We start from the raw sequence: 72,089 nt of genomic DNA, 5'->3' as shown, positions 1-72,089 counted from the left end.
AACTAGGGTGAGGTCGCTCTTCAAGGAAGTCCCTGTCTTTTGTGTCTGACACTTAGCATCGAGTCTTCCTGGTCAGGAAGCAATGCTGGGGTGACTTTTGTGGGCACAGTATGGGGCATCCTTTGAGAATCAGACTTTAAGTTTCTGTTTACCTTAGGACAATTGAAATGAAAAGAATCTTTCTTCTTTTCTCCAAGCCACAAGGGCAAAAAACAAAACAAAACAAAACAAACAAACAAAAAGATTTAAAATTTCTTGTTAAAAATATACCCCTTACCTGCCGGGCGGTGGTGGCCCACACCTTTAATCCCAGCACTCGGGAGGCAGAGGCAGCCGGATCTCTGTGAGTTCGAGGCTGGGCTGGACCGACAGCCTCCAAAACAACACAGAGAAACCATGTCTCATAAAAACCAATATATATATATCCCTTACCTGATTTTTTTCCCCAAGACAAGGTTTCTCTGTGTTAACAGTTCTGGCTATCCTGGAACTAGCTCTGTAGACAAGGCTGGCCTGGAACTCACAGAGATCCAACTGCCTCTGTCTCCCAAGTGCTGGGATTAAAGGTGTGCGCCACAACCACCCGGCAGTCCAGCCCTGATTTTCTGCTGCTACAATAAGCCACCATTGACTGAAAGGCTTATAATCAATACAATCATTGTCCTGGAGAAAGGAGAGTTCTAGATTTAATTCCAGGCTTCAGAATCAACATGGCAGCGCAAAGATTCAGAGCAGGGGCTCCGTGAGTGAGGCTGCACAGGTCCAACTCACGCTCCCTTACACTTTAACTTGGTCTTTGGCTAAGTTAAAGCTCTAAACATCACTTTCCTTGTTTTAATTGTGGTGGTATTGATAGAAGCCTTGTAGCTTTGCTGAAAAGATTCAAAGAAAGAATCCACAAAAGTATTTAATGTGATTTGTAGAACAGATGTGGTATTTAACAAAAGTGTTAGCGGTTACCATGGACGTAGAAAAGTCCCGTGAGTGTACAAGCCGGCCCTTCATTCAAAGCCCGTCCCCTTCGGCTATAACTAAAGAAAATTCTTGTTTGTGGCAATTCAAATCCCACTGACAAGCCAAATGTGTAATTTGACCCAATTAGAGCTAGATGGAAACTCATAATAAACATTCACTCATCACACTTAGTCCTCTGAGCAGTCCCTGAGATGGGGAGAAGGTGTAGAATTGCTCCTAGGTCACCGCTTTTGTTACAGCTCCTACAACACTTACCCCGAAACAACCACGAAGTCTCTTCCAGGCAGCCCGTTTACGCGGGTTACTGGCTCTAGCTCTATTTTCGGTACCTAGGTTTCTCTATCACAAAATTACAGATCCCAACATGAAGCACACACCCTAAGATGGGTGGAGCGACGCTGCCACTCCGTGAGAGGAGGAATTCCCACCGCGGCTAATTACTGTAGAGGCTTTGTGCCCAAGCCATGCTGCCAGGAGGGAACAGGGGTGGCTTTAGTTGATCTCAGCTGTGCCGTGTGCTGCGTCAAGCTGTAGCAGGTGCTTCTCAGCTCTCCCGATGCTACGGCCCCTTGATACAGGTCCTCACGCTGTGGTGACCCCCGACCATAAAGTTATTTTTTATGGTTGTTGCTACTTTATAACTGTAATTTTCTACTGTTATGAATGACAGTGTAAATAGCTGACGTTTCCGATGGTCTTAGGCGACCCCATTTGACCCTCAAAAGCATCGCACAGGTTGAGAACCTCTGCTTTAGTGGGACTTAAAGACAGACTGTATCTGCTGAGGTTTGAAAGTGAAATGCCCTGCATAGGTCATGTGTTTGAGCACGAACCCCGGCTGGTGGAGCCACTTTTGGAAGGAGGTGGAACCTTGATGGAGGACGTGGGCCATTGGGGTGGGCCCTGGGGTTTTAGACCCTCTCAACTTCCTAGTCACCTGTTTGCCGACTGTGGATGTCATGGGACCAGCTCCTTCACGGTGCCACCACACCCTACCTTTCTTGATGGACTGACTGCACCCTCAGGCCGTGAGCCCAAATAAGCCTTTCCTTCGGCTGTGTTTGTCAGGCAGTTGGCACAGCGATGGGAAAAATAGCCGATACAGGATCTTTCTCGTATTGAAACGCTTCTGGCTTGTCAGCTATGAACAATACAACCCGCCTGTTGAAGGAGTTATTAAAAACTGATGGCTGCACCATAGAGAGGAAGCCAAGCGAGTGCTTGCTATAACTCTACAGAGAGTCTCATCTGGTGAACTGATCTCACTAAGCACTGTGCTCGCCTCGGTCTCCATTTTGACTTGGGGAAGTTGTACAAAAATTTGGGAGAGCTCTGCCTGTCGTGCTGGGCTTGTCTCATGTCAGCTTGAAACACAAACTGGAAAGGAGGGAACCTTAATTGAGAAAATGCCTCCATAGCATCATGCTATAGGCAAGGCTTTAGAGCATTTTCTTAACTAGTTATGGATGGGGGAGGACCCAGCCCATTTTGGGTAACCCTTGGAAGCCAGCCAGAAAGCAGCACCCCGCCACGGCCCCTGTATCAGCTCCTGCCTCCAGGTTACAGCCCTGCTTCAGTTCCTGTCCTGATTTCCTCTGGCGATGAACAGTGCCATGGAAGTGTAAGCCAAATCCACCCTTTCCTCCCCAACTTTCCTTGCAGCAATAGAAACCCTAACCAGGACACCAGTCATCTTCCCAAATTCTTGGAAACAATACTTTGAGACCCAGGCAACTTCATAAGTAAGAAATTCCAACAAAATTGTCCAATATTGCTATAGGCCTGTGATGTCCACAGTGCATTCTGTCCCATTTAGTTGTTTTCTTTCCAGATAAGCACTCTGTGGCATCGTGAGTAGCTTAGACTATCGGTAACAGCGGTGGTTAATTGTGGGATGCTTACTGTGTGTTAAGCTATGCTTAATACACTACATCAGAATCACAATTTCCTATTGTATAGCCTTGCTCCTCCCTCCCTCATTTTAGAAACACCTAACACCAACAAGTGTATTCAATTGGTGGCATGTATTCACAAATGTTTGCTAGTGCCCCCTAAGTGACAGAGTGAGATGAAGTGCAGGATGCTTTTTGGAAGAGATCTTGTATGACTAGGAACTACTGCAACACATAAGAGTGAGTCAGATGCTATTCTGAGAAGTCAGATCTTAAAGCAGGAAGGGTGATGTGTGGGGATTGACCTGAGCAATTCTTGCTTCTTGCCTTAGGAAGTTCATCCACAGCCTGTGCATTAAGAAGGAAAGAAGCAACGGCAGGGAGGCAGGATTCTACTGTAATAAGATAGCAACACAGAAATTCGTAGGCACCAGAACCCTCAGAGAGCCCGACAGCACAGGTTTCTGGGGTCCTGGAGGTTTTGGGGTGAGGTTTATGAACTTGCTAGCTGAAAGTTTTCAGGGCATGGCCGTGTTCTGGTCCTGGAGTCCAGCTGGGAGCTTTGGTGCTGTGGAGAAATAATGGTGACTTGGATCACCACACTGGCATAGGTTGACGAGGAGGAGACACACTTTAAGAAGTTAGAGGTTGGCCGTGTGGCGATGGAGTAAAGGAGGTGAAGAAGAGGAAGGGTTTGAGCCGGGTGACTGGGTTGATAAAGACACCATTGGTTGAGTGGGGGCAGGGCTCTAGGAGGAGAAACAGAGCCCCCGGGAATGCCATCTCCTCAGGGTGAGGGCATCTTGCTTTATCTTGTATAGGAGGTTTCATTGTAGATGACTCTTTTTTTCCACCTCTGTGATTTCTACTTTCTAAGTATCATGGAAGTATTCTGTGAAGACATCTCAATAAACAAAGTGGCTTTTGTGACAGTTCTGTGCTATAAAGTAGGGCTGTTTAAGGGTGAGGAGAGCTAAGTGACATGAAGGAGGCTGTCAGGGGCTGTGTGTGTGTGGTCACACCAGGGCTGTGATGCTATCAGCAGCAATTATGATCATCATTACCCAGAAACCAGGAAGGTAGAATATATTATTATATATAGAATGTATTATACATAGAATATATATATATAACACAAGGGATACAGAGCTTGGCCAGTGTGTGTGTGTGTGTGTGTGTGTGTGTGTGTGTGTGTGTGTGTGTATGTGTGTGTGTGTGTGTGCATCAAAGAGAGAGGGAAGTAGAATTTCTCCACATTTGCTGCCAAGTAGAAAAGAAAACCCTGCTCATTGTGGCATTGAGGAAAGGGAAAGCCAGCAGCTGGTTAACCTCTCAGGCTGGATTGGTCAGCTGATGGGGAAGCCACGGGTGATGTTTTGGCGGTGAGTTCTGTTCACGTGCTTCTTCACTAGGGGCACTCGGGCAAAGGCGAATGAGAAAGGATGGCCCACGGTGGAACAGGCCATAATTCATGTTCCGGTGATGCTGTGCCTGGAGGAGGGAGGATGAAACATTTATGGAAATGGCTCTTTCCCAGCCTGAGTTGTTTGTCAAAAGGAACGTGGCAGAGAAAGTTACTTCCCCAGGAGACCGGTGGTGTTTTTGTTTTCTTTCAGATCTAGGTTGTGTTAATTCAAATGATGGGAGGAGAAAGACCACTGACCCAAATCATTATGGCCAAATTAATTGAAACAAGCAATTAATTAAAGCAAGCTTTTAAATTACTGTATATGGGCTGCCTTCCTCTAAGGTGGGGTTCAAGAGGTCAGTATTAGACATGGGGAAGATAAGGGGTAGGGAGTTTCCAAATGGGGAATTTTATAGGCAAATAGGAGGGGTTACAGAAGCAGAACATAAACACAATCATTTGATCATAACCTTTTGAAACAAAGGCATGGTTACCATTTCCTGGAACAGGCAGTATAGAACCATTTGTAGTTAATGTTACATATGGGGCATTGCCCAATCCTTAAAAACAGATTCAATCATAAACAGAAATGAACCTGGCTTGTCTTCACTGTGAAATGGTTTTCAAGCCAAAGATAGCAGCGGGCAGGTTCATCAACTGCATGCGTGAGTATTTGGAGAGGTACCCGCCACACGTCCACGACTCCATCAGCTGTGGCTGCCTCATCTCAGATCAGTGGGTGGGAAACGATTAGAACAGACACATGCTTGGGACATCTGTAAAATGGAAACTCTGTGTGTGTGTGTGCAAGCGTATGTGTGAGTGTGTACGCGTGTGTCTGTGTGTGTGGTGTATGTGCATGTGTGTGTCTGTGTGTGTGTGGTGTGTGTGCATGTGTGTGTCTGTGTGTATGTGCTGTGTGTGTGGTGTGTGCCTGTGTGTGTGTGCGCTCATGTGTGTGATTGACAATAACATAACCATTAAAAATCATAGAGAAACACGCTGTTTCTTTTCTGTGGCTGGGCAAATATAAAGTGAATCCTTTCCTAACCCAAGAAGTCATCTCCGCAAAGTTAGAGCCCAGCTGGTTTCATTTCTATATGTGCTATGGTAGAAGTCAGGGCTTTGGGAGTGACGGAGGCTTTCTCTCTCATTTCAAGTGAACATAAACTGAGGTGCCAGGTAGATACCAAAGCATCCCAGGCTAGTCACTCCTGGGTCCTTTGTCCTGAGACTGGAGGGACAGCATTCATGGGCAGCTAGAGGTTCTGTTTACAAGGAGGTGTGCTATAGAAGGTGCTTAGTGAAAGCAAGCGGGCAGAGCCCCTGTGCGTCAGGGACAGGTCCAAGAAGTGGGGCACACCCACCATGTGGACCAGACGCTCTTTGTGCGGCTTGTGGCAGAAACCGGGGTGCCACATGGGTGTTCTCAGAAATCTGAGGGCGCTTCCCAGAGTCCTCACATGTGACTGGGGTTCCCTTTGAGGTTCTCAATCTTGTGAACATAAGAACTAAAGAATGCATTCAAGAGAAGCTCTAAGACAATTTTCCTGAAGTTTCAAAGAAAAAAAAATCCCTAAATAGGCAAGCTGTAAATCTCATCAATTACTTGGAGGAAGACAGAGAAAAGAAAAAGTTACATTATTAATGCAAAACAAACAAATACGTTTCCCAAACAAACAAAACAGTAATAAGCCAATTTTCCTCATGTAGGAGGTTTGGTGACTTCCTTTGCTGTGTGTAGTTAATGGCAACTGCACTTGGCCATTGTTAGCTAATTGGCTAGTTGAAGGAAAATCAGTCTTCGGTATCTTTGTGACAGAGGGAGTTTCAGAACTCAGAGCAATGGTCTCACACAGCCAGATTCTTTTCTTTCCCAGGGACTGGGAGATCTGAGCTAAAGCTTCCTTTATATTTGCATCTCAAAGTCATGGCTCACAGGCTCTGAGGAAGTTACCCAGGTTGTAAAAGTGACAAAAGATCTATCTCGTTTTTAAAGAGATTTATGTACATTTAAAAGAAAAAAAAACGGATACTGTAAAGTTCTCTAAAGGAACTGATCCAAGGCAAAGAGGGGGCTCCCTTCCTCTTCCTTCTCCTTTCCTGTCACCGCCCCTCTGGAGTCGCCATTCTCTTCTTCAGAAAGGGACGACCTAAGCGGGTCTTCATTTTTAACAGGAAATTCAGATTTCCCTTTCGAGCTACAGTTTGCTTTTTATAATACTTATTTCATAGTTTAGCACTGCTTTGGCTTTGCTTTACATGTTGCGTGTGTTCGAGCGTGCACCTGCAGGCGCATGCGTGTGCACACGCCCATCAACGTGATTCAGGTACTAGTTTGATAGAATGAGAGGGGAGCGTGGCCTGAATGATGCAGAGGCAGTGAGGCCCAAAGGACAGGGACCTGGAGTTGCCGGCACTCTGTAGCCATCTGGTTAGCACAGGTGTCTGTCAGCCGACGGCTCCTCACGAGGGGAATCTGAGCAGCTCAGGGGCCGGAAGGGATTTGGAGACAAGTAAGAAGTCTGAGGGAGCATGCTATCTTGCCATTCTGACTGTGGGGCTCAAGCTCCCAAGCATCGGAAGGAAGCTTAAAGACAGCCCAGACGCTCTAGCAAAACCTCAAGAGAACAAAGTGAGCGCAGTAGTGGGAGAAATCGGGGAAAGGCTTTGCCACCAAGCCTGGGGACCTGGCATATCTGGGACCTGCGTGATAGAGGGAGAGAGCTGATTCCCGAAAACTGTTCTCTGACTGTCACATGTCATCACACACACACACACACACACACACACACACACACACACACACACACACACACAGAGAGAGAGAGAGAGAGAGAGAGAGAGAGAGAGAGAGAGAGTCAATTTAAAAGCTTAATAAGCTATTTCTCAAAAGACAGGGATGGATGTAGCTGATCACAGTTGGTCACACTGTCTGTCACCCTCTGTTCTTCAGGAGCATGAAGTATTCATTGAATTGGACTGAAACAACACTTCTTTATACTTTAATTGATTAAATGATGAGTGTGTGCTTGCATGTATGCACATGCATGTACCATGGCACACCTGTGGAGGTCAGAAGACAACTTTCAGAGTTCCTCTCCTTCTCCCACATGGGTTCCAGGGACTGAGTTCAGCTTGTCAGGCTCGGCAGCAGTTGCCTTTCCCTGCTGAATGACCTCACGGTTTCGAATTTTATGTGTGACGCATGATGGCCTAATTATTTTGTGAGGATTAACTCCAACCAGTCCTCAGGCAGGCTTAAGTACTAGCATATTTTCTGGCACTTTCTGTACGTTCTCATTAAGTAACCTAAGGCACACGGTGTTTCACTGCATGCCAAAATGACCTAGAGAAGTGCCCCTGAGTTCAGAGGACTGTGGCCTTGGTCTCCAGAGGAAGGAAGTGTAGCCTGCAGCAACTCTTCAGAGGTAAGGCTTCTCTTCACAGCGCCATTTGGAGTCTAAGAAGAAAGCAAGCACATCGTGTATTCTGCTCAACAATGATCCCCTTCTCATTGTAACAGCTAACAATCATCTCTACTCTCCCACAGAAAAAAAAATCAAATGGAAGAAACTCTCTCCCCAGATGACACTAAGGCAGTTTAACTTCTGTAATTCTTCCTGTCACTCATTAAGCAATTACAAGCGTTTTCTGGAGCCCATGGTAATTTTATCTAAGAAGGGCACAGTAGTTCACTAAGAGGAGTAGAATTTGACTTTGTTCAGGAAATAATGAGATCTGCTTTGCATAGCAGCTGCTAAGTCACTCTGTCTCCCTTTTTCCCCTCCCAAATAGTTTTAAGAACACTCAGATTTTCTGGTCTTACCTCCGTAAATTTGACAAGAGAAATACCATTACGCATAAGCCCGGTGCCCTCAGAAAGTGACCACACCTTGGTCTCCTCATCCATTCAATGAGGAGCTTCCACTGAGTGACCTCTAAAGTAGATTCCAGTCACCAAATTCCTGATTGCATAGAAACAGTATCAATGGTCCATTTGCACTGACCACACAAACACCTGGTGAAAACAATTGGAGTCTAACTATGGAGTATATTTTCTTCCCTTGCATGGCATGGATGTGTGATTGAATAATATTTATCTTATCAATACATATCTTAAAATGAGCATTTGAGTGTCCTTTATAAGTATTTCAATTTAAAAATTTTTGGTTTTTAGAAATGCTACCTCATGAAATCCTCACACTCTTATACTAAGAGGTAGGTTCCATTGACATCTCATTTTACAGACGAGGAAAAAAGAATGGAGAGATCCAAAGTCACAACCAGCAAAGGAAGAGCTAATCTTTGAACCCAGGAAATGTGGCTCCAGACCATTCTCTCTGTGTTTCACCACCTGTCCATCCACTACAGAGAAAATGGATTTCTTCTTGCTCCAGGGTTATACCGCACTTTGTGTCAAGACATGGTTTAAGGATTAATAAATCATGGGGCTGTCTTGGGGCTTATGATTCAGTAGAAAAGAGAGATATGCACTCAGATGTGTGCAGCAGATGCTTCAGAGGCCCAAATAAAGTGGAAAGTGGAGGAAACAGTGTTTCATGGCTAGAGTTATGTTTTATGTTGAAATTACTGTTGCTAAGAGATGTGTAAAACAAAAATTCCTCTAACCTGTAAACCCCACTTGCCCAAGGACAGATAACTTCATTTCTATAAACAAGGTTGGTAGTCCTAACTGCACGGGATGTGCTTGATCACGGGTAGGCAGGAGGTACACGGGCAGGAAGTATGTCAGGATGTATGCTTTCACCCGATTGGATGAAGGCAGGAAGTATGTCAGGATGTATGCTTTCACCCGATTGGATGAAGGCAGGAAGTATGTCAGGATGTATGCTTTCACCCGATTGGATGAAGGCAGGAAGTATGTCAGGATGTATGTTTTCACCCGATTGGATGAAGGCAGGAAGTACATAGCTTTGTAGGTTTTGCCCTTATAAGCACCAGACTAATGTAATTTGCAGTCATTCTCTGGGAGTCTGGGATACCGATCTGGTCAGTGTCCATTGTCTATGCTAGGATTTAATAAAGATTAGTTCAAATTTAGCTAAAAAACCTGTAGTAGTGGTTTTCTTCTCAACTGTCAAACGATGCTAAGCTAGATGGCAAAGTGAGGTTTGCAGGGACAGCTTCGGAAGAGAGCACGACTAAGAATTGTATAACATTTATTAGTGCATCAGAAGAGAAGAAGAAGGAGAAGGAGAGGAGGAGGAGGAGGAGGAGGAGGAGGAGGAGGAGGAGGAGGAGGAGGAGGAAATATTCCAATCAGGAAGATCACAGTACACAACAGACATATAGTAAGACAGTCTATAGATTTGATGCTTGGAAATTACCATCATGTTCTTTTCTTATGATGTGAGAATGAACATTTCCTGCTGTATTTACATTTTTAAAAAAATTTTACACTGAACTTCCCTTCTCTTCTCTCTCCTCTATGTTCTTCGTATTTCCTTCATCTCTTTCACATATGTTTTTGTTTTATTTTAAAGTGTTCATGGATCCATGTATATGGAATTGACTGATACCTTAGGCAAACCCCCTGTGTATGGGTTTGATGGTGGTAGAATTTGGTAAAGATATGGAGAACTAACCTAAAATCTCAGTATAGGAGGATCACTAATTCTTGGCCAACTTGGGTTACATAGAAAGCTCATAACCCCTACCTATATATACACACATTTAAAATATTTGTAAAAATCTATTTTACTTTACCATTGCTCACTTCTTAAAACCTCAACTGTCCCCCATTCTTTGAGAGAAATCAAAACTGGCTTATTTAGTTGGCTTCCACAAAATACAAGCTTTCTAACCAAATCTTGGTTCTGCTGCTCATTGGAATGAAGCCCCTATCTTTTCTGGGCTGTCAGCTCCCTAATAATGATACAGAAACTTGTATTAATTACAAAAGCTTGGCATTAGCTTAGATTTGTTTCTATCTAGTTCTTACAACTTAAATCAACCCATACTTTAAAATCTACATTCTTTTATATGACTTAGTTACCTTTACTCTGCACTCCCCATCCTGTTTCCTCGTCATCTGTCTGGCTACCCTGCTCTTCTTCTTCCCAGCATCCTTTATGCCTGGAAATCCTGCTTGGCTATTGACCACTTGGCTTTTTATTAAATCAACTAGAGTGACACATCTTCACATTGTACAATATTGAGAATCGATATTATTTCTCATCCTCTTACCTTTGTAAAATAGTTTGTCTATGTACATCAAGTCAAGTTTTGGGTTGTTAACATATACAATAGAAGGCTGTTAAGTAATTAGCTTCATGGATACAGTAAATTTTGGGTAGTTAACATAGACAATGGAAGAACTCCTCATGGACACAGAGGAAGTTGTCCTTAAAGATAGTTGACTCCTATATTTTCAGAGTGACAGGTAATGAGTGTGAGTTGAGAATCCCTGATAGATTCTCAATTCCCTTGTCAGCTTGACATTGATCAGGGAGAAACCTTGACCAGCTACTTACTCAATATTTGGGGAGCTCCCTGAGTTCCATCCATTATAGGGACATAAGGGAAACTTCAGAGCACAGGAGGACAAACTTACTTGCTCTTTTAGCTTCAGTAGGTATTGCCTAGGTTTTTCAAACGCAAGTAGTACAGAAATGCTGAGGCTTCTGTGTTCATCTCTACTCTTAAAATCTTTCTCTAAGACTGAATTGTAAGAGATGTGTTTACCTTTTTGTAATCATTGTAGTTTTTAAAAACATTAATTAATTAATTAATTTTACATTCCTACTGCAGTTTCCCCTTGCTCCTTCCTTCTAATCCTCCCCGATCCACTCCCTTTTTGTTTCTGTCCAGAAAGGGCAGGCCTCCCACGGGTATCAACAAAGCATGGCATATCAAGTTGTGGTAAGACTAAGCTCCTCCCCTTGTGTTTGGGTTGGGTATTTCTCAATGCTCTCTTCTTAAAAACTGACAGAGTGTGAGTCATCCTTGTGATGATCACTTCATAGCTCTTCCTCAGAATCCGTCTTTATTCCTAGTGTGTACTCTCTACTTTTCGGGGTTTGAGTGGCTCTTGAGCAAGCCGTGGGCCTGCAGAACGCACACTAGTGTCTTTCTGTCACTCTGGAGGAATATTGGATCACCACCCTGCTTTATTTAACTCTTCCTGAGCTTTTTTAGTATCATCCTTTGAGAACTTGAAGCAGGGCAGTGTTTGGTTTTCTCCTCTGTACGATGATAAAATACAAAGAAGACTTATCAAGGATTTTTTTTTTAGCCAAGCTGCGTCTTTCCCTTGAAGAGTCTACTGTTGCACTGGGAAAGCAGAATGAACAGAGCCTGAGACATAGACTAGGTAGGCACGGTTCTCTGACAGAATTATTTGTTATGCTATCAAAGAAGGCCATATTCCAGCATTTGGAATATCTCTTCAAAGTGTGGTTTGTACCCTTAAGTACCCCCATGTCTGCTAGTGAGACACAGATAAAACTGAGTTCTCTGTGAGTCTAAAGCCAGCCTAGTCTACATATAGAGTTTCAGGGCAGTCAGAGCCGAATAGTGAGACCCTGTCTCCAACAAACAAAATAAAACAACAAACAAACAAACAAACAAACAAACAAACAAAAAACCTAGAACCAAAACCAAACAGGAAACCTGAAATTACCTGACTCTCTGAGTGTTGCTTGGTTTTCTCAAGAGTGAATTTTCCTAACTATAAAGTGTTTCCAAAAGACAGAGTAGGTTCTATCACTAAAGTCTCACAATTAAGGAAGACAAGGACCGTGAGCATCAAAACACCTATAAAGAAAGGAGAGTAACAAGTCCAGCCCTTTCAGCTGCTGTAAACATGTTGAGGAGAGATGGTAGAGATGGAGAGATGAGCACTTCCTGGGGGAGGAGTCTCCTTCAGATTGCTCTATAATACTGTTCTCTGGATGAGCTCTCAGCAGCTACCTTTACTCACACACCACCTCCACACAACTGGGACCTTAATGCTCTGCCATGGAGGCAGGAAGCGGCTCATGAGGCCCTGCTCCCCTTTGAGAGTTTATGGGCAGTTAACTGATGCCGTTAGAGACATTTTCTTCAATTAGAAGCTGTCTGTGCCCTAACTGAAGTGAACTCATTGCTTCAACAAGCTGAGTTTGTGTGGAATGATTTCTTTGTTCTGTTATTAGTGCTCCATCTGGATTAGTAGATGCTTATTCGTCTCTAGGAAAACCTCACATGACGGAGGTGTTTTCTGAGTTGAGATTTAAATGAGACAGATTGTTGTAAGATGATGAGTTCATTGTAGTTCACTGAGCAGTGGCAGTGAGGTGGACCCTATAGAGAGATGCTCAGAAGGTCACAGGTGGCAGGACAGAAGCCGAAGCAAGGAAAGGAAAGGAAAGTTGTGTTTGCAAAGCTACCGTTAAGTGACAGCCGTATGCATGCTCCTGACTCTGGGGACGAGCCAGCGGGGCCACCCAAGCTCAGAGCAATGGTGCCACCACCAGCAAACAAGTGAAGAGCAAGCCTGGAGGTCTGAGAGCAGACAAGTGGGAGCAGGCTGCTCAGAAGTACACGGAAGCAGGAGCTGGCCTCACTTCTAAAAGACTCCTGCTGAGTTGGCACTGGCTGTAAACTGTGTTCTCAGGAGCCTTAGAGCAAGTGACACTGAACAATAGGACTGTGCCACCTGAGACAGAATCCCATGGACCCAAGGGACCCCAGGGCACCTGTCTTCAAACCTACAATCACAAGTTAGGAGTACAGTATCTTTCCCCACCGCTGCTACTGAGACATTCGTCAGTCTATCACAGATTTTATTGTAGCAAACTCAGCCCAAGTAAAAGACAACCCACTTGGAAGATTCACATAAAATAAAGCAGAGGAACACAAACTGGGAAACAGGAAGGAAACTACAAACCAAGGACATACACACCCAACTTTATTGTGAAGCACCGCAGAGAAGGATAAAACACAAGAGGCAATACTCCGTTATGACAGCTCTGCAGACTGATGGCTTCCTAGCACCAGAAAAGACATGATGTGATACCTAAAGTGCCAGCCAAAGACTTCACAGCACCAGTTCTTAAAGGTTCAAGGCCAGCGGGTGGGATGGCTCAGTGGGTTAAGGCGCTTGCAGCAAGCCGGAGGGTGTAGGCTCAAACCCTGGAACTCACATGGTGGAAAGAGAGAGGTGACTACTTCAAGTGGTCCTCTGGCTTCCACACGCATGCAATGGTGCACACACATAGACACACATACACAATGAATAAGTACAGATTGAAAAATGTTCAAAGACCAGCTAGAGTATTCAAATAATCCAAGATGTGGAAGAGAAACTTTCCAAACCAATTAAAGGCATAGACCTGAAAGCTGTCAAAGTAAACGAAAGATTCAGTACTCTGCAGGAAAAATGTGAAAGGACAGAGGTAAAATTCAGCAAGGAAATAGAAACACTAAGTATCAAAAGCAAAGTGGAGGTTCTGGAAATGAAAGACTGTTGTGGGACATTGGTCACACTGTGTGAAGATGTCTCTTTTTTATCTCACCTGCCTAACGCGTCTTCCGATTGGTTTAAGGCAGAGCTGAGTGGCCAATAGGAGAGAATAGACAGGATTTCTGGAGAAAGGAGTTGGGGGGGGGATCTGGCACAGGGGATTTACCATCGAGAAGCAGAGGAAGTTGGATGTACAATTTGGAGGAGAGGTAAGGAGCCACATGGCTGACCATAGATTAATATAAACGGGTTAATTTAAGTTTTAAGAGCTAGCTGGGACCAAGCCTATGCTAAGGCCAAGCTTTCAAAATTAATAATAAGTCTGCATGTTTTTATTTGGGAACTGAAATGCCAAAGAAAGATCTGTTACAAAAGACCCAATAAAAAATACAACAGACATCATTATCATCATCAACTAAGACCAAGCAGAAGAAAGGATATCAGAGATACGGGACATAGTCGAGACGAACAGCTCACACAGATAGATACATATGAAAAATGTTAGTGAGCATCAGCAAAAGCTCCAAGAAGTCTGGGTACACTCAAACCCAGGGATTCATGGACTATAACAGGACAGCACTGAGAAAAAAGGAAATGGATTATGTGCCCTTTTTTTTTTTACTGTAATTATAGCCAAGACTTCCCCAAATCTGGAAAAATAAATAAAATAAGGAAGCATCTTGCAGTCCAGATATGACCAGAGAAGAAACTCTTCCCAATATATCATAGTTGTGATGTCAAAAATGCGAAGAAAAAAATCAGCAATAAAATCTATAAGGGAAAATTGCCCGATAGCATACAGAGGTGGCAGAATAACATCAGATCTGGCTGTTGTTGGCAACCCTCCATGCTAGGAATGCAAAGAATGATGGGTCCTGAACCTTGAAAGTAAATAATTGCCACCAGGATTGCTATATCCATAACAAGCAAGGAAACTGAAGCATTAATTAAAAGTAATCCCACAGATACAAGCCTAGGAACAGATAGATTTACTGCTGAGTTCTACCAAACTGTCAAAGAAGACCTAAAAGCACCACTTCCCAAAGTGTTCCACAAAATAGGAGGGAAGGAACCTGTAACCTGTGGGTGTGTAACTTAGTGCAGCAGCTACTATGGCAATTAACATGGAGGCTTTTCAAACAGCTAAAAGTAGAAGTATCGTCTAACGGAGACATGATCACTCCTGGGCATGTGCCCAAAGGACTCTCCAGCCTACCACAGATATACCTGCTCATCCATGCTTACTGATATTCTTTTCACAACAACCAGGAAGTGGAACCAGCCTAGACGGCCACCAATGATGAACAGATGATGAAATGCAATGCTTATACACGAGGGGATTTTATTCAGCTTTGAGGAAAAATAAAATTAGGAAATTTGCTGGCAAGTCAATGAAACTTGAAAATATTATTTCGAGTGTGGCTGTTCTTTCTTATTTGTAGATCTTAGCCTGTAACTCTTAAGATCTGTGTAACCGTGTGGAACAGATATGGAAAAATACTAGGACACTAGAAGAGGCCCATGGGACTTGAAAAACGAGGTTTCCGAGGGACGGCGTAGAGGGAAGACAGTAGAATGGGGGGGTGGTGGTGGGGATGACCAGGAACAGTGGGGAAAGAAGAGGAGGCAGGGTAGGGACTCAGCCAAAATGGAACATATATGCAAAACCATCATGGACACCCATCACTTCATAGTCTAATTAAACACATAAATCTTCCTTAATTACACTTGTCCTCCAGCTAAAGCGCCAGTTTTCAATGTAAACCTGTGAGAGAGTCCTACTGTCTGATACTAAGGTGAGGAGAGTGTCAGGAAAATAAATAGATATGCCCAAGAAATACCTGAAACTTAAAACTAAGATGCTGGGTGCCTTGGGTGCTGAGGAGTTTGCAGCCTGACTCCTGAGGAAGTGCCTGAGTTGCTTTGCTGAACCTTCATCTCTCCAGCATCTGGTGGACAGTGTCTGACACACCGAGTTACATGTTCCACCCCACACTATGCCATAAACAAACCTCTTTTTTTGAACACGAAATGGTGCAATGATAAACAAATACACACGTACTCTATTGTTGCTAGAAATGCATTCATTCCCAGAATAATGTGTTGTCTGGGTGAACAAGGAAGATAGGTATTTTTAGAGAAACCCAGTCTCTACTTTGGAACGCGCACACAGCACCTGCTAAATTTGGCACAGAATGATGGCTGCTTCCTGGCAGACATGCACACAAATGACTGACTCAGCAATGGTGGGCAATTTCCAGGCCTGCAGCAGTTTCTGGGCATAGCGTTTCAGCTCTGAACAGCTGTTGTAATTCCTTCAATATTTTTAGTAACTTAGAGTTGCAAGTGCAGAATTGTGACTAGCAAGAGCATACAGGACAGATTTAATGACCCTGGGAATAAAATAGTGTGCTTTAGCTATTAAAGTGTTGAATCAAAATTTTGAAGAAAGCGTACTTTCTCAGAGCATGCCGAAGAACCAATATTTTATCAAGTGTCTGGGAAGAGATGAAATACGCTGCTTTTTGTCCACTGTATTTAGCTCACTCATGAACAAACCCCATCCTTTAATGGTCTAAGCTATTAATTTACAACTCAGATTAGAGTCTGCTCTTTTACTGTTCTCTTTATCCAATTCTATTTTCTCTAGGGAAAGTATCTGAGGGGTGTATGCATTCATGTATGAGAGGGAAAGCTAGTTTCCGACTCTAGTTACTTGACTCCAAATTCTGTGGTTCAAGTAGGAAAAAAATCACAAAAGCACACATGAATCACATGACTTTAAACAGCAAGTACAAAATGAATTAGTGACCATTGTTCCTCTGTGTCCCCTGGGCTGACACACTCTTATTGATCATTTCTTTTAGTTAGAGGAGCTTGGTCTCCTGAATGCTTAGCCGAATGTATGGGGAAGTTTAGGAACCACGGCTGCATGCCTGTAGCCAATTGTCTTCCTTATTTTCATGATTTCCCTGGTTATGATTTAATAGTCTGTGAAGCATGGTTCACGTGTGAGGACGTGGGGGATGGGAAATCCTGTATCACCTTGTGCTTCGCTGGTCCTCCCAGACCTCCTAATTGGGCCCAATTCTAGAAAATCACCATGCTCAAAAATAGCATCGGATCCACAGCCCTCTGACATGGTCTTTCCTAACTGCAGGAAAATGACCGTGGAAGGTCAAAAGGAAATCCTAAAAAAGCATTATAGCAGCTGGTAAGATGCAGAAAAGGCTTATCAATAGAAGGCAGGCTAAATAATCCTCACTGTCCCTTCTGATGGTCATGCTCTCAGGTCTTATGAAACAGACCTTATCTGAGAAACAGAAGTTGAAAATCCCATGATTCTTCTTAACATCCATACTGTTATAGGGACGCAGGGTCTGAGGGTCATTTCTAAAATAGTGATTTTTTTTATTATGGTCATAGCTAACTCATTTGCTATTACATATTTTTTTACTGTCCACACAAATAATTTCTAGAAAACTATGGACTTGGAAAAAAGAGGACAGGTGCCTGTAGAGGCCTCTAGCCTGCTATAGTGAAGCAAAGAATCAGATGGACCAGGCTGAGAATCTCACTTGTCCCATTTTAACAGTTCTGGTCAAGTGGCTTGTTCTTTGAATTCAGTGTCCTCATCCGTACTATAGCTAACATTGTTTATCTTGCAGAGTTACTGTGTAGGTTTGAGATTTGCCCTGTACAGTGTCGGCAGGAAGTGGGTGTTTTTCACAGTCCACTTGGGTTAAAAATGCAGGCGATATAACTTACTAATAACAGAAATAAATTGCTTGCAATCCTCGTGGTGAGGCAGTCTGAGGGACAGATGACAGGTTTGGTGTCTGGTGAGGAGGTGGAGTCTTTTTCTTCATCCTCACATGGTAGAAGGACAGGGCAGCTCACGGCAGCCTCTTTTTTATTTTTTAAATATTTTATTTATTTATTATGTATACAGGCCAGCAGAGGGTTCCAGATCTCATTCAAAGTGGTTGTGAGCCACCATGTGGTTGCCGGGAATTGAACTCAGGACCTCTGGAAGAACAGTCAGTGCTCTTAACCCCTGAGCCATCTCTCCAGCCCTGGCAGCCTCTTTTATAAGGGCATTTACCTACTTTACAAAATGTCTCTCCTGCTAATGCTAGGCATCAGGCACTAGGTCGCGTTATAGTCTGAACCTGAAACCACCTCAAAGGCTCCATAGTTACAGAGTTAGAGGTATGGTTTCTGGCTGAACCATTTGAGGGCTCTCACCCCATCAATGGGTTAGTCCATTGATGGAGTCATTATTTGATGCTGTTATTGGAGGGTAGTAGAGATTTAATAGGAGGGGCCTGGTTGGAGGGACTAGGTCCTTGGGTGTGTGCTTCAAAGAGTAGCTTCTCCATAGTTCTTTCCTGTCTGTCTCTCTGATTCCTGTTCACCATTAGGTGCTATACTTACTCTGCCACATGCTCCTTTCCATGATGTTCTGCCTTACACCATGTAGAGGTTTGGATAAGAATGGCTCCCATAAGCTCATAGATTTACATGCCTGGCCATTAGGGAGTGGAGCTACTAAACAGAGATTAGGAGGTGTGGCCTTGTTGGAGGAAGCATGTCGATGAAGGAGGGGTTTGAAAATGTTCAACTCTGGTGCAGTCTCTCTGTCTCTGTCTCTGTCTCTCTCTCTCTCTTCCTGTTGCCTGCTGATCCAGATATAGAATGTTCAGCTGCCTCTTTAGCACTATGTCTGCCTGTGTGATACCATGATTCCTGCCATGACAATAATGGACTAAGCCTCTGAAACTGTAAGCCAGACCCAGTTAAATGCTTTCTTTTATGAGTTGCCATGGCCATGGTGTCTCTTCACAGCAACAGAACACTGACTAAGATGGACGTTGGTACCAAGAATGGGTATTGCCCTGATAGGCCTGACAATGCTTTTGTTTAGAGGAATATGGAACAATTTGGGACTTTGGACTAAGAAAGACATTGGACACTTTAAGCAGGGCTTAATGGGCCAGCCAAGTAGAAACATGGAGTGCAGTGGTTGGTGCTGAGGGCAATTTGAACTGTGGGGTCCAGCTCAAGAAGTTTCAGAGGGGAAGAATAATAGTATGTCTCCCAGAGACTGTATTACTTTGGTGAAGAATATGGCTGCTTTTTGTTCTTGTCTGAAAGGTATTCCTGAGGCTAAAGTTTGGATTAGTGGCATTGGCAGAGGAGATTTCAAGACTGTGTCATGTGGTTTTTGATGGTCAGTCTTATGCAGGTCTATAATGAAAAGGAACAGACCAAGAAAGGTAAAACACATGTACAGTTTGAGGGGAAGAAGAGCACCAGGAAGTGTAATGGAGCTGAAAGTCCCATGATCAAGGGGATAAAAGGTTTAAAGAAGTGGAATGAAGGAATTGATGACCTCAGGGCCAGATCCCACCAAGCTAAGCTTCCAACCAGTGAAAAGGAATTGAAGAAAAGCTTAGGGTTGGGTGTGGTGGCCAACACCTCTAATTGCAGCACACCAGAGGCAGAGGTAGGGAGATCACTGAGTTTGAGGCGAGCGTCGTTCATAGAGGTAGTTCCTAATAGTATGACCCTTTAACACAGTTCTTCATGTTGTGGTGACCCCCATTCATAAAATTACTTTCACTGCTGCTTCACAACTGCAGTTTTACTACTCGTAATGTGAATGTCTGATATGCAGGGTGTCTGATGTGTGACCCCTGTGAAAGGGTCATTTGACCCCCAAAGTGGTTGTGACCCCACAGTTTGAGAACTGCTGGTATACAGAGTTAGGTCCAGGACAGCCACACTAAGGCAGTGAAGGAAACCACCAAAGCCAGAAAACTGGTAAATATTTTCAAATAAAGGGGCCATGTTCCAGCCCTAGCAAGCAGAAGAACTTTGCAGCTTTGGCCACATGGTTCTGGATTTAGATTCAAGGATAAGAGGTTGTCCACAGAGACAGCTGACCTTAGCTCCTGGGAGCTCCTGGACTCTGGACCAACAGTTAAGGAGCCTGCATGGTACTGACTCAGGCCCTCTGCATGTGTGTGACACTTGTGTAGCTTGGTCTATTTGTAAGCCTCCTAGCAGTGAGATTAGGACCTGTTTCTGTAACTTAGCTGGCTTTTGGGAGCACGTTCCCCATGCTGAATTACCTCACCAAGTCTTGATGTAGGGGTAGGAGCTCAGTCCTGCCTCAACTTGATGTGCCATGCTTTGGGCAAGCCTATGGGAGGCCTACCCCTTTCTGAAAGGAAACTGAGAAGGGGTGGATGGGGAGGGGTATAGATGGGAGGTAGAGGGGGATAGGAAGAGAGGAGGGAGAGAGGAGAAACTGTGGTCCATATGTAAAATAAATGAAAAAAATATCTTTACAAAAAAAGGAAGGAAGAAAGGAAGGAAGGAATGAAGGAAGGGCTTGTGAATCTTCCTCTAAGGGAAACTGATGAGGTTAGGCATGTGACAAGGATGTCTCTTCATAGAGGACCAGAGCAGTTTTTGTGTGAAGCTGTGAGGGTGAAGCTTGGGTTACCTTGGAGACCCTAAGATGTTGGAGATGCCAGAATTGTGGGGTGCTTGCTAAGGAAAGCTGAAGACCTGGTATGGAACCAGTGCAAGAGAAAGAAGTGTGTGGCAGTCAACAAAGCTGAAAGGAAATGGAGCTCTGAAGAGCCCATTGACATCAGACATGGGGATGTAGAATTTAGAGTTTGCCTTGCTGGTTTTCAGTCTTGCTTTGGCCCAATATTTCTTTTTTTTTCAAGCCAAATTTTTATTAGTATACTTTATATTAAATCAACACTTGGAAAGTTGCCACAATCTCAACAGATTAGCTTTTTGGTATTTAGGTTCCCCCTTTTTCCTATAAATTTGTTCTCTAAAAATTACATGAATACATACTTAAAAGTTCTATAACATTTGTTTATCTAAATAAATCAAATGATTTTTAAAAAATGAACCAAAAAATGAGTAAAACAAACAAAACATGCTTTGTCCATTCTCTGCTTTAGCAAGGATGACTCTAAATATATGGATCCTTTTTCTTAGAATTAAAAAAAATCAACCAAGGTGTCAACACTAGAAATCAGTCAAGAAGTTCTTTATGTTGAAAAGAATTTTAGATTTTTTTCCTCATCTATCACCATGAGGAACAGACTAAATTCTCAATGTGGCATCGTGGACTGATAACCTTGCTTCCTCAAATTTTCCTATTACTGTGGAATAAAGGGAATTGCTTATATATCCAATATGCCAATTCATCATTCCCAGTTTTGATGTTTTTAACACTAAAAAAGAAAATGCTCCCAGGTATATTAAATCATTGAAAAATTGACGTGGCTGCCATTAAAACCAGCTCCTTATCTCCACAGAAATAATCAGCAGAGCCCTTGAAAGCCAGGTAGTGGTCCTGCCTCTATTGTCTTCCAGAGACAGCTTTGAATCAAGAATATTGATTAACAGATTTTTATAATAGGAAGGGTTCACTTAAGAAAAATTGAGCTAGAAATGAAATTTCTACAACCAGAAGTCTAAATTAAAAGTGAAGCAAGGGGAAAACTTTTCAGAAAAATCAATATGGTTAGCTTTTTTTTTCTGATTTCTTTTTTTTTTTCCAGTTTAAATTTAGATAAGAAACAAGGTTGCTTCACAAGTCAGTTCCAGGTCCCTCTCCCTTTCCCTCCCCTCCTCCCGTGCCCTCCCCCCCCAACCCCTCCTTATCCCCTCATTCCCCCAGGGAGGGTGAGGCCCTCCATGGGGGTGTCCATAGTCTGTCATTTCATATAGGGCAAGGCCTAGACCCTTCCCCAAGAGTTCAGGGTGAGAGTGCACCTCACATTGTTCTGTGGGAGTCCAAAGTCCATGTGTATACTTGGGATGAGTACTGATCTGCTGCCCAAGGCTCAATAGATTACCTAGGCCTCCTCACTGACACCCAGATTCAGGGGGTCTTGATCAGTCCCATGCTGGATTCCCAGGCTGATGCCTGGGATTCAAGAGTTAACCGTTGTCAGGTCAGCTGTTTCTGGGTGTTAAACCAGCCCAGTCTTAATCCCTTTGATCATCAGTCCTCCCTCTCTGTTACTGGCTTTCTTGAGTTCAGCTCAGTACTTAACCAAGGGAATCTGCCTCTTCTTCGATCAGCCACTAAATGAAGTTTCTGTTTCCCAGACTCTCTGGCCATAGGGTTGTAGGCTGGCACTCCCCAGATCTATGTCTAAAATCCATATATGAGAGAGTACATGCCATGTTTCTCTTTTTGTGACTGGGTTACCTCACTCAGGATGATTTCTTCTAGTGCCATCCATTTGCCTGCGAATCTCATGATTCCATTGTTTTTTTTCTGCTGAATAGTACTCCATTGTGTAGATGTACCACATTTTCTCTATCCACTCTTCGGGTGAGGGACATCTAGGTTGCTTCCAAGTTCTGGCTATTACAAATAAAGCTGCTGTGAACATAGTGGAACAGACATCTTTGTTGTATGAATGGGCATCTTTTGGATATATGCCTAAGAGTGGAGTTGCTGGGTCTTGTGGTAGGTTTATTCCCATTTTTCTGAGGAATCTCCATACTGCTTTCCAAAGTGGCTGAACCAGTTGGCACTCCCACCAGCAATGGAGGAGTGTCCCCCTTTCACCACATCCTCTCCAGCATAAATTGTCATTGGTGTTTTTGATTTTAGCCATTCTGACAGGAGTGAGATGGTCTCTGAGAGTTGTTTTGATTTGCATTTCCCGGATGGCTAAGGATGTTGAGCACTTTCTCAAGTGCCTCTCAGCCATTTTAGACTCCTTGATTGAAAACTCTCTATTTAGTTCTGCAGCCCACTTTTTAATAGGGTCCTTTGGTGTTTTGGAGACTTGCTTCTTGAGTTCTTTGTAAATTTTGGAGATCAACCCTCTGTCAGATGTGGGATTAGTGAATATTTTTTCCCATTCTGTGGGCTGCCTTTTTGTCTTGCTGACTGTGTCCTTTGCCTTACAGAAGCTTCTCAGTTTCAGTAGGTCCCATTTATTAATTGTTGATCTCACTGTCTGTGCTACTGGTGTTATGTTCAGGAAGCTGTCTCCTGTACCAATTCGTTCAAGGGTACCACCCACTTTCTCTTCTAAGAGGTTCAGTGTGGCTGGATTTATGTTGAGGTCTTTGATCCATTTTGGCCCAATATTTCTTTACTATTCTCCCTTTCTTCCCCCTGGACTTGTAACCAGTGTTGTGACTGTGATAGACTATGGGGACTTTTGAAGTTGGAATGAATGCATTTTTGCATTATGATATGCTTATAAGCCTATGGGTGCTTGGGTGTGCAAATGTGGTGGTTTGAATAGGGATGGCCCCCAATGGCTCATAGATTTGAACGCTTGGCCATTGGGGAGTGGCACTACTTGACAGAGGTTAGGAGGTGTGACATTGTTGGAGGAGGTGCCGCCTCGTTGGAGGAAGTCTGTCCCTGGAATTGGGCTTGGGATTTGAAATGCTGAAGCCAGGTTCAGTGTCTGTCTCTCTTTTCCTGCAGCTTGCTGATCCGGATGTAGAACTCTCAGCTACCTCATTAGCACTGTGTCTGCCTGCATGCTGACATGCTTCCCATCATGATGATAATGGACTAAGCCTCTGAAACGGTAAGCCAGACCCAATTAAATACTTTCTTTTATAAAGAGTGGCTATGGTCATGGTGTCTCTTCTCAGCAATGGAACACTGACTAAGACACTCTACACAGTCTGGAAACGATGGTGTGAATGACCATGAACTAAGACTTCTGAAACCGTGAATCAAATAATCTTATACCTTTAAGCTGTTTCTCTAATGTATTTGCCAGTGCTGGAAAATCTTTCTAATACAGGCTCCAACATGGAGTGTAGGGAGACACTAGTATTGAGATTATAGCAATCCTCAAGACATGGTATTTGTTCATTGTTGTTGTCATGGTGATGATGATGATGATGATATATCACTCCCACTATGTAAGACAATATAGTTAGCAGAGGATAGTGGAAGATACTTGTTGCTGTATATTCTGGGTGGCACAGTATTAATTTGTTGTGTTGGTTCAGTATGTCAGAGACCCAGAAATAGTAAATCAAGAACAGTTTACTTCAGGCTTGTAGATCTGACTGCTAGGATCCAGGTTGGCGACTGTCTCCAGCTGTGGATCTAAGTAAGAGACATCCAATATCAAAGTAATAAGTGTGCAAGGAAAGCCCACTTTTGGGCAAATACTTAAGAAATCTCTCTGCACTGTCACAGCCCAGGAGACCAGCTCCCAGGATTGTACCCAGGGCAATGAAAAGAAAGCCTTCTCAGAGCAGTGAGAATCTTAGAAAATATTTCGTCTCTATCTTTGGGCTGGACTTTTCTCTCTGAGGGGCAAATAGGGAAACACATGGTTTATGATGGTAACTTGAGAAAAGGAACAAGCACACACTTTCCTGATGGTAACCTTCTCTTTTACGTCATCTTGAATAATCTTTCCTGACAGTTGCTCGACACAGTTACATCTCTTTACACACAGCTGCATAACACTTCTCTGTCCATTTCCAATGCTTCTCTATGCAGTCAGCTGCATCCTCCCTTCAGCGTACACATACATCTCTCACGTTTCTCTCCAACTTCTCCCCTGTAACTCTCCTCCTTCTCACAGCCAAAACCCCTGGACACATATAAATCACATCTTCAGGGCCATGCTGCTGTTCTTGAACAAGCAATACAAAGCAGAGCCAAACTGACCGCACAGTTTCTCTCCAGCTAGAGAGGTCATTCTGACTGGTCATGAGGAGTAAAGTAAGCATGAGGAGTGGTCAGGCTCCCCAGACAGAAAGTGACGTTGAAATTCAGGACTTGCACGAAAAACGGTTGGCTGAACCTTGAGGTTGGAGAGTACGTGTGTAAAGTCTATTGCTGAGAAAGTCATGTCTACTGAAGGTGCTTCATGCTCTGACCTTGAATCAGCAATAAACACCTTGGAAATTGACCTCATGTGTTTGTATCTAGGGGCAACCAGATAGTCATCTCCAGTTTGCTTTGAATTTGTTCTGAAGTCTAAAATTAGCTGTCTTTGTGACTGGGAATACTATTACTTTGTTATGTCAGTCTGAGTAATGAAAAAAATATCCTAGCATTGTTTTTACTCATCAAAACCATACAGATTAAGCAGAAATCATCTTCCTGATCATCCACAGCTGTGTGTATGCCCAGTAGATGGAATATTTTCATGAGATAAACACACAACCAGTGGGAATAATACCCATAGCTGTTTTTAGTGGCACATGAGAAAAATTACAGGCAGAGACAGTCATTCACAGCCAGTGACCTCACAGTCTTTCCCAAGTGGGGCTCCCCGTCAGAGAATCACTCATCTGGTAGGTCGGCCTGTTGAATACTAGTTGTCACCTGTTGTGTTTTTCCCTGACCTCAGGCACTGCACCTAAAAGATAAAAGCCCCAAACTCAACATTAGACATCTGGGAGCAGGAAAAACAAGGAAGAATGAGTATGACTATGGAGACTCAGAATGCGTCTATGAAAATGAAACAGCACAGGTTAACAAGTGACCTTCAGCACTTGTGAGCAGCAGCTCTAGGCCTTCCATGCACTTAGGAACTCACTGGATTCTTGTCCATTCATGCGTGACAGGAAGCACGGTTAGCTGAACTTTACACACAAGGTCCCTGAAGCCCAGAGATGCTTAGGAGTTACCAGCCCTAACAGAGTTTGGTTAAGAGTAGTACCCAGATTCTGAATCTAGGTTGTTGGCAGAAGTTTCCCTGTCCTGACCACCTGCTCCCAAATAACCAATATAGAGAATTAAGAATATTTATGAATGCTTGACTGATAACCTAGGCTTGCTACTAGCTAATGCTTACATTTAAATCAACCCATATTTATTATCTATGCTTTGCCATGTGGCTGGGTTCCTTTTCTTAGTATAGCATGGCCATCTCATTTCTCTCTGCATCTGCTTGAAACTCCTCTGACTCCCTTCTTCCTAGCATCTCCGTTTGGATTTCCTGCCTGACTTTATCCTGTACAGATATTGGCCAATCAGCCGCTTTATTAAGCCAACGACAGCAACAGATCTTCACAGTTTACAAAAGGGTTATTTCACAGCACTAGGAGGCTCAGAGGGAGTGACCTAAATCTCATGCTACCATCTTCAAGGCAGTTAGAACAGAAATAACTGCTTCTGACAACCGAAGCAGAGATGCTCAGGAACACTCAGGATCTAGAGGCACAGGGGAGGGGTGAGAGGAGAGAAACAGCAGAGGCAGAAGGTAGAGAACGGATTGAGAAGTGAGGCTGGGAGCTGCAGGTGCATGTTCAGGAAAGCATATCAAATAGAAGAGAAACAATTAAAACGTTCTGAGTTGAATAGATACCTTGGCAAATAGATAAATGGGCTCATAGTCCAAACAGGGTTGAAAAAGAATCTGTGTGTAAACTATACAACAATGGTTTTGAATGAAAGGAAAATAAATTTTCAAGTACTCAGGAAATAAAAAAACCCAATAGTAATAAAAATGAGACCAGTCACTAATGGACTCCAAAGTTTGTCCCTGGAGCTGGTGAGATGGTTCAGTGAGTAAAGTGTTTGCACAAAGAAGAAGACTTGAATTAGAACCCCCATACCTACATATAACACAAGACAGAACTAAACGCAGTTGCAGAGATGTGGGTGAGCATCTGTAATTTCAGCATTGGGGAATCAAAGACAGGAGGATCTTTGGGGTTTGCTAGACAGGCTATCTAGACAAATCTGCATGTCTCAGGCCTGTGAGAGAACCTTTCTCAAGAAAACCAGGGAGGAGAGTGACTGAGGAGGCATCTCAGACTGGACTTTGGCCTCTACATACACACATACATGAACCACACACACACACACATGCTTACCTGTGTCTCTGTATGTCAGAAGCCAGGTGAACAGCGGTCACAGTGTTTGGGAAAGGGCTGTGACTATAGAACTTTTGCCCCAGGAAATTATGCCATGAGAGGTGGGATTGCCAAGAAAAGATACCAGCAAAGGACCCAGAAAGCTTTCTGCGTTTCTAACACTATTTGAAGGCATATACCAACTACAAGTAGATGAAGTGAAAAGGAAGGTTTTTGTGGTAATCAAAGAAGCCGACCATAATTGGCAGGGATACAGTGTGTAAAAACCGTTAAGTGCAAGACTGAGCTCTGACTTGAAAAAAGAAACAGCTAATGCAGACCCACGGGCTGGTAAGATCATGGGCCATTTTCTCAGCGACTGCGCATGAACCGTATTCCCAAAAGAAGAGCACCTTCATGTGTCTAACTCTTTTATTATAAATTTAGACCAGTTCCTGTGAGGACTGTTCAGTGACTCCCACCCTGGAACAATTACAGGACAAGCGTTTCCCCAGACCCTCAGTGCTCCCTTTGCTAAGCCCCTCCATCCCTGGCAGCCCCTGAAGATTTCCCCAGGAATGAGCTTTCTTCTTCAGCAGGCCTGAGGCCAGCTTCATTAACCAGCTTCCTGCTTCCAGGCTCCCTTGGTCAGAGCAGGAGGAAGCCTAATAGTGAGTGCATAATGGGGCTCAGAGAACAGGCAGATCAAACCTGATGTAAAAGCCCAAATAGCCTTTGTGAAAAAAAATTAGGGCAGAAATAATAGCAGATAAAAATATTAAGAGTGGAAGTCTAGATAATCAAGAAAATAATGGTTTATAAAGTTGCATTAAATATTTTGAAAATTGATACAATCTAAAGATAATTACTCACTTGAATTTTTATGGGTAGAAAAATCTCAGTTCAAAATATTCCAGAAAATAGAAATGTAACTGTTGGAACTATGCAGTCAGTACTTCTAAAACACCAGGGCAAATTTAATAAAGATGCATGTCGGGTACAAGAGCAGATAAAAACGGGCAAACCTTTCCTATTAGTGGTCTAAGACTTTCTGATTGCAAAGAAAATATAATGTAATTACTTATGTTTACAAAAGACATATCTCATTAAAATTGACTTATTAATGTTGAAGGAAGAAAATAGGCAATGATATATATGTTTTGTAAATTTAAATTCAAGCAAGGTTTGTAATATTTTCAGATACGTTAACATATAGTTGATGAGAAGGTTAATTTTCTTGATAAGGAGTTTATACAACAAATCTTGCCTGTTATGACTTTTATGTGGGAGGATATAAATGACTGAAGTGAATGATCAGATTTACATCCTCTATTACAAATGATATTAAAACTTTAACTAGATAATATATAAGGATACAACTGTGAGTGGACTGGGCTCTCTATTTATGGTGGGGCTAGGAGCTGAATTAATCATTCACAAAACTTACCTGGCATTATCTAGCAAGAAACTGAATAGTGTATGAGTCAGCAATTTCACCTTTAACAGACTGAGCTGACGTAAGTAACTGGAGAACTCTGCAAAACTGAATAGAGAAGATATGCATAGTATCTGTAGATGCACATATGTTTTGCAACGTTATATGTGACAACAAAATGGATATGCCACTCTGGAACACTGGGATGTGATGCCCATGCTTTCTACACTTCTGTGTTGTGAATTGTCCTTGCTGTATAGATGGTTGCCAAGAGTCACTGCAACAAGAAAGGTGATGGACTGTAGTGACCGATGACCTTTGTTTTTGTCCTGGGTTACTTTTGTGTCACCTCAGATAATGTAACTTAGGCAGTCTGTGCCTTAGTTCCCTGAATTTTATAATGAGCAGTTGACTGTGTTTCAAAACTATAAGGATTACACGAATTAAGGCAGATGTGTGGCTTCCAGAACAGTTCCTGATACTTGAGGAGTCCTTGATGTGGTAGCTATTTCACTACAGAATAACATTTTCTCTTTGCAACATGCTACTGTGGTCTGTGGAAGAATAAAGAACAAACTGGAACTTGGAGCAAAATACTCTTTTTCCAATAGAATAATTGACTTCAGATGGGTCTATCAGAACCTAGTAAATGATCTTTTAAAAGCCCAAAGTGCAAAAGGAACCCTGGAGTTCAGACACTGGTCAAATGGTGTCAGCTGATGGAGCTAAAAATTATATTTCAGACACAGAAGAGAATAGAAATAACATATCCTTTTGTCCTCTAGGAAAGTAAAGCCAATGCATAACACGACAGCACAAACTGCACGGTGCGGGAAGGAGAAGGCTAGGGGACAGGCTCTCTCTTTTCTTCTAACACAAACACACAGAGTGATTGCTGTCAGCCCTCCCCGATTGTCCTCTCCACATGACATCTGAAATCTGGGCATGCCTGCTGCACTGTGCTCTGCTCTCAACCCAGGCCCCTGGTCTCTGTTGGACTCTGGGGGCGCTGATGAGCGGCTTCGTTGCTTCATCACCACCCACACGGCACGTACCTATCAGAGCTGCGGGGGGGGGGGGAATGAGAGATATGCAGAGGAGGAGAGCGAGGGTAACGGTGAAATCATCAGCACGCCACGTGATACCCTCTCCAAGGAAATGAGCATGAAGAGAAGGGGCGGCCAGTTCTACAGCAGTTTTGAAGTTGATTGGGAGGGAGCGTGACCAAAGCATATTCTGCGATGGAAACTGTCCTTTTGCTCCTTTGTTTTTAGTTAGTTTTGAAAAGTAGCAATCAAAGTTACGTTTTATTATGATGCTTCCATGAACACCTCGTTTGTATCCTCCCCTCCCCTCCCCCAAGTTTTGCCCCACGCTTGCTGATGCCCCCTCACTCGCCCCTCTTTTGCTCTTCAGTCATCTATATTTGATTACCCTCTTTTTCTTCTCCTCACCTTAAAGGTCTCCTCTTCCCCTCTTATGACTGCCTTTCTATACACACACACACACACACACACACACACACACACACACACACACACACACACAGCTGTAGTCAGTATGCTGTTGAGTAGAACTTACTCCTTTTATGTAACTGAAGCTTTTGCTCTTTGACTCCTCCCACAATTCATCACGGCTCTATACTTTGGCAACAAGGGTTCTACTTTCTGCTTTTTGAGTTAGACTATTTGAGATTCCATATGCAAATGGGATATTAGGTAGTTTTGCATTTTTTGTGTCTGGCTTATATCACTGAAAAATACTGAAATAATGTGAATAGACCTGATTCCATCTACATTGTTACAGATGGGAGAATCTCTTTTGAAAGGCTGAATCATGAACGCGTATCCCACACTTCCATAAATTCCATACCTCTACCAGTAGGTGCTTTCATACCTTGGCTAGTATGAGTAATACTGCAAAGAACATAAGAGCATAGACATTTTGCCAAGATCTTGATTTTAGTTTCCTTCCATATAATCCCAAACATGAGACTGATGAATCAGGAGGGAGCTCTGCTGAAAACATTTTGAGCAGCCTCCGTATTTCTTTTTATAGTCACCATGCGAATTGCCATGGCCATAGCAAGGGCACATGAGTTCTCTTTTATTGTCATATATCATAGTCTGAGATGATGCTTCACTGTGGTTTGGATATGAACTTCCTGGAAGATTAGTGGTATCGAGCACATTTTGTTTTAAATTGAAAGTAAATTTATTTTCATGAAATGCATTCTGATCATGATTTCCCCTCTCTCATCTCCTTCCATATCCTCCCACTTCCCCACATTTACAACTCTATGCCTTGTTTCTCTTGCTTTCTTAGGAAATTGAACAGCACATATACACACACCATGAGAAACTCTCTCTCTTTCTTTCTCTCTCTCTCTCTCACACACACACACACACACACACACACACATGCTAGCACACACCCATGCACGCAAGCACTCCCATCACAAAAACACAAAAGCAGAAAGTATAATATACAAGCAAAAGACCAGTGAGGTAAAATACACAAAGCAATATGAGACAAAAAAATCTCCAAATACCTTTGAGTTTGTTTTGTGTTGTCCTGGCCGCTGGGCAAGGGCCTGCTCTTGAGTGTGAATGTATATCCAGTGAGACACCCTTGGAGAAAATACAGTTTTTCTCATTCGTAGCTGGTCGTCATCACAGTCCTCCTCTCAGGGGTCATAGAACCCTGTGGAAGAGGAGACGGAAAAATTACAAGACCAGAGTGGATGGATGATACCAAGGAAAGTGTCTTCCATAGGGGGTCCCAGCACTAAGATGGGGGAGTAGACATGAGGTCATATCCTAACCAAGAAGCAATCTCCAGGAGAGATGAAATCTCAAAGCATTTTACATTGCGTTTCTCTGATGACTAAGGTTTTGGAACACTTGTTCAAGTATTTATCGATCATTTGTGTTTCTTCTTTTGAGTAGTACCCGTTTAGTTAATTGACTTATCCATTGATTGGAAGATTTTTTTTTGGCATTTGCTTTTTGTTGGTTAAAATATTTTAGCTATCAACTCTCTGTCTAAGGTATTATGACATGATACATTTGGTGATTTGTGTATGTTGAACTAACTTTGCACCCTTAGGATGAAACCAATTTGGTTGTGATGTTTGATTTTTGTAATGTATTCTTGAATTCTGTTTATATTTTATTGAAGAAAATTTGCATCTATGTTTAGCAGGGGATCTATCCAAAGTTTCCTTTTTTGTGGTGTCCTTATCAGGTTTTGGTATCCGGGTAATACAGCTTCATAGAAATTGGAAGTGCTCCTCCTGTTATAATTTGTGGAACTGTTTGAAGAGCATTGGTGTTAGCTCTTCTTTATGACTCTGGTGAAATCAGCACTGGATTCACTGGCTCTTGGGCTTCTCTTTGTGAGAAGACTTTTAATTACTGCTTCAGCTTTGTCACTTGCTCATACCTACTTTAATTGTTTGTATCATCTTGGTAGGTCACATATGTTTGAAGGGAATTTCTCCATGTCTTCTAATTTTTCCAGCTTTCTCTGAATATAATTTTTTTTTAGTATTTGTTGATGATCTGGACTCTTTGGAACTTATCTTAGTAGCTCCTCTTTCCATTTCTTATTTTATTCTATTGGGTCCTTGTTCACATAGGTAGGTATTGAGGAATCCAGGAACACTAAACACACAGGTGCCCCGTCCAGCGGGACAATCAATGTGGGACTGGGGACCCCTAGGAGAGAGATGCGGGACAAGAGAGACGAGAAATGGACACCATGGGGGTGTTAACTGCAGCTGCAAGGAAGCTGGCAGGGCAAGAGGTCAGTGGCAGGGGTAGGACATCCTGTGTTGTTTGGTGACCTAAACGCAGGGTCCAATCCTATCTTTTACAGTCTACCGTTGTTGCTCAAGCCTATCTTCATGGACTTGGTAGTCTTCCTTTAAGGTAAGATTTAACTGACAGATAAGCCGCAGGCCTGTTTCTTGGAATTTGCTTCATGTCAAGAGGTGGCATTTCTCAGGGTGGTCTGGAGTCACGTCTTCTCTATGAGGACGTGATGATGCTAGGGCTGGAGTATGGCGGAGGTCCCTGACACACAGGCATGCCATAAAGGAAGGAGATGTTTACCTGCCCTCCCCCTGGAATGCTGGGAATGGATGTAGTTTACATCCTAGTCATCCTTTGCTCTCAGTTGAACCACGCTCTGCCCATATCCACCATATGGTTTGCTTATTCCAGATCCTTTCCCCCTAAATCTTGATCATTGCTTCTAGGCCATACAACTCATCCTTATCAGTGATATCATTTGCATTTCACAGCAAAGTGACTTCTATGTTATCTAAGGACCAGACCAATACTGACACCCACAGGTATAGTGTTTACCTCATTCATTCTACCTAGACCCTAAATCTTGGGCACTGCATCAATAGCACCCTATCTTTATAAAAGAAGCCAGATCCACTTTGTAAAGAATTTCAATGTAAACACGTCTTAAGCTCTGATATACTCACAGGGCTGAGTTAATTGTTATCAGAAAACTTTTTTCTAAAATTGTACTGGAAGTCTGGCCCAGCATCTGCTGCCTAAGTCAGGCTGAACCACGTTTCATTTTTCACTCACCTGTATTGTTTGATTGTCAGTTGTAAGACCTGCGGACCCCATGCAAAAAGTGATGTAACAAACACCATAGAAATAACATATGCTAATTAATTATAGAGAGTAGTGAAATAGAGACAAGTCAAATGGCACTACTAACTATGAAAACCCTCACCATGTAGAGCACTGCTCTCAACCTTCCTAGTGCTGAGACCTCTTATGGTGACCCCCCATAAAATTATTTCGTTGTTACTTGATAATTGTAATTTTGCTATTGTTATGAATTTCAATGTAAATATCCGATATGCAACCCCCATGAAAGGGTGGTGAGCCACAAATTGAGAACCACTGTTGTAGAGCATTAATGGGTGGGCACAAAGAGAAGATGACTGATGGAAGAGTAGAAGGCTGTTGTACAGCACCTGATACTTTGTCTCATTGACATCTTGAAAAAACATAGTCCTCACTCATTGTGTCCTTACCCATATATTACAAAAATGTACCAATGTGACTATAAAACATTTATGAATATTTAACAGAGCTCTATCATAAATTTATGCATGTATTTTATTAATTTTTCTGATTTTTGACATTTATATTATCTCATAGCTGTTTAAAAGATTTATTTTATTTGTATGAGTATTTTGGATGCATGTATGTATGTGCACCGTGTGTGTGACTGGTACCTGTAGAGTTCATAAGGGGTATCAGATTATACATGGTTGTAAATATCCATGTGGGTGCTGGGAATTGAACTCAAGTCCTCTGTAAGAGCAGCCAGTGCTCTTAACCACTGAGCCATTTCCCTAGGCCCTTCATAACTATTTTCATTTAGAAATCTTACATAGGCAATTTCCCTAGGATAAATTGTTACACAAAAGTGTACTCATTTTTGAAGGAACTTGATGCTTCTGTTTTGAAGACAAATTCTGGCAATGTATACTTCTACTAATAGTTTATAAAAGTGCCAATTTCTTTGACAACCCCGGGCATTTCAATTATTTCTTGTCTTTATATGTTATTGGCTGAGATCTGCTGTCAAAAAGATTTCATTTCTGTGGAAGGTTAGAAAATATACGACAGTTTCAAGTTGTAGTGGGTATCTGTACAATGGAATGTAAGTATATTGTCAACCAAAGAAAGGCAATTGGAGACAGTTTACAGTCCATTATACTGCTTCCGTTTAAAAAGAAAGATGAGGGGGCTGGAGAGATGGCTCAGGGGTTAAGAGCACTGGCTGCTTTTCCAGAGGATCTGGGTTCAATTCCCAGCAACCACATGGTGGCTCACAACCATCTGTAATGAGATCTGGTGCTCTCTGCTGGCCTCCAGGCATACATGCATACAGAACATTGTATACAAAATAAATAAATCTTAAAAAAGAAAGATGAATGTGAACACAACTATGTACCATATTGGTGTATAAACAGGGGCTTCCTTTTTTTCTTCAATAATTGTCCTGTTCATGTCTTCTTCACATTTCCTCCTTGCTAAGTGTGGTGGTTTGAATGTAAGTGGCCCCCATACGCTCATAGGGAATGGCACTATTAGGAGGTGTGGCTTGTTAGAGTAGGTGTGGCCTTGTTGGAGAAAGTGTGTCACTGTGGAGGTGGGCTTTGAGGTCCCGTATATGCTCAAGCTGTGCTCAGTTCATTTTTTGTTGCCTGAGTTTCAAGATGTAGACTCCAAACTCCTTCTCCAGTAACATGTTGGCCTGTACATTGCCATGTCCCATCGTGATGGTAATGGACTAAACCTCTGAACTGTAAGCCAGTTACGTGGTAATGGTGTCTTGTCACAGAAGTAGAAACCCTAACCGACACTAAATGACTGGAGTCTTTAACAGTATTCTGCCAGGTTTAATAACTCTTCAACATTTTTTATTCTCACCTTTGCTATCTAGACTCAGGCAGATATAATATCTGACTGTGTGTTTATGCCAGTCTCAATCAGATGGAGGTTTTGTCCCTCTTTCAGTAGAGCAAGAGTGCAGAATTATTCATGGAAGTTCCTCAAGGGAGTTCATGGTTCCGTTTATGGTTCTAGGCCATACATCAAGGGAAGAAGAGAATGACACACCCTGTATGGGTTCAAATTCACATTGAGAAAAGATGGATTATGTAGACACTACTAATGCTCAGTGTATCATGAGGAGCAAAAGATAGCTGAAAAACTAGTCCCTAATATTATTATGCTAATAATATTATTATAGTATCAATATAGCATCATACTAGTGTTATTATACTAGGGTAACCTATAGAAACAACATCTGATGTAAGATTTTTGAAAGGTCTTCTTTAAATTCTTTGTAGAAATTATGACTTTTCTTGTTTAGTTTAATTGTTTAGTAATGGAGCCTTTGTGCCTTGGGAATATAAAAAAAATTGAGACTTGCTACTTTTGTAAATGCTTCACTCTTTCTAGTGAGTTAGGTACAAAATATAGATACAGGAGGACAAGTGTATACACCTCACCTCAATGCATTTCTTCCTAATCTATTTGTCTCGGGTTTACATGAGTTTGTCTGTCCCTTATCTATGGATAGCAATTGTTTTTCTCATTTGATCTGTATCCTTACACCAGGGCTGAGATACCTCTGTGGATTTCAGCTCTCCATTAGCCTCTTCCCTAAGATTTTGCTTTCATTTGTTCATGATTAAGATGATCCATTTCGCCGGGCATTGGTGGTGCACACCTTTAATCCCAGCACTCAGGAGGCAGAGGCAGGTGGGTTCGAGGCCAGCTTGGTCTACAGAGCGAGTTCCAGGACAGCCTCCAAAACAATACAGAGAAACCCTGTCTCGAAAAACAAAACAAAACAAAACAAAAAAGATGATCCATTTCTATGCCCCAGTATCATTACTCAAGGTAGTTGAGAGCTAGGCATGGTAGTGGAAGTCTCATATACCTGGCATTGACCCAACTCACAATTATAATCCTGTGGGTGACCCACAAAAATGGCAAACATGCATAGAGAACAAACTCACATGCAGGACCTTTCTTTTTAGGCAGTACCTTTATTCTTGGCCAAACGCAATTGATCTACTTTCCTTGTATCTGCTAAGGAGAAAAACTCAAAATACTTCTTTCTATAAAATCAGAATTCATATCAGACATATGATAAGTGAAGACATTTAGAGCCAGGAGGGACACATGCCAACCCTTTTGTCTTAGAGTCAAGAAGGAACACATCTCAAGTGACTTAGCCAAGGACACTCAAGGGTTCACCTGCAAGAGCAGGAGGAGGAGGCCCTGGTACTTGTTGTTGATGGTTTCTCTAGTGGCAAGCGAAGAGAGGAACAGTGTATGGAACCAATTATAACATCCTGCATTTCTTCTCTCACTTCAAAATACCTCCTTGGGCAGTTCTAAAGTTGTGTTTAGCCTCTCATCTGCTCTCCCAACTCTAGAACATAAATAGAAATCCCATTGAAAAGAAGTCTGGGATGTGTTCAGGCTCATTAGGTCTTTCACTGGACTTGCAAGCTAATTCAGAAACACATTTTCTTTCTAACACCTTGGCACGGTCTCTCGAGGAGCCATGATTCCATAATGTGAAGATTGCTGGATTGTGTACTAAAATCACTGCAGACTGAGTGTTCCCCACACCCATGTCCTGGAGTACACACCAAGTTGTGATGTGACTCACCCGAGACTGGTCTCGGGTGAGTCACATCACAACTGGTGTTTTTTAAACAAACAAACAAACAAACAAACTCCTCCATATTTCTGACGTTGGACAGCAGAACTGGAAGCCGTTAGTATGGTTTTCAAAGAAAGTTAAAAAAGAAAAAGAAGAGCGAGTCCAGCTTCAGGTGAGATTGGGTCTCCGGCGGGGACCGCCTGCCCATCCCCCATCCTCCTTGATCTTCGGGGCCGCTCCTGGCATCCAGAAGGCCCGCCCACACAGGAAAGACATCAGCCCCTCCAAGACCCCAACCCCAGCGAGTCCAGCTTCAGGAAAGACATCAGCCCTTCCAAGACCCCAACCCCAGCGAGTCCAGCTTCAGGAAAGACATCAGCCCTTCCAAGACCCCAACCCCAGCGAGTCCAGCTTCAGGAAAGACATCAGCCCTTCCAAGACCCCAACCCCAGCGAGTCCAGCTTCAGGAAAGACATCAGCCCTTCCAAGACCCCAACCCCAGCGAGTACAGCTTCAGGAGACCTGCCCACACAGCAAAGAAGTCAACAATTCCAAGACCCCAACCCCAGTGAGACCAGCTTCGGGAAAGACATCAGCCCTACCAGGACCCAAACTCCGTGTCAGCATCCCCAGCTTCAGCTGCAGGAAGGAAGGAGACCAGTGGAGACAGAAAGACCCCACCAGCACCCACTGAAAGAAGAGATGGGAAGAAGACAGAATAAGAGATCACTCAGCAATAGAAACACCAACATGACCCCACCAGAATCCAGGGATCCAACACCAGCAAGACCCGAAAAGCACTACATAGACGAAGAAGAGGAGACAGACCTTAAAAATTATTTCATGAAGATGATGGAGACCCTCAAAGAAGAAACGAGGAAATCCCTTAAAGAAATAGAAGAAAAAACAAACAAAAAATCCATGAAATGGGGGAAAATTCAAGAAATAAACAAATCTCTCAAAGAATCTAAAGAGCACCAAGAAAGAACAACCAAAAAAATGAAGGAAACAACTCAAACAGTTGAAGGATTGAAAGCTGAAATAGAAACGATAAAGAAAACACAGAATGAAGGGATGGTGGAAATAGAAAAGCTGGGTAAACGATCAGGAACTACAGATACAAGTATCACCAATAGAATACAAGAGATAGAAGAGAGAATCTCAGGTGTTGAAGACTCATTAGAGGATATAGAGTCGTCAACCAAAGAAAATCTCAAAACCAACAAATCCTTAACACAAAATATCCAGGAAATATGGGACACCGTGAAGAAGCCAAACCTGAGAATAATAGGTATAGAAGAAGGTGAAGAAATTCAACTTAAAGGTACAGAAAACATATTCAACAAAATCATAGAAGAAAACTTCCCTAACCTAAAGAAAGATATGCCTATGAAAGTACAAGAATCTTACAGAACACCAAATAGGCTCGACCAGAAAAAGAAGTCACCTCGCCATATAATAATCAAAACATCAAACCTACAGAGTAAAGAGAAAATATTAAGAGCAGCTAAAGAAAAAGGCCAAGTAACATACAAAGGCAGACCTATCCGAATTACACCTGACTTCTCAATGGAAACGATGAAAGCCAGAAGATCCTGGACAGATGTCCTACAAACGCTAAGGGAACAAGGATGCCAGCCCAGACTACTATATCCAGCAAAGCTCTCAATTACCATAGATGGAGAAAACAAAATATTCCATGACAAAGCCAGATTTAAACAATACGTATCCATGAATCCAGCTCTACAGAAAATGCTAGAAGGAAAACCTAGAGCCAAGGAAGATAACTACATTCACAAAGACACAGGCAATATATAATCACACTTTACAAAACACCAAAAGAAAAAGGGAGGAGAAACTACACAAAATAGCTTCACTAACAATAAATCAAGCACAAACAAGGATCACCAATCAATGGCCATTAATATCCCTCAATGTCAACGGCCTCAACTTGCCTATAAAAAGACACAGACTAGCAGAATGGATACGAAGACAGAACCCTTCCTTCTGCTGCATACAAGAAACACATCTCAACATCAAAGACAGACGTTATCTCAGAGTAAAGGGTTGGGAAAAGATCTTCCAATCAAACGGTCCCAAGAAACAAGCGGGTGTAGCAATCCTAATATCTAACAAATTAGACTTCAAATTAAAATCAATCAAAAGAGATGAAGAAGGACACTTCATATTCATCAAAGGAAAAATACATCAAGACGAAGTCTCAATTTTAAACATCTACGCCCCAAATACAAAGGCACCTACATTCGTGAAAGAAACATTACTAAAGCTCAAAATGCACATAAAATCTCACACACTAATAGTAGGAGACTTCAACACTCCGCTCTCACTGCTAGACAGGACCTCCAGACAGAAACTTAAGAAAGAAACAAAAGAGCTAATAGAAGTTATGACCCAACTGGGTTTAACAGACATCTATAGAACATTTCACCCAAATACAAAGGGATATACCTTCTTCTCGGCACCACATGGAACCTTCTCTAAAATTGACCACATAATAGGAAACATAGCAAATCTCCACAGATACAAAAAAATTGGAATAACCCCCTGCATCTTATCAGACCACCATGCATTAACATTAGAATTCAACAATAACACAAATCACAGAAACCCTACAAACTCATGGAGATTGAACAATGCACAATTGCACCATCCCTGGGTAAAGGAACAAATAAAAAAAGAAATTAAAGACTTCCTCGATTTCAATGAGAATGAAGACACAACATACACAAACTTATGGGACACTTTGAAAGCAGTGCTGAGAGGAAAGTTTATAGCACTAAGTGCCCACATGAAAAAACTGGAGAACAGTCATACTAGAGAATTAATAGCACAGCTGAATGTTCTAGAACAAAAAGAAGCAAACTCCCCCAGGAGGAGCAGACGCCAGGAAATAATCAAATTGAGGGCTGAAATCAATCAAGTAGAAACCAGAAAAACACTGAGAAGAATCAATGAAACAAAGAGTTGGTTCTTTGAGAAAGTCAACAAAATAGATAAACCTCTGTCCAAACTAACCAAAAGACAGAGGGAGAGCATGCTAATTAACAAAATCAGGGATGAAAAAGGGGACATAACAACAGACTCTGAGGAAATCCAGAGAATCATCAGGGCACACTTTGAAAATCTGTACTCCACAAAATTTGAAAATTTAAAGGAAATGGACAATTTCCTGGATAGATATCACTTGCCAAAACTAAATCAAGAACAGATAAACAATCTAAACAGACCTATAATCCCTAATGAAATAGAAGCAGTCATCAAAAGTCTCCCAAATAAAAAAAGCCCAGGCCCAGATGGCTTCAGTGCAGAATTCTACCAGAAATTCAAAGAAGAGCTCATTCCAATACTCCTCAAAGTATTCCACACAATAGAAGCAGGAGGCTCACTGCCAAACTCTTTCTACAAGGCTACAATTACCTTGATACCCAAGCCACACAAAGACACAACTAAGAAAGAGAACTATAGATCAATTTCCCTCATGAACATTGATGCAAAAATACTCAATAAAATACTCGCAAACCGGATTCAAGAACACATCAGAAAAATCATCCACCATGATCAAATAGGCTTCATCCCAGGAATGCAGGGATGGGTCAACATTAGAAAATCTATCAATGTAATCCACCATATTAACAATCTGCGAAAGAAAAACCACATGATCATCTCACTAGATGCTGAAAAAGCCTTTGACAAAATCCAGCACCCCTTCATGATAAAGGTCCTAGAGAGATCAGGGATAACAGGAATGTACCTGAATATAATAAAAGCAATATACAGTAAACCAACAGCTAACATCAAAGTAAATGGAGAGAAACTCAAAGCAATTCCTCTAAAATCAGGAACAAGACAAGGCTGTCCACTCTCTCCATATCTCTTCAATATTGTACTTGAAGTTCTAGCTACAGCAATAAGACAACAAAAGGAGATAAAGGGGATACAAATAGGAAAAGAAGAAGTCAAACTTTCACTATATGCAGATGATATGATAATTTACATAAGTGACCCAAAAAACTCCACAAGGTTACTCCTAGAGCTGATAAACACCTTCAGCAATGTGGCAGGATACAAGGTAAACTCAAAAAAATCAGTGGCCCTATTATATACAGATGATGAAGTGACTGAGAAAGAAATCAGAGAAACATCACCCTTTACAATAGCCAAAAACAGCATCAAATATCTGGGGATAATGTTAACCAAGGAAATTAAAGACCTGTATATCAAGAACTTTGTGTCTTTAAAGAAATAAATCAAAGAAGATACCAGAAAATGGAAAGATCTCCCATGCTCTTGGATTGGTAGGATCAACATAATAAAAATGGCAATCTTGCCAAAAGCAGTCTACAGATTCAATGCAATCCCTATGAAAATTCCATCACAATTCTTCAAGGAACTGGAAAGAACATTAATCAACTTTATATGGAAAAACAAAAGGCCCAGGATAGCTAAAACATCCCTATACAATAAAGGAACTTCAGGAGGCATCACCATACCTGACTTCAAGCTCTATTATAGAGCTATAGTCCTGAAAACAGCTTGGTATTGGCACAAAAATAGGCAGGTAGACCAATGGAACTGAATCAAAAGCTCTAATTTTAACCCACACACCTATGAACACTTGATTTTTGACAAAGATGCTAAAACTGTACAATGGAAAAAAGAAAGCATCTTCAACAAATGGTGCTGGCATAACTGGGTACTGGTATGCAGAAGACTGCAGATAGATCCATGTTTATCGCCTTGTACTAAACTTAAGTCCAAATGGATCAAAGATCTCAACATAAATCCAGCCACACTGAAACTTTTAGAAGAGAAAGTGGGAGATACTCTTCAACGAGTTGGTACAGGAGACCACTTCCTAAACATAACACCAGTGGCACAGGCACTGAGATCGACAATTAACAAATGGGACCTTCTGAAACTAAAAAGCTTCTGTAAGGCAAAGGACACAGTCAAAAAGACAAAAAGGCAGGCCACAGAATGGGAAAAGATATTCACTAACCCTACATCTGACAGAGGGCTAATCTCCAAAATTTACAAAGAACTCAAGAAACAAGTCTCCAAAACACCAATGGATCCAATTAAAAGGTGGGGTACAGAGCTAAATAGAGAATTCTCCGTAGAGGAGGCTAAAATGGCCAAGAGACACTTAAGAAAGTGCTCAACATCCTTAGCCATCAGGGAAATGCAAATCAAAACAACTCTGAGATACCATCTTACTCCTGTCAGAATGGCTAAAATCAAAAACACCGAAGACAATTTATGCTGGAGAGGATGTGGAGAGAGAGGAACACTCCTCCACTGCTGGTGGGAGTGCCAACTCATACAGCCTCTTTGGAAATCAGTATGGAGATTCCTCAGGAAAATGGGAATTAATCTACCACTAGACCCAGCAATTCCACTCTTAGCCATATATCCAAATGAGGCAAGTTCATACAACAAGGGCATCTGCTCCACTATGTTCATAGCAGCATTATTTGTAATAGCCAGAACCTGGAAGCAACCTAGATGCCCCTCAACTGAAGAGTGGATAGAGAAAATGCGGTACATTTACACAATGGAGTATTACTCAGCAGAAAAAAACAATGGAATCTTGAAATTAGCAGGGAAATGGATAGCACTGGAAGAAACCATCCTGAGTGAGGTAACCCAGTCGCAAAAAGACAAACATGGTATGTACTCATTCATATGTGGATTTTAGACATGGATCAGGATAGTGCCAGTCTGCACTTCCACTGACAGAGAGTCTGGGAAACAGGAAAGAACCTAAAAGATATGCATATATGCATAGTACCCAAGAGAAGAGGATTGAGACAAGATCCCCTGAATGGATGGGGAACACGGCGAGGGGTGGCGGGGAGTGGGACCTGGGAAGAAGAGAGGGGGTGAAGAGGAAGAGAGTTGGTCATGGGGGAACAGGAAGTTGAGGGGGTGGGGGTAGATTAGGGGGAAGAGGGAATCATAGGATCGAACACAGATCAGGCACCAGAGCGACCTCGAGTGATCTAAAGGGATAACACCAATTGGCAAGCTAAGCAATAGTGGAGAGACCACCTCGAATGCCCATTCCTGATAATGAACTTGATGTCTATAACCATCCGGGAGCCTTTATCCTGTGACTGATGGAAGCAGAGGCAAACACACAATTAATCACTGAACTGAACCCAAGGAACCCAGTGACAGAGAGAGAGGAGTGATGAGCAAATTGGCAAAGAATGGGCTGGCAAAACCAGCAGAGACAGCTGATCTGAACAGGGGAGAGCTCTTGGACCCCAGACTGACAGTGGGGAGGCCAGCATGGGACTGATCTGAACCCCCCAAATGTGAGTGTCAGCGAGAAGGCCTGGGCAACCTATGGGGCCCTGAGCTGTGGATCAGTGTCTATCCCTGGTATACAAACAGTCTTCGTGTGCCTATAGCACAAAGAGGGATGCTCTCTCAGCCTGGACTCTTAGGGGAGTGCCTGGACCCTACCCAGAGTAAAATGACAGACTCTGATATCTCCTATGTGGAAGGATTTGGCAATAGGGTGGGAGGGTAGGGAGGAAGGGGAGTGCGGGAGGAGGGGAGGGAGAGGGAACTGGGATTGACATGTAAAACAAGCTATTTAAAATAAAAAAAAAAGATAAAATAAAAAAAAAGCAAAAGAAAACAAGGAAAGAAAATTGCAGAGCCTCCCCCGAGTGAGGCTGGCCCAGGAAGAGCATGGTAAGCAGCTCTCTCTGCATTGTCAGTAAATGTTAAAATTTAGAAATCTCTAGTTTCTGTTTTTGTAATAGACATCAAAGGGAAGATGGTGACACCCAGTCATTGATACATAATAACAGAGTTTATTAGTCAATATCAACGCGGTATGGCATTAAAGAGTTATATTATGTTTATTTTTCGTGTGCAGCACATGATAAGGTCAGAGGACAAATTCCAGGAGCTTGCTTCCTCTTTCTTCCATCTCATGTGTCTCAGGAGTCAAACTCAGGTGGTTAAACTTGTATGCATGGGGCTTTACTGCCTAAATTGTCTTTCAGGAAGCCCGTATAGCATTTTGATGGCATAAATGTAGCATTGTGATGGTGCAGATGAGCAATGTGATGCCATAATTCAACATTGCAAGGACAGAAAGCAGCATTTGAGTTCACACACAAAAAATACCACAGTGACATCATAATGGAATACTGTGATGTTGTAATGAGCATTATGACAGCAAAAAACACTTCGTATGGTAAAATGGGGCAATGTGATGGCATGTTGCATCATTGTGATGTCACTATTTTGGATTCTAATGGCACAATGAAGCACTGTGATGGGACACTGAGACGTTTTTATTAGTAGCACTATGATATCACAATGATGCATTGTGGTGTTAAATGAAACGTTGTGATGGCAAAATGGAACAATTTGATGTGACAACTAGCTATTGTGATGGAATAGAGTATTTTGATGGATCCATACACCATTGTGTTGTCACAGTGCTGCATTGTTTTGACACAGTGATGGTGTCACACTTCAGCGCAGTGATATTATGATTCAGCATTGTGAAGGCACAATGTGAAATTTGTGATGTCATAGTAGTATAACATTGCGCTATTCCTGTGCAGCATGGTGAAATCATTAAATGACATTGTGATATCACAATGCAGCATTATTGTGGAACAATTGAGTATCATGATGTCACAATGCAGCCTTGTGATGGGACAATGAATCATTGGAATGGCACAAACAAGTGATGTGATGTTATAATTCATCGTCATGATACAAGTCAGGACTGTGCTGAAACAATGGAATATATTGGGATGTCACAATTCATCCTTTTAATGTCATATTGTAGCCCTGTGATGAAAAATGGAGCATTGTGACATCAAAGTGACGCTCTGTGGTACTACAATTTGTCATTATGAGGACATAGTACAGTATTGTGAGGTCAGAATGCTGAATAGATATTACAAAATTGCATTGTGATATCACGATGCTCTCTTATGCTACAACAATGCCTAATTATAATGTCTTAATTCCTCATTGAGACATCACAATTCTGAATTGTGCCATCGCAATGTTTCAGTGTACCACCAAAATGCCCTGTTGGGCCAGGACAATGCACTATGAGTCATTACAGTGTCCTGTTGCACTATAACAGTCTTCATTGTGGCATCACAATGTAACACTGTGACCTCACCATATTGAATTATCTGTGTCTGAATACTGAATTGTGACATCACATTGACCAGTTGTATGATCAAAATAGTATTACAGGACCATCATAATGTCATAGTGGAGTAAAGTGAGGTAAAAATGCAGTATTGTCCCTGGATGAAATGACAGACTCCGGAGATCCCCCATGGAGGGCCTCACCCCTTCCTGGGGAGCAAAGCGGGGACTGGGGGGGTTGGGGAGCTTGGTGGGGGATGGTGAGGAGGGAAGGGAGAGGGAGTTGGGATTGACATGTGAAGCAAACTTGTTTCTAACTTAAATAAAAAATGTAGTATTGTGACATAAGATGCCACATGTCATATAATAGTGCAAAGGTAAATATGATGTCACAAGGCAAAATTATGATGAAACAATAGAGATCTGATATATTATAATTCAGCATTAGGAGGATATAGTGGAGAGTTATGAAGGAAGAGGGAAGCATTATTACTGCAAAAGTGCATTGAATTGTTCCATGACGAATTGTGGTGGTGAACTGCTGCATTGTTATATCAGAAATCATAGTGATGTCACAATATAGCACTGTGAAGTCATAATGCTGCATTCTGATAGAATAATGGAGCATTGTGACATCACAGTTCACAATTGTGAGGACATAGTGAAGCATTGTAAAGTAACAAAGTAGCATATTGACCTCATAATGGAGTATTGCTATGGTACAATGGAGCATTGTGATGTCACAATGCAGCAATTTGATGACATAACAGACCCTTGTCGTATCCCAATGGGAAATTATGATGTTGTAATGGATCACTGTGGAACTTTCATTGTGATGTCAGAAATCATCATGTGATATCACAAGTCAGCATTATGGTGTCACAATTCAACATTGTGTTTATGCAGTGGAGGACTCTATTGTCACAATCCAGAAGTGTGATGGAATGATTCAGTGTTAAAATGGCACAGTGAGGCTTCATATGTCACCTGCAGCATTGTGATGGCGAAATGCGGCCCGGTGCTGTCAAAATGCAAGCAGTATGACCTTATAATTCCCAGTTGTGAAGCCGTGATTCAGCATTGTCAGGGGAAAATGGAAAATTGTGTTGATTCATTGCAGCATGTTGATGTCACAAACCAACACTGTGATACCACAGTTCAGGACTGTGGCACCACACTGCAGCCTTGTCACACTTCAGTGTCGGGTTGATGCCCCAGTGCATTGTGGCATTTTTGTGTCACTACAGATTATTGTTATAGCTAAAAGTGCATTTTGATGTCACAAATCAGCATTGCAATGGCCCCAGTGAAGCATGGTGACGGTACATTGCAGCATTGTGATGGCACCTTTGAGTCTCATGATGACACATTTCCCCATGGTGATGATGTGTTTCAAAGACTGTAACCTCACAATTCAGCACTGTGACAGCAGAAGCTTCATTTTGATGACACAATGGAGTGATGTGATGACACAATTTAGAATTGTCCTGGTATAGTGAAGATGGAGCAACATTGTAGCATTGTCATGTGGCAATTCAGTACTCTATTGGCCCAGTGAGGCAATGTAACATTTCACAAGACCTGTGATCACACTGTGGAGTATTGTAATGGAAAAAAATTCATGGTCATGACTCACCGAGGCCACGAAGCATGGCAATGCCACAAATCATCATTGTGATGACACAGTGAAGCATGGTGATAATTCAATGGTGTCACCTTTCTGCAGCCTCATGGAACAAGGGACCGTTGTGGTGCCACAGTTCACAATTGTGAGGACACAGGGACGTATTCTAAAATCACAAAGTGGCTTAGTGACATCACAATGGAACTTTGTGATACCCTACTGCAGATACGTGATGACATAATGGACCCTTGTAGCATCCCAATGGGTCATTTGATATTACAGTGGGTCATTGTGTTGTCACAATGCAAAGTTGCCATGGCAGCAGGACAGTGTGGCAGAGCAGTGAAACAATGTGATACCACAGCTCAGCATTGTGACAGCACAATGGAGCCTTGTGGTGACACAGTGCTGTTGTAGGATTGCACAGTGGGTTTCTAGAGAATCTCGCTGTTAAGGCCGTAGCCCACCACGTTCATACAGCTCTCTGAGCTCAGCACAAATGGATTCCCTTTCTCAGCAGGACTCCTGTTCTCTGCCTAACCTTATTTGGAGAGTGTCTCTAAGCTCAGACGCCTGACCTCATTTGTAGGACCTGACCTTATTCGTAGTATGGCTCTGCCCAGAGCTCCCTGCATACGCTGTATGATTCAGTACATAAATCCTGCTTTTATCTCCAGTCTGCATGACAATTGGGTGCTGACCAGTCAGCCCTTTCTACCTGTAACCCTAAGAACCCTGATATGCCTTACCACTGGAGCAGTAAAATGAGCTCTCACTGAAGCTGACTGCCAGTTCTTTCCATCATCCTCATGTCCTTCTGAACCCTGCTTGCCGCTTCTGCTCCCTTTGCCCTCCTAGGACGGTGGCCTGAGACCCACAGTGGATCACTGTGATAGAACCATTGAGAATTTTGATGTTACAGTTCACCATTGTGATGGTTCAATGCAGCCTTGTGATAATAGTACCAAATGCTGCTGTGATGACACAGAGTATTGTGATGTCACAATTAGTCACAACTATTTATTCCCCGACTGGGCTCTTCAAGTGTTAATATATAAAGAAGACACCTATGGATTTTGTCAAGTTGCAGACTCTAATTTAGCAGACCTGGGCTGGATCCCAGCATTCTGTTTTCATATCGTTCCAAGAGATATTCTGTTGCTGATTACTCGGAACTGCAGGGCTCAGTACAATAGTGCTCAACAGAAATACACAAGCCACAAATGCAACTCTCACCTTCATCTTCATCATTTTTTCTAGTAGCTGTAACAGTCCTTTAGCATAGACACCGTTTTCGAAGCACCAAGACGTTCTCACTTAAGAGTTCAGCACATAGACCCCCCCACACCTGCAAAAACAGGAACAAAGACCTAATCTATCATAGTCCATAGTTCTAGGAAAGTCTCTCAATGTTTCAACTTTACCTTTTGGCTTCTGTGGTTCTGCTTGTTTCTGTGTCCTTGTTAGTTGAAGTGTGTCAATCAGGACACAGTTTCTATGCACAGGAAGCCAAGAATGGCAAGGCTGGTGACTACGCTGTTTGGGCAAGTTCCTCATGTAGCCCAGGGACTGATGGCTTCTATCTGCTGTGTTCCCCCGAAGGAGTTACTTTGTAGCACAGCCATATTAAAACAAGACAAACTTGGTAAGGTTTATTTTAATACCTGTTTTACTTAACCCAGCATGTTTTAGTTGATAACTATTGATAATAAACTAACTGAAATTAAAACACTGAATTAATGCACAAAGTATTCGTGAAATTATTTCATATTTTTAAAACAATCTGCCATTTGTTTACTCATTAAATTCCAAGTACTCAGTAGCCACATGGGACTGCCGCAGCAGACAGTTCATTCAGTTCAGCCTCTAGTTTACTGGTGGCTGGATGGAGGCTGTACGAGTTTATACTAACTACGAGGGCAGGGGGAGGTGTGTTGTGAGAACTAGGAGAAATGAATGTCATTTAACTTTCTTCCAGCTCTACCCATGCCTGCCTGAAGCTCCACAATCTGCAGTTCTCTGTACTCCTGAGACAGGGGATTTTCTACTTGGTTACAGTCAAGTAATGGATTTAATGGACTGAGCAGGAACGTTATTTATACTGTTATTGATATAGGAAACTACGATGGAGATCTCAATTCTCAAAGGCCTCTACTCACAATGAGGATGTACTCCAACAACCTCCTCTAAGCACTTGAGCACTTTTGTGGCTGAGCTGAGATCTAAGCATGAACACAGGAAGAGCTTGCTTGCAAACCTCAGGTGGGGATGTGGCTGGTTAAAAAGGGAGACAAGAATGTGACAGAGGGCATTAGAGGGGATATTACTTTCTTTTGCTTCTGTAACAAAAGAGTGGAAACAGGACTCAGCACAACCCACTGTATTGTCACAGTTATTTTGCAAGGCCAGAGATCTGACATGAGTCATACGGGGCTCAACTCAGTGTCGGGAGAGCTGTGGTCCTTCCGGGATTCCAGAACACAGCAAGTTTCTGCCTTTTTTAGTCTCTTGAAGTGGATGGTATCCTTTGGCTCACAGCCTCCCTCTTCCTCTCTCTCTAAAGTACACCACCCCAGTCACCTCTTCTTATTTCTTTTTTACTCCGAATCTCTCACTATAGATGGAATTTCTTTTCTGCCTGGTCCCGCAGCTGTTTAGCCTTAAAATAAACACACTGATACTTATGTGAATTAGAAACTGTTTGGCCAATGGCTCAGGCTTCTCTCTTAATTATTAACCCATAGCTATTAATCTATGTATTTCTACATGGCCTTATCTTACCGGAGAAGGCTCCAGCTACATGGTATCTCTCTTGTGACCTCTTTCTGTGTCTTCTCCCTGGATTCTTCTCGTCTCATAGCCACACCTCTACTTCCTGCCTGGCTACTGGCCAATCAGTGTTTTATTCATCAACCAATAAGAGAAATATATATATATATGTATATATATATATATATATGGACATATAGTGGACATACAGATCACATCAAGTCCACTCAGATAACCCATCACGCTCAACCCCTCAGGGTTAAAGCCTTACCATGATCACAGCTGCACAGCTTGATTCCCCATGCAAACAACAAGGTCACAGGTGCTGGGGTTTGGACTGTGGACACCTTTACAGGCATTCAGTTAGCTTGCTGTAGCAGGTCTGTGTCATTTCCAGTCAGAATTTCTGTACCTATGGAGAGGGTCTTCAAAGGGGGAGGAACTTAAATTCAGAAGTTCACAGGAGCCAGAGAGGGCTCAGCACACGAGGAGCACTGGGAGATGGCAGGAGTAATGGGGCCTATGCTAGAGACCAGGTTCCCTCCAGAGGGAGATAAGAAAATACTATAGCTCCAGGCAACTTGAGCTACCAAGTGGGCACAAAGGCAATATTATTAGACTTATTCTAAAAGGAAGCCTGGAAATGAAGACTTTTGAGTGGTAAGTGTTTGACAACAATGTGTATATGTGTGTATTCATATATGTAACATATACATTTGCTGATACAAAGGGTGCATAGTATAATTACTTTGAAAATAGCTAATACTCTGTGTGCAAGAACACTCTTAGCTCTGATGCATGTACGTACACACACACACACACACACACATACACACTTATTATAGTTCTGTCACCAGCAAGGCTGCATAACCTAATGTGAACAAAGGCTTGATTATGGTGTAGCTCCAACACAGGCCTTTGTTGTTCTGCTTCATTTTGATGAATGAAAATGTCAAGCAACCTTCATATAACTACACTCAGTTATGAATGACCCAGCCAGCGTCTTTTCTCCTGAGATGGATCATAGCTTTCAAATACTGGAAGGACAGCTCTTCAACACTGGCGGTAGAACACACCTTCAAGTTTAGTAGGCATTATTAAATCTTCTCCCACTGCTTTCCTGAGTCTAGACATCCAAACCCAGTGAATGAGGGGTGGAGAGAGAGCTCAGCAGTTGAGAGCACTGACTAGTCTTGCATAGAACCTCGGTTCAGTTCCTAGCATCCACATGGTTGCTCACAACCATCTATAACTCCAATTCCAGGGAATCTGATGCCCTCTTCTGGTTTCTGTGGGTGTCAGGCATGCAAGTGTTGCACCTACAGATAAGCAGGGAAATATTCACACACATAAACAAAACAAAACAACACCCACCTCCAATAGTGTCCCAAGCCTATGTTTATCTATTTCTGTGCTGTACAATTCTCACCATTAGGATATTACGTGGGCAGAGAAGTACATTAACCTTCTACTAGAGCAGTGGCTTTCAATCTTCCTAATGTTGTGACTCTTTAATACTGTTCCTCATGTCATGGAGACCCCCAACCATACAATTGTTCTCATTGTTACTTTATAACAAAAATTTTGCTACTGTTATGAATTGTAATGCAAATGTCTGATATGCAGGATGTCTGATATGTGACTCCCAAAGGGGTGGAGAGCCACAGGTTGAGAACTGGTGTACTAGACAGTGTTTGTACCACAATAGAAGTAAATGACTTCACAGTAAACACTAAAGTAGTGAGTGAGAAATACATTACAAATTTTAAAAAGATTTTATTTAGAAACAATCTTATTTTACATATCAATCTCAGTTCCCTCGTCCTCCCATCCTCCTATGTCCCCAGAAATCCCCCCATTCCATCCCCCCTCCACTCCCCTCATCAAAATCTGTCAAGTCATTGGAGTAGGGCCTAGGCCCTCCTCTGTATATCTAGGCTAAGAGAGTATCCCTCCATGGGAAATGGGCTCCTGAAGTCCGTTCGTGCACTAGGGATACACCGTGGTTCCCCTGCCAGAGGTCCCATAGATTGCCCAGTGCTTCTAGCTGACACCCACATTCAGGGGGCCTGATTCCATCTTACGCTGGTTCCCCAGCTGTCAGATTGGGGTCTATGAGATCCCACTGTCTCAGGTCAGCTGTTTCTGTGGGATTTCCCAGCTTGGGCTTGACCCCTTTGTTGGTCACTCCTCCCTCTCTGCAACTGGATTCCAGGAGTTGGGCTCAGGGCCTAGCTGTGAATCTCTGCTTCTGCTTCCATCAGCTACTGGATGAAGGCTCTAGGATGGCATTTAGGGTTGTCACTCTCATTATAGGGGAAGGGTATTTAAGGTAGCTTCTCTATTATTGCTTAAGTTCCTAGTTGGGGTCATCCTTGTGGATCTCTATACAATTCCCTAGTGCCAGATTTCTCTTTAAACCTATAGTTTAAACCTATTGATGTGTCTCTTTCCTTGTTCTCCTCTATTCTTCTCCCCACTCAATCTTCCTGATCCCTCATTTTTCCTTCCCCTCCCCTTCTCTTTCTTCTACTTCCCTTCCCCTCCCCCATGCTCCCCATTTGTTCAGGGGCTCTTGCCCCTTTCCACTTCACTGGGGGACTGTGTATGTCTCTCTTAGGGTCCTCCTTGTTTTCTTGCTTCTCTGGAGGTGTGAATTGTAGGCTGGTAATCCTTTTCTCTATGCCTAATATTCATATATGAGTGAGTACATGCCATGTTTGTCTTTTTGTGACTGGGTTTCTTTTTGTGACTGGGTTACCTAATTTAGGATTTTTTTTTCTGGTTCCATCCATTTGCCTGCGAATTTCAAGATTCCATTGTTTTTTTTCCACTAAGTAGCACTCCATTGTGTAAATGTACCACATTTTCTGTATCCATTCTTTGGTTGAGGGGTATCTAGGTTGCTTCCAGTTTCTGGCTATTACAAATAATGCTGCTATGAACATAGTTGAACAGATGTCCTTGTTGTATGAATGTGCACCCTCTGGGTATATGCCTAATAGTGGAATTTCTGCATCTTCAGGTAGACTGGTTCCCATTTTTCGGAGAAACCACTATACTGATTTCCAAAGTGGCTGAACAAGTTTGAACTCCCACCAGCAATGGAGGAACATTCCCCTTTCTCCACATCCTCTCCAACATAAACTGTCACTGGTGTTTTTTATTTTAGCCATTCCGATGGGTATAAGATGATATCTCAGAGTTGTTTTGATTTACATTTCCTTAATGGCTAAGGATGCTGAGCACTTTCATAAGTGCCTCTCAGCCATTTTAGATTTCTCTGTTGAGAATTCGCTATCTAGTTCTGTACCCCACTTTTTTATTGAATTATTTGGTGCTTTGGTGACTAGCAGTCGATGCTGGCTGCTTTGTTTTGCTTCCAGAACCCTCTTGGGGATTTGGTGGCAGGAAGGGTCTGGCAGCCGCAGGTCAGGCGACTGAAGAGGGAAAGGTGGACTGGGAGAGCCCCTGGCACTCACCTCTGTATCAGAGGGTGGAGGGGCAAGGCAGGAATCCATTAAGACTTTTAAAGTTTTATTGAGATACAATTATTTATATGCTGTATGATTTTCCCTTCACACATTCTCACTGAGAGTTCAATGAATTTTGTATATCCACCCGGTTGCATTTATAACCTCTGTTCTAAACAGAATTTATGTATTTTTATGTATGTAAAATATATGAAGCATATAAGATATGCAGCTTAACACATGTCATACAATACAAGCTTTAATAATAGCTGTATCCACTCACAGAATTCTTAGAGTTTAACATCTGGCTTCTGCCTATGACTCTTCAGCCCATCTTTGTTTTGATTTGAAATTTAATTCAGGATGTTGGATCCTTGTCAAAAAGCAAAACAATACTCCCCTAACATGGTGAGCCTAAGAATTGCCTGATACTTACGTTGCTTGGCTGTCATTTTGTGATCTCCCAAACAGGGGCAATGAGAACTGGCTGAGAAGAGGGGTTTCTTCAAGGCCTCTTGGAATTGATTTGCTTTGCTTCTGAGACTCCTGCCTGCCTAAGGCACAAGGAGGTGTGTGGGATTCTCCTTTCTAAGTGCAGGCCACGGAGGGAGAAGTACCAGTGTGCTGGGCCTCAGAGCAACAGCCACGGGTGGTGTCCTTAGAGACAGAGGAGGCTTCCAATAGAGACATTGGTGCTGTTATCAGCAGGAGGCCAGCTCCTAAGATTGGCTGATGCTGTGTGGTATTACAACTGGGTGTCTCAAAATAGTTGGGGAGGTTTTTGTTAGGAAGGCTCTAGAAGCTCTGAAATCGTTAGTGAGGATGTACTGAAGTTACAGTGACTCTGTGAGGGACTGTATATGGGGTGACATGTGAATTACATCCCAAACCAGAGTACTTCTGAGAGTGAATGGAGATGGGATGGATTAAGTAGTCAGGGTACTGGGTGCAAACTGGGACTGTCCCGAGCAAACCAGCATCTTCTGTTTAACAAGCATCTAAGCCGGGGGTTCTCAAAGGGAACAGGCCCCGTCCTGTCCTGTGAGGGTCTGTTTCAGAATGAATGCAGCTTCTGGGGTGGGTACTCAGAGTCACGTGGACAGGCCGCTGTGAACCTGAGCGGTAAGCCAGGGATCCAGTGTGTCTCTCTACTGATTGCCAAGAGGTCACCCAGTCTCATGTTGGCAGAGGCCAGCAAGGACCTGATACAGAAGGTGATAGTTAGGTACTTTCTAAAGGACTGCCTGAAAATCTTCCTAGGGGATTATGTCAGTTTTGGGGACAAAGTAGATGGGACCTTAGTGTTTGTGAGGACCACATATACACATCAGCATACACACAAAGTTTGAAATTAGTCTCCCTCCCTCTCCTGAGATTATATTGTTGTTTCTGTGTTTACACACACACACACACACACACACCAGGGAGAGAGGGAGGGAGGGAAGGAGGGAGAGAGAGAGAGAGAGAGAGAGAGAGTAGACATGGTTAAGAATAGACAGGGAGCAGGAAGATTCACTTCCAACAGTGACAAAATCTAATCTTGAGATGAATTGATCCCTTATAAACCAACAGCTGGGCTTAACAGTCATAAAGAAAGCACTCCCGCTCCATACATCAATCTGGAAAGGGCTTCGTTCCAAAACAGCCCAGAGACATCAATCTCAGTTTTCAGGATTGATTACTTCTGAATCAAGCCACAGCATTATCACAGTGGCCCTGAAATTAGACTCCACCCCCTCTGATAGGTTTTACATTTCTGTGTGTTTGTTTGCACACACACTCACATATTTACACACACACACACACACCAGGGAGAGAGGGAGGGGAGAGAGAGAGGGTGGGGAGAGAGGGAGGGGACAGAGAGAGAGAGAGAGAGAGAGAGAGAGAGAGAGAGAGAGAGAGAGAGAGAGAATACTCAAAGGACCATAAACTAGCGCTTTTCCGCCACAGCCTAATGGTCCACGTGATGCAGGGCAGCCTGCAACTCAGACACCATATTTTCTGAGTCTACTCTGACAGTAAATAATATGACACAGATGTTGCTGAATATTTTATGATGAGCTTGCCCCAGGAGTCCCTAAATGTTTTATGATTTCTGGGGAAAGCAAGCATCCAGAGCTGTGCACACTTAGCAAGCTCAAAGCCTTTAGTATGTCTGAGGTAGGAGGACTCCCTTTTTCTCACCTTTGAAAGAAGACAAAGGCAAAAGCTCCGGATCATGTGACCAGGGCAAACACAGGAGCATAACGCCTAGCTGGGTGGTGGTGGTGGCTGTTGGAGTCTAATTTCAGGGCCACTGTGCTGATGCTGTGGCTTGATTCAGAAGTAATCAGTCCTGAAAACTGAGATTGATGCCTTTGGACTGTTTTGGAACGAAGCCCTTTCTAGGCTGATCTATGGAGCAAGAGTGCTTTCTTTATGACTGTTAAGCCCAGCTGCTGGTTTATAAGGGATCAATTCATCTCAAGATTAGATTTTATCACTGTTGAAAGTCAATCTTCCTGTCTCCTCTTAACCATGACTATATGTTTTTAAACAGCAGAGGGCGCCCTGCTGACAGCAAATTTAATGCCCCCTCCAGGGTATTTCTTTACCTCTGTCTGCTCTTGCTACATCATTTAGTGGGCTGACTGATTTTACATTGGCTTCTCCATTATTTTCAAGGTGTTACTAAGTTTCTATAACTAGATGATGTGGAGGTGTGAAACTCTATAAGTACAGGTCTGTGATAATTCTGTGCTACTCCAGGGAGAAACTGGGTATGTTCAATTAAAAAAAATATATAATCTGTCTTCATGTGCCTATGGCACAAAGAGAGATGCTCTCTCAGCCTGGACTCTTAGGGGAGTGCCTTGACCCTACCAAGAGTGAAATGATAGACTCTAGACATCCCCTATGTGGAGGGATTTGGCAATAGGGTGGGAGGGAGGGTGGAAGGGGAGTGCGGGAGGAGGGGAGGGAGAGGGAACTGGGATTGACATGTGAAACAAGCTATTTAAAATTAAAATAAAAAATGATTAAAAAATATGGAATTTAAAAAATAAAGGAGAAGACAGCTATGGACTGTGTGGAGCAATTTTTCAGCTTTGTTTCAGATTTTAGTTCCTGAAAATACAAATGCAGCAGTTGCTTTTTGCTCTTTCTCACTTTTGATGACTGGAGCTTCCTTCCTTTTCAGAGCAAGAAGATGTAGCAGACAATCCACACCTCTCCTAACCAATTAAGTAAAAAGTCTCATGGTTGCCAGAAGACTAGGTTGCCAGCTCTTTCCAGGCTTCTCGGGAGATTTGCATATGCAAACAACACCCCAGCCTTTGGTCTATTCCACCCAATGAGGGAGATAAGCACCGTTTTGGCTGATGGAGAAACTACCAGTACAGCCTTGAGAATCGTTCTTAAATTAGAAATCTGACAGGCTAACAGTTTCTGCATCTCTGCTCCCATCTTCCTCTAGTAATCATAAAAAGCATGAGGGCTTTTGTAAAATCACAAATCCTTTCTCTATGTGTCTTTGGCCATGCATCTCACCTCTATTTTCTGTTCTCTTCTGGTTATAGCAATGGCTTGCACTTCTAGAACATGGCTTGGCACTTCCGTGTTGGGGAATATTATTTTAAGGTTTCTTTTGTTTATGTTGCATTTGTCTTAACTCTGTGAAGCTGTGTTACTGTGCCTGTCTGAAACATCTGGCGGTTTAAAAAAGAGCTGAACAGCCAATACTGCGACAGGAGAGAGGAGTGGGCAGGGCTGGTGGGCAGGGAGGATAAAATGAGAGGAGAAATCTGGGAGAAGAAAGGATCTGGGATTGAGAGAGGAAGGCGGAGGACTTCAGGAGCCAGTCACCCAGCCACCCAGCTAAGTAGCCAGACACAGAGGAAGAAGGAAAGAAAAGATATACAGGAATAGAGAAAGATGAAAGCTCCAAGGCCAAAGATAGATGGGATAACTTTAAGAACAGCTGTCAAGAAACAAGCCAAGGCTGGGCATTCATAACTAAGAATAAGTCTCCGTGGGTGATTTATTTGGGAGCTGGGTGGCAGGGCCCTAAAAAAACCAAAGGAACAAAGAGTAGAAAACAAATAAGTACTCCTCCCAGTGCCACACTTGGTCTCCCTCCTTCTTCTGGACTAGCTTGTGCCTTCTTCATTTTCTAGATGCAGCTGAGACATCTACACAGAGGGGGAAATAGCTACGTAAGTGGTTGCCCCCAGTATCAGAACATCTTAGAGTTTTCTGCCCTTAAAGACTTGAGATGATCCATGGAGAAGCTGTAATTCCAAACACAAATGTCTGCAGGGCTAGATAGATGGGCATTAGAAATACACAAAGGAGAACCTGGTATGAGACACGATTCAGAACACGTAGAGAACATATACCTCACTGAAAAGTGGTTAAAGTCAACTTTTTGGGCGTGACACTCTTGTGGTATTCACTTAAAACAACAGCAAGAAGAAGAAGGAAGTGAACAGGGAGAGAGAGAGAGACAGAGAGAGAGAGAGAGACAGAGAGAGAGACAGAGAGAGACAGAGAGAGACAGAGAGACAGAGACAGAGACAGAGACAGACAGAGAGACAGAGAGACAGAGAGAGGAGAGAGGGAGAGAGAGAGAGACAGAGAGAGAGAGAGAGAGAGAGAGAGAGAGAGAGAGAGAGCGCTGGAGAGTAGGTGGGTTGGAGCCCTGGCATGGTATAGACATGTAGGAACCCAGATCCTTGAAATCCAGGTCCCATCTTCACAGCACAGCATGCAGCCTGGCTCATTTCCCCTTTAAGCCTTTATGCATTCACTCCAGATGATGATCAAATCTGCACAGTGTTACGGCATTGGGAAAAAGGAGCATCCAGTCTCTTGGATACTTGGAAGATGGAAAGGTGTGGGAACACCAGACCTTGAGCAGAGACCCACTTCCCCTTCTGCCTGGGAGTAGACAGCTGTAAGACAATGTTTAGTAAAAACATGTTTACTAAAAACGATACAATAAGTTCCTGGAAAAGGCCTTCCCACGGAAACCGCCCTGACCTCGACCTTGTCCAAAGACTAACCGCACCTTCAAAACCCACACACATCCACCTCTGGAGTCAGAGCAGAACCAGCCAGGGGAGAGGAGAGAGCAGAAGCTTCTCTGGAGGGAGCCTTTCTTAGGAAGTTTTTCTTGAACCTTTTTGGAGCCTGTTTAAAGTTTTCTTTATATCGTTGAACGAGTCTCTGTGTTGTCAATCCCCGACACCCTCCACACGTTCTCGGACACAGGCCGCACAGCAGACGTGACAGAAAGGGGCTACTGGACAGTACACTTCCTTCTCATGTTAGACTTGCAGTCTGCAGAAACTCACCTTCAGATGGTTGTCTGGAGTGCTCCTGCCACAGTGTCCTCTGGATACGGCCTCAGGTCCATCCAGTGGTGTTCTTGTCTAAGACCAGGAAAGAGCAACAGAATCTCTGACACGCTTTCCTCCGGGCTCTCCGCCGGTTTGCAATGGACTCTTAGCTTCAGTGTCTAATTTATAGGATCCCTCTACTGCTGCGTGGAATTGGCCCCTTAAGGATTTCTAAAACCATAACATCCTTGCCAGAAGAAAGGCATTTGTTCATCCAGATCAGAGGCACATACTGCGATGTCCAAATTAGCCTCCTATGTGGCAGAGAGAGGGGGGGCCATTTTCTATGGCCTGGCAGACAGTGGCTGGACTGGCTGGGTTCCCACGGCATCCTTGTTATGTTTGAGAAGGTTTTGCTCTGCCACATGGCCTCCTTGGGTCATTGGCCTTTTTTGGGAGTTGTGGTCCAACCTAAGGTGTTGAAAGACACATGGCTGTGCTTTGAGATCCTCTGAAAAGAGATGCTCCCGACTCCGGCTTTCTCTACTCCTCAAACAAGAGGGAAAGATGGCTCTACTGACTTCCTAACCAAGGCACCTGCTATTGCAGAGAGAGGAAAGGGTCACACAGGGCAGCCACCAGTGGGAGCAGGAAGGGGCTGGCCCAAAAGCTGAGGGGAGCGGGGCACACGGTGTGTGGAGAGGCGTCACACACCTTCATTGAGCGCCAGCAAAAGGCAGAGGTTAGGGGTGCCTGCTGTTGAGGTGACTTCTTCCTTTCTCCAGGAAAAAGCGGCTCTCTCTGAATGGGAGATTTCCCACTCTGCCCCTGGACACTTTGCATCTCCATCTCATGGCTTTAATGTTGTGACCGTGGACTTTGTTTGATGCAGGTGATGTCTCTGCTCAGTGCTGCTGAGGGGCCAAGCATGCCTCCTTCTAAGCTTTGAGTCACAGACAAAGCAAATCTGTAAGACAGGCAAGCTTCGCTATGAGGCAAACTCTATAATTGCACTTTCTCATTCCGAAGGAAAAAAATTAAAGATGTAAAAATATCTACAACAAAAAAGATGAAAACAACGCTGTAAAAACTGATAGTAAACTTTTCTCTTTCCTTTTTAAAGGGAAGGATAGAGTGTACACATATTTGAATTGTTTGAGTGTGTGTGTATAAATTCAGAGGACAATTTGAGGTTGGCTTTCTCCTTTCCCCAAGTAGGTTCTGGGATCAAACTGAGGTCCCTCAGGCTTGGCTGCAAGTGCCTTTAGCTGCTGAGCCCTAACACCTGTCCTATAGGCTTATTTTATTTGTTTGTTTCTGTTTTTTTGTTTTTTGAGACAAGCTTTCTCTGTATTGTTTTGGAGCCTGTCCTGGAAGTCGCTCGGTAGACCAGGCTGGTCTCAAACTCACAGAGATCCACCTGCCTCTGCCTCCTGAGTGCTGGGATTAAAGGCGTGTACCACCAATGCCCCGCTTACCACCAGTAAGTTAATATGAAGTTTTTGAGAGACACAATATTATTGTACACATCATAACTCTACTCTCTTTACTGTTCATTTTGGATACAAAGCACATAAGGAGATGCATAGTGGCCTAAGCGATTCCTAGAGATAAGGAAGTTCATGTTTAGAAAGGCCTTTGTATCAGCCTTTCATTGTGATGAAATATCTGACACCAGTTTCTTAGAGAAACCAGTTTACTTGTGCTCAGCTTGGACCCATGGTCAGCCGCCTCCATCGCCTCAGGATTTCAGTGAGGAAGAAAATCATGGCAGGTAGGATGTGACAGAGGCGAGTGGTGGCCAGGAAGCGGAAGAAGAGAAGGGCCCAGGACAATAGTTACTCCCCCAGGGCATCTCGCAGTGACGCACATCCTCTAAGCTAGCTCCTACATCCCAGTAAAGCTGTAGGATCCCGAACCCATCAGTGGGCATGTCTAGTGATGCGGGTAGAGTCCTTGTGACCAGGTCCCTTCCTCGAATCTCATCAGCTGGCGATTAAACAAGGCACGGCCTGTGGGGGACGCTTCCGGTCCACATCATGTCCACCTTACTACCTACTTTGATTTCATGGTTTTCACAATCATGGCCAACTGTGATTCGTTATTTTGTGAGGCTCACAGATTTGACTTGGGTCTTTGGCTTATTAACATTCAGACATTGCTTTTATGTCACGGTATGTCCCTGTGTGTTGGGCACTGGGCACTGACCATCCATGAAGAGAGTGCTGGAGATTCATTCCACCGAATTCATGGAAAGACCATTGTGTTCAGGAGGGTTAGAGAACAGTAGGAATTGCATTTCTTCTTTAAAACATTTTACATAAGAGGCAAACACTCTGAAGGGCATATCATCTCTCTTGGGGACTTCTAGGTTTGTAAAATTCTCTAAAATATGCAGTGATGTAATTTTATTAATGTAATTTTGGCTATGAATGTCCACCTAATGTATTTGTGATTTATCATAGATTTTAATTTACAGTGCTATTTCTGATTTATATATGCAGAGCTAATATTTTCCCCCTTGAGCTGATTCCAGTTGCAATGAGCAATTGGCCTCTCCTCTTGTTAGTCATATATCTGTGGGTTTTAATTCTTTTAAAAAATTTTTGTATTTCATGTGAATTGGTGTTTTGCTCGCATTTTTGTTTTGTGTGGGTGGCAGATGCCCTGGAGCTGGGGTAACAGACAGTTGTGAGCTGCCATGTGGGTGCTGGGAATTGAACCCGGGTCCCCTGGAAGAACAGCCAGTGCTCTTAACCACTGAGCCATCTCTCCAGCCCCCTTGGTTTTAATTCTTTTGAACAATACTTTCACAAAGTCCTTCAATTGTCATCTGGATATTTCCCATAGCAATATTGACTTAAAGCTAGAACACCTTAAAATTTTTACTTCAATTTCCATACTTGTTACATTGTTAAATACCACTTATTAACCTTTGTGCAAGGCGCATTTACTTCCATACGAGTCTGAACAGCGCTAAGCACACAGTGAAAATATCACACTTCTTCCCACTTGTGGAAGGCAATGGTTTAGAGAAATGACCAATGTGGCCTTATGGGTCAGTGTGCAAGTCTGAGCTCCACTGCCTGTACATTGTGATTCTGGAAAAGTTCTTCAGCATTTCTGAGCCTCAGTTTACTCACTGGACAGCAGGGGAAAGTAACAATAAGTTGGTCATGATGTTGAAAACCAACCACATATTTTGTGTGCTTACTATGTTCCTACTCGTTATGCATGGACAGGTACATTTTTGTGAACATCAAAATCAATGTACATAAAAAGGTTTGTAAATGTCAAAGACATTCAGATGCTTTGGCATTATTATTTGAGCATTCTAGTATTATTTTTCAGCCTTGAATTTCTAGTTACAAGCCTCCTGCTGCCCTGAATGAAGCAACAACTGAGACTATTATCTGCAGGCAACAGTCTTGTCCATTTCTCAACTTTGGTCCCACAGCACCTGACAGCTGATGGACAGTCATGGTATTCTACTATGCTTTCATGATTGTTAAAATCTTTACCGTAATCCCCCAAAGTCCATGATTCATATTTTATATAAGAGATTAGTATACAGCTTACACATAAGGCATAGAGGGGTTTGAAATAAAAAGTTCTTTGATCTGATGTTTAAAATGCATGTGCTTTTCATTCTGCCATGCCTCCCACAGGAATGTGATGGTAGCTCCGAGTCAGGCCAACTTACCTGTTGTTTTGGGTCTGCCACTCCCATGCCAGTCTTCCCAAATAGTTTGGCTGTATACTAACTTTCTTCAGCAGTAATAAGGCCCCCAGATGCTATAACTATTAGTCAAGAAGGCACAGAGAGTAAGCATCAAGACCATCTAACAAAAGCCCTGCAGCAGGTGTGAGAAACCCTCTTTTCTGCGGCTGGTCAGGGCTGTCTGATAGATTCTCAGAAAGTTACAGGCCTGCTATTGGCCTTGGTTGTCCCCCAGAGGGGGAAAGTAAGTTACTGTTGCTGAAGAGACCGTACACTTCAGATACGGGTCCCAAAGTTCCCTGAGCTGGCTCTGACCTGAAACCTTCTTCCCTGAGGACTAGCTTTCATGGTAACTCATGATGCCGTGCAAGCTGCCAAAGGAGGGAAATACACCAGACCTACCCAGTTGTGATTCTTATGAACCACAGCAAGGGCCAGCATGGCATGATAACCCAAAAGGTGAAATAGCGCCATGCTTTCCTTGGAAGAAACCAACAGCTCTCTAATTGGATTTAAGACCCACTCATCAAGAGGGAAGTCATGGTTGCTACTGGAAGCCTAGCCAACTACCTAGAGTTAGTAAAGTCATGAATCTTGTAGAACATGCATCAAGGACTTTACAACACCAACACAATCCCTAACTTCATCCTAAATATTTGTCGTTATATCACAGATATTTGTAGTCTTCACCCCTTACCAAGGAAATTTATCTTTGCAACAGACAGAGACTGTCACAGAAAACTACAGTCAATCAAAAACACAGAACCTGTTCACAAGGAATACATCTACAAAGCAACTCCCACATCTAACAGTCAGGAATCACTGAATAAGAGGGTTGTAAGGGCCAGAGGACCAGGACGTTTTCTGTGAGACTGACTCCTAGGAATGCCTCACAAGTGTCACCAGCATGGCTGCCTAAACATGAGCTGGACAATGACAAGAGCAATAGACATGCCAAAGTGGAGGGGGGAAAGACCACTAGGCCTCAGCCATACACAAAGGATGACTGGCAACCAAGGAATGCCGAAAGTGGACTGAACAGTCTTCACCAGGAAAGAGCAAACCAATTGGTTTATGCAATACCATGGCCATGCCTGAAAGCATGCATGCAGACAACATTATACAGACTAGTCAGGAAGCATTTATGTGTATGAGAGGAAGAGAGAGAGACAGAGACAGACAGACAGACAGACAGAGAGAGAGAGAGAGAGAGAGAGAGAGAGAGAGAGAGAGAGAGAGAGAGAGAGAGAGAGAGAGAATATAATAACACTAAGTGAAAAAAAGACCATGAATTTGACAGAGAGTGAAGAAAGGTATATGGGAGGGTTTGGAGGGAGGAAAGGGGAGGGTGATATGTAATTATAATCTTAAAAATAAAAGAAATAATAATAAGAAAGACAAAACAAATAGTAGTTCTTCCTGGTTTTTTTTTTTTTGTATTCTAACTCCCAAGGGGGTCTTGAAGAATTCCTTATCTGGCCAGCAGGGGGTAGTAGAGACCATTGGAGCCTATGGTCAAATCTTGGAACAGTTAACCTGGAATCCAAATCAGATCAGATCAGATCCTTTGCACTCTGATTCTGGTCTTTAGGAAATAAAAGAAGTGAAGGTCCCAATACTACGAATTGTAAGCAAAACCATGAGAAGAATAGCTTGTGTTTGTATAAGATCCCAACTAGGCGGGTTATATTTATATAGGAAACCTGTCATGGTTGGCTGGTGTTAGCGGTTTCATTAACTTCATGAAGACATTAATATCATTGGGAAAACAGAAGGAGAATGCCTCCAACTCCTCCATTAGACCCAATTAGCAGAGCATTGCCACACAAAAGAGGTCAGCATGCATCTGTCTGCTCGTGCTCGCGGCCGCTGGGAGAACCATTAGGGTTGCCACTCACTGGAGTCATTAACGTGGCCTCATTTGCGGTAGGAAGCGATCACTCCGAAAGTAGGTTGCTTTCAAGAAATGAGTATTGGTAAATGATAATGATGACAAATTAACACAAGATGATAAAATAAATGCAAATGCAGGCTGGACGGAATGTTGATAGGCAGGGTGGGGCGATGCATCTTTCTTGCTCTATTCCTTCAGTCTGGGTTCCTTGTAGCAAGCCTCTGAGACCCTTACTATTTGAAGTTTTATTTCTCTGGCTCTGCTTCTGTCTGATGTTGTAGCCCCCTGCAGAGTCCTCCTTTCCTGGTCGTCCTCAAAAGCACCAGTGGTGTGGTGTCTCACACACACTGAGAACAAATAGAGTCAGTTTCTACACGGGAAGGTGCTGCCCCTCCTGCTCCAGGGCAAGTTACTCCCACCGGCCACTGCTGTTCTGCTCTGTGACTGCTGCCTCTGCTGCTGGTTTCTCAGTGCGTTCTCCAGCCTCCGAGGCACCACACTTTAAACGCTAGGCTTACCTTATTTTTGATTATGCATATGTCTGTGTCTGTGCCAGAGTTTGTGGGTATGGGTTCAGAAGTTTGAAGAGGGTGCTGGATCCCCTGCAGTCAGGGGTGTAGGAGGTTGTGAGTTTCTCGACACGGCTGCTGGGAACCAAATGACTCCTGTGAAGAGCAGTGTGTGGTCTTGACCCCAAGCCATCGTTAGCCCTGGTGCCCCGCTTCTGACATGCGGAGCCCTTTGAAGGCACATGCTGCTGGACACAGTCTCGTGCCGAGAAGTCACCAGGCTCCTTTTAAAGTGGTTACCTTCGGTCGCATCTGGCCAGTTTGTCAGTCTTGACCATGCAGGATGCCGCGTTCTCCGGGAAGACTTTCCTAAGCTCCTAGATTGCCCTGAGCGCCTGTCACACCTTTGTGCTAGAAAACACCCTGTGGATCCACGTTCATGAGTCAGCCTAACCTCTCTTGGACACTGCAGCCCCGTCTCCAGGTCCTGTGATGTCTCTGCTCATGTCTGTCTGGGGTGTGTCTTCTTTGACATTGTGTCTCCCAGTCTTCTTTACTTAGACCCCCGGGTCTTGTTTTGAATGGTATACCAAGTTTGAAACCAACAGTTTCCTTTTACTTTTTTGCTAATAATGACCCAGGGCCTTGTGCAAGCTCAGCATGTACTTTTTGAGACAACGTCCAGCACTGTTATCTTGATGGTGTCTTAGTCTCCCAAGCTGGCTGGTTTAGACACCAGGACTTGGTGCCTCACAGTTTTAGCATCTGGAAATCTGAACTCAGGGGGCTTGCAGGGTCCTTTCTTTTCGGAGGCTTTGATTGCAGATCTACTTCAGGGATTCCCGCCGTGTCCAGCAGCTCAGGCACTCCTCACGGATGTGGCATCCTTTCTATGTTCTTCCTCTGTAAGTGTCAGGTCCAAATTTCTCCCTTTTGACAAGGACATCAGTCCTATTGGACTATGGTCCACCTGGGAGACTTCCATTTGACTTCATCAGTGAATACTTGATTGCTAAATAATGTATCCCCGTATTCTGAGGACTTCATCTTTTAGGGGGGCACATTCAACCCACAATGTGTCTCTTATGGTGTCACCTCCAAGGTGTACCACACAGTTGTTTAGCCAAAGCTTCCCAGAGCAGCTTCTGTTGTGTGGGCAGAATTCACACAGTAACCAATAGTGCTGCTTCAATTTCCCCTTTCTCCTCAGGAAGAGAAAAATTCAGATGAGGACCCCCTTTTTTAATGCTTCACTCAGTGAAGCTGTACTTTCATTTTGAAAAGAGGAGAAAACCTGTCTACTCAGCACTGGCACCCATCTGAATTCAAGTTTTGTAATGTGTTGGGAGACAATGAGACAATGAGTTATTAACTTGCTGATACTGTACTCAAATAGTTGATGTGCTTGCTATCTTTTTTATTATTTATTCATACTTTTGCGTGTAAATGTGCACAGGCACAGGTTTGTTGGGTGTACTCACATGTGGGGGCCCAAAGTGAACACTGGATGTTTTACTCATTCTCTATTTATTTATTTATTTACTATGGAGGGGCTCGGTTGAGCCTAGAGCACAGCACTCAGCTGGTTTAGCTGCCCAGCTTGCCCCACGATCCCACGCCTGCCTCCTGAATCAGGGGACTCTCGGCAGCTACCATGCCAAACATTTCTCACCTCCCCCTCCTCCTGTAAGACCTCCTACACAGTCTGCTTTTTTCTTTTTCAAATTCATGGCCCCTTTTTCATCATTGTTGTTACATATATATGTATGTGTATATCCTATAGTATTCTAATTAATTCACGATTAATCTGTATAATGCTATGTGTGTGTATGTTTTCAGAGCTGACTATTTGGTATTAGATAACCACCTGGTGTGCTCTTCTCTGGGGAATATTATTTCCCCCCACTCGCAGCATTCCTAAGTTGCCTGTAGTTCTTTGCCCAGGGTTAAGGTCTTATGGACTTTTCCCTGCTCACTTTGGCATAACTGTGGATGTTTTCCTTGTTCAGCTCATGTGTAGGCAGACATGTTGGTGAGACTTTATGGGTGTAGCTCCTGGGAGACACACTCTCACAGCAAACTCCTTGAGCCTCTTACTATCTTTCTGCCCCCTCTTCCAGGATGTTCCCCAAGCCTTAGGTGTGTGAGTTGCTTTGTGGATATATCCATTGTTCTGGGTTTCATTACTCTGTATTTTGACTGGCTGTGGCTTCCTGTAGAGGTCTCTGTCTGTGGCAAGGAGAAGTTTCCTTCCTTGACCAGGGGTGAGGACCACACTTACTGGTCCCGTAGGAGGACCTCACTCTTTTTTGAGACTGCATGCTGAGAGACATAGGGGATCTTCTAGTTAAGATGACCATGCATATCAAAAGGAGCACATTCTGATCCTCAGGTTCTCTTCAATGTGTTGACCTTGCTGATTTCCATGATGATTTTGGTCCTTTGTTTGCTCGTCTTATAGAGGAATGCTGTTCTTTTTTCTTAGTAGGTCCAGATGGATCTGCTGAAGGGAATATGATTCTTGCTTGAACATTTATAATGTATTTAAAGAAGAAAGAGAAAAGGAACAGGTGGTCTGGAGTTTCCCACAGTTTCCAGCATCCTGGTCAGGGAACCAGTTCCCATGCTTATTTCTGTGTGTGCTCAGGCTTCAGTAGGGGCGACCCCACTTCTTCTGGTATGCAGACACTCTCAAGGCCATGCCCATGCTCCCGTACTTAATTGAACCTGACAGTCTGCCCGGAATGTGAACTGGGAGTCTAAGTATCTTTGCTAGCTGTGCTCTCTAGCTCTGTGTTTTCCCATAAGCTTAGGTGGAAGCTAGATGTGACATGTGACCTCACAGAGCCCCGTGGCTTCTTCAGTCGAGTGCTTCTCTCAGTGAATTATAGACTTCTTTCCCACTGCCTTCTCAGGTAAATTCGTGCAGCACGCAAGAGAACTCATGGACTAGTCAGCCCTCCCTTTCCCTCTAGCTCCCTCTGTGTGATGCCTTGCGAGTTTCCTGAGTGAAGACATCACATGCTTCCATTTACATCTTTTCTTTGATAAAGTTAAACTGGAAGCGGTAATAGAACATAGTATGATTGTCACCTTTCTAGAAACCTAAGATAGAAGATAATTAAGTGCCTGGCTTCAGAAGGCAGGAGCCCTTGCTGTTGAGACATTGGTGCTCATGTCTCTTTTCTCTACAATCTATCTGTCTGCTCCAGATTAGGTTAAGTGGCCTAGATCCTGTCTTTGAAAGAGCATAGTGGATGTAGACTTAATTCATTCACAGTATAAGGGTAGTCAGAGCACCTTAATTCTGTTAAGGTGAATTGTGTAAGACTTCAGGCAGAGGGTGTTTAGTCTTTACATTGAAATATATGCTCCGATTTAAAGTTTCCCAAGAACCCTAAAACTCGGCCTGTGAAAACTGAGGGGTGTTGTTTCTTCTAATGAAGACTCAGAGGGAAATGGGAAATATGGCGATTGCTTCACAGCAGCGTGTGACAGATATGGAAACTGGTTCCTACTGCCCCATGAATATTGCCACTTCCTTCTGCAATATGACAAGCACTTAAGCTCCTGTGCCAACCACTGTGACACCCCACACAGGACTAATATCTTGTTTTGTTTTTTGTTTTTTGTTCATACACAAGAGTTGCCTAGACACAACATTGTTCTAGCATGGCTGGGTTCTGGGAGACTTCTGTTTCCAGGACCTGCAAATTCTGAGTCTTAGGCTTTCTGACACCAGACCATTAGCCAGGATTACCCTTTCCATAGGGAATTTTGCCCTAAGAGTCTTGCCTTTCTTCTATCTGAGCCTTTGCTGGGAACCATGGGTCTTCTTGACCTTGAATCAGGATGCAGGGTTTGAAGAATCAGGTCCCTTTCTTTCTTGGAATATTCAATGTGAAAATCAGTTCGTTTCCTCTCCATACCCCCAAACACCTCTTTTGCAGGTAGGTATTTGTGAGGTCTGATCTGGTGTGGAAGAAAAATGCACAAATATTTCTAAGATCTTTGTAAGAGCAAGGGTGCTTGCTTTTCTGCATAAGAGAGATTATGCAGGTGACTGTCTGATGGACCAGATCAAGGTACCCCCGTGCTCCTGTCTGTATTGAAAAGCAGCAGGCAGATATGGTCAACACAAATGCAGATGCAACCTTGGTCTTCCTTGATTTTCATCGTTATGCCTTTTCTGTGATGAGAGAGCTACAACAAGGGTCACAACATTGGAAAAGGCATGCTCTGGGCGAGTGGGAGAGGTGGACTTGTACTTCACGCGCCCGACTCTGAGCCACAGCCCGTATAGTGAGACGGCAATCTGCTCTGTGCCAGACACTGCGCTTGGCCGCTTCTGAGGATACCAGCATGAGAAGACCTGGAGATGTGCAAGCTCATCACTGAAGGCAGAATTGGCTAAGGCAGGCAGGGAGGCAGTAAGTGGACTCGAGTTATACGAGCAGCGACGTGGTACCTCCAGATCTTGCCCTGGTGCACTTGTCCATGCTTGACAATGTGGCTGTCGGGAAGCTTTCTAAAGCAGTCTAAGTGTCTTTAATTCTTTTCCATAAAAAGCCTTTATTGGGTGATACATAAAAACCTGGCAGTATTGACATTTACAATTTGGTGAGATTGGACCCAATGAAATCATCATCCCAATCATGAGGATAAGCATGGCCGTCACCTCCAAGTGTTTCCTGTGCTGTTTTTGTTGGTGTAAGAAGGCTAACACGAGATCTGTGCTGTTAGCAGCTATTTCAAGTTGGTAATAGCAATACAGTATGGATTGGATCTGTGGGCAGAACTATTTCAAGTTGGTAATACCAATACAGTATGGATTGGATCTGTAGGCAGAACTATTTCAAGTTGGTAATACCAATACAGTATGGTATTGGATCTGTAGGCAGAATGTTAGATACACAGTATCCCCAGATTCATTCATTTTGCATAAATGAAACCCTGGACACAGTAAACTTTCCATTTCTCCTCCTTACAGTCCTGGCAACCATTATCTTACTCTCTGCTTCTATTGTAGATTTTCAAAACAAGTAGAATTATACAATGTTTCATATGGTCATATTTATATCAAAGGGAAATCAACTTGTATCTAATTACAATTGAACTTAACAGAAAAGTCAGTTTGTGTGAAACAAAACCATCACAGTTTTTCAGTTCATTGTGCTTGGGTTTTCTGTTTCTACCCTTTAAATCCAAGCTGATCTAATACATATTCTTTTAAGACATTTTTTTTTGGTTTTACGAGACAGGGTTTCTCTGTTTTGTTTTGGAGGCGGTCAGCCCGGCCTCGAACTCACAGAGATCCGCCTGCCTCTGCCTCCCGAGTGCTAGGATTAAAGGCGTGTGCCACCACCGCCCGGCTTCTTTTAAGACATTTTAAAGGGATGTTTATAAAGTAACTCAAGTTGGCGGAGTACATCACTCACACACACACACACACACACACACACACACATACACACATACACACCCCGCTCTTTGTGTCTGTACTCATGGAATATGCATTATTATCTTCATTGATGGACAGGCTGAGGCTCACAGAGATTTAATATAGTAAAGACTGGACAACTAATAAGTGTAAGGTTTGGAGCAAAAGTCAGTCTTGCCTCATTCTGAGGCAAATTTCTAGCTTTACTGCCAACTCTGTATTTATTGCTGGAAGCTTGCGTTTCTGGCAGTTCAACATGTGTGAAAATAGACTAAAGAGCACCAGGCAGGTATGACCATAGAAGATGCTTCTGTTCACTGGATTTAATTCTTCCCCACTCCTGGCTTGAATTGGTTTTGAATGCACTGATAGAAGGTGATCACAGAAGGGAATGAATCGGGCAGCTGTCCCTGGAAGCACAGGTCCTGATCAGGCCAGTGCAGAAGAGAATGCAGCCATTGTGTCTAATAGGCCAAATATTTCTCTCTTTCTCCCTAGGAGGCAATTGGAGGAGACATGCTGATAGCTTCCCCTGAGGCATTAACCAGAATCAGATTTGTGAAGTGAAGCTTCAGTTGGTCATTTTATTCCCAGCTGGCAAAAACAAGGAGTGAATGCTGGTGGGAACAAAGCCCATTTTCTAGTTCATCAGAGAGCAACACTTTTGTTAGTGTGGTGTTTTCAGTGTAGTTTTTGTTTAGTTGGCATAGTAATACAAAAATATCATTTCAGGCAATTTTCTACCTTTCTACCATGTTTCATTCTAAGGCAAATCTTTTCTAATGTAACGGTTGCTTTACTGCTTCATGTGGGTATTTTCCCTTGCCTGGGTTAGTGATTCCCTAGTTACTTATTCTCATGATATACGTTATATGCGTACTACACACATGGTAGACACATCTTCCTCCATCTTCTGAGATGGCTGTCTCTGTGGATATGAGGTAGGTGCATTCATGCGAACTTCTCTCTCACATTCTTTGAGTCTTCATGGTAATGAGTTAACTTTGAAGACAATATTTCAGAAGCCCAAATAAGAAAACGAAGTATTTCATGTGCTTTTCGATGCTGTTTTCTCAAGGTGAAGAAAGAAAAGTTGAAAAATATTCTTTCCCCTGTTATCCATCCATTTCTTCAGATCTTTGTCTCCCTTTCCAGCAATGGTCCCTTAGTTCCCTGGGTTCCATAGGTAGTCTAAATTAAACATATAAATCTAAAGACTTGATTCTAAGATCCACATATGAGTGAGAACTTGTGGCATTTGTAATGGAGAGAAGGATGGAAGGGTAGGAAGGAAAAGGAAGTAGTAGAAGGGATAACTAACATCAAGGAAGTTTCAAAAAGCCATATGGAAACCTATTCTTTTATAAGAACCCCCCCTCATGATCCATAAAGAAGTGTTTAATTGGAGTTATTCTACACCCAGGATAATGCTCCTCCTAGAAGCCATAGGTTACCAAATTAAAAAAAAAGCCTACTGCGGATGTGAATTCCTGTCCTCAAGCTGTTGGTCAGAGGTGTCCTTGGAGCCCATCAAAACAATAAAGGCAATTGGCATCACTCTTGGTTGTCCATCAGAACTTGATGGTAAGATTATATTGCTGAAAATGTCACACACTTTAGTCACAGGACATGGGAAAATCAACTTGGTAATGGCCAGGAAGAATTGTCCTTGCTGGATAGCTTTTTTCCCCTCAGTATATGTTTTTATTTAAATTAGAAACATGAATGCTTCACATTTCAGTCCCAGCTCCCTCTCCCATTCCTCCTCCATTGTCCCCCCCAACCCCCCATCCCCACATCATTCCCCAGGGAGGGTGAGGCCCTCCTTGGGAGGCTCTCCAGAGTCTGTCATTTCAGCTGGATAACTTTTATAGTACTAGATGGTGCTATGCAGGCTGCTTGGGGGGAAAGTCTTGCCCAGCTGCAGACTCTCTGAACTGTGATAATGACCAGTAGGCAAGATATGCCCTTGAGTGCAACAGTGGCATGAATGTTTTGAATGTAACCAACTGCTTTCTTACTGGGTTTGAGGCATACTTCTCAGGGGTAAATGCAACATGGTACTCTTAATATAGCTCCAAACCACTAGTTGGGGAACTCACAGACCCCAAGGGTGAACCTGTAAGGAGAATTCTTCCTGCCAGCCTGGTACCTGGATCACGTCAGTCCCAAATGAACACGTGGGATGCTATATTAATTATGAAGCTGTTGGCCATTTGCTATGGGTTCTTGCTAGCTCTGACTTAATTATTAACCCATAATTACTAACATGTATTTTTATAAGATCTTACCTTACCGAGAACGCCAGACTTGCATCCTCTCCTCCTGGGACTACATGGCTACATTTCCCAGAGTCCTCCTCAACTACTACTCCCACCTATCTTGCTTCCTTATTGGCCAACAGTGCTTTATTTATCAATAAATAGGGCAACAGATACACAGAAGGACTTCCCCCATCATGAACCCACTACTATGATTCTTGTAAATAGACACAGCATCACACTACTCTCTAAATTTGTATCTCTATACAGCTCTCAAACTTCATCAGAGAAGTTTCTTTATGCAGTAGGCAATGGTTAATGAAGATACTTACAACTGATCAAAGTATGGAGGATAAGTGTCAGTGATACTCAGCCACAAATGGGGCATATATAACGCTCCACCCCAAAACTCAGGGGCCATTGTCTAAGAGTAGACAGAAAGACTGTAAGAACCAGAGGTTGGGAAAGACTGTAACAAGTTGATATCTTCTGGACATGATAGGACCATTACACTCATGACCTCACAGCAGCAGCGCTTGCCTGAACAAGACCTGCACAAATGAGACAGTCAATATTTTTGCATGGGTCAGGGAGGGGCTAATGAGACCCTACCCTTAATGAGGAGGTGTGGACAATTGATGGCATCTAGGGAAGGGAGAGTCAGTT

The sequence above is a fragment of the Mesocricetus auratus genome, unplaced genomic scaffold (genome assembly GCF_017639785.1).
Source record: "Mesocricetus auratus isolate SY011 unplaced genomic scaffold, BCM_Maur_2.0 Super-Scaffold_6730, whole genome shotgun sequence".
NCBI lineage: Eukaryota > Metazoa > Chordata > Mammalia > Rodentia > Cricetidae > Mesocricetus > Mesocricetus auratus.
This window is presented reverse-complemented; position numbering follows the sequence as displayed.